A 67384-nucleotide genomic window follows, 5' to 3' on the forward strand; every position below is an offset into this window, starting at 1 on the left:
AAAAGATGTTACTAAAAATTCCTTGCTTGCAAAACTCGATAAGCTTATTGTGAAGGTTGGTTCTTGATAACATTATCGTGAACTGTTTTTTGATATAGCCAAGCTTTCTTTACAAATCTTTCATCATTTCATGGTAAGTTTTTTGATAATCCCTCTTCTTGATAAAGTTATCGAGAAATGGATTTATTGAGTTGTTTTTCAAGAACCATTCCTGAGTGCCTTACTCTTTCTAATTCTGCATGTCTTGTGTTATTCTTGATGCCTTTATCAAGAAGTGTATTTCTCGAGTTAGTTCTCGAGAAGTGTCTGTACTTTATTAGTAATTCTTGATAAAATTCTCGATTAATGACTCCTCTGTTTGTCTCTGTTTTCTATTTATCTAAACAGAGTACCCTATGAAACAAAATTCTAGATACTCCGATGCTTTGAATAATCAAAAGTATGGAAACTAACAAGATTGCTTACAATTTATTGGGATTCATCATTCCCAATCCTCTCCTTATGTATGTGAATTATTGTTGTGCGAGAAGCTTTATGAAGATATTAGCACGTTGAAGATTATTGGAGATGAATTCAATCTTCACATCTTTCTTTTGGTCATGATTCCAAATGAAGTAGTGTTGAATATCGATATGCTTTGTTTGGGCATGATGTACTGGATTCTTTAAAAGACTTATTATGCTCCTGTTATCACGAAAGATTGGAATTTCCTTGGGGTTGAGCCCTAAGTCTTGTAGTTGTTCTTTTAGCTGTAGTAGTTGTGGCCACATACTTAGATTCCATTAAAGAAATTGCTACTATATTTTGTTTCTTGCTGAACCATGAGACTAGACATCCTCCAAGGAACTAACATTGTCCACTTGTGCTTTTTCTATTAGTCTTATACCTTTTATAGTCAGCATCTAAGTATGCTATCAAGAACTTTGCTCCTCTCTTGGGAAACCAGATTTCGAGGTTAGGCGTTCCTACAAGATATTTGAATATTCTCTTAACAGCTTCTTTATATGATTCATTTGGAGCTAACTGATATTTTGCACATAATGTAATATCCCAAATTTTGGGCTTGAAAGTATAAGGATTAGTCTAATTGGATAGGCTATTACGTGCCTTTGAGCAGGAGTCCCAGAAATGTAAGATATATTTCTGAAAAAATATGAGAAAATTATTTGATGATTTATTTGAGCTTATAAAATTATTTTCAAGCCATAAAAGTGAAAGGATTAATTCTAGAATATTTATTGCCAAAATCTTATCGGTAAAACATGATTTTGGAGAAAATTCAGTACAAGTAGTTAGAGGTTGAGATAAATTCTAAAAAAATTCAGGAGACTTTTATATATTAAAATATGATTTTATATGAGTAGAAATGAATTTTTGGAGGTCGAAAAAATATTATTAGAAATTAGATAGGAATTTTAGCTGATACGGTGAAATTGGGTGGAAAAATATTTGGAGTTGAAGGGTAATACTCCTTCCTTCTTTCTCCATCCTATTGGGCATTATTTTGGGCCAAAAATGAATAGGAAATTCATACCCCAAGTGGCCCACATGATTAAGGAATAAAATAATGCAAATTAACACATGATTTTATTCAAATCATAATTACACATAGGACACTTGGCTCCATCAAGTTTTCTGCAGTTTATGAAAGGGGACACATGGCCTTATTACCTTAGATTTTTAAGGGACACATGGAGCTTAAGGGATGCCAAATTGAGGCCTATATATACCCCCTCCGAAGCGTTCATATTCGATTATTTTGGCACTTAAAGGAGGGAGGTTTTGCTACAGAAAATTTGAGTTTAAAGGGGCAAGAATACACAGGGAATAGTCAAGAATTATCAAGCAAGAATCAAGCATTAATCAAGGTATGTTAAAGCTTTTATTTGACTATGTTTCTAGCTTGTTTAAGGGGAATTTGGTGACAAAATTCCAATGTACCATGCTATCCAATTTTCAAATTAATGAGGAGTGATTAGGGAAGGATAGAAACAATGATTTAGTGTAACATCGGTTATCTCCAACCTTTTCAAAATGTAACAGCAGTTATCTCCAACCTATTACTAACCTTTTTAAACTCCAAATTTAATAACACTAACCATGGTAGAAAAGAATCTTAGTATAATATTTGAAAAGGCTACCATGGTTATAAAAAAGAAATTTGATTCGCCAAGAATGTTAATCATGATAGAAAAGACCTGAACTAATTATTCAAAATGTCTATCATGATTATAAGAGTTTTACTAAGCAAATTATATGAATACCGTAACTAATAATATTTCACAATAACTGGGCCTTGGGCTTTGCAAAGCCCAGCACATCACAATTCATCTCTAAGTCCATAACATGATATTTTCAGAATAAAATTTGTCCAAACCAACAGTAGTCAACTACTTTCAAAAGTTATTGTGGGTTCATAGCTTACAGACCCAAGCAACCCAGCAACAAAAGTAACTAAGACCATAAGTCTCGATTAAATCAGAGTATGCAAAAAGAGCTATATGTGGCAATATACAATACTCATCACATGACTAAAAGGAGGCTATACAAGATAAACTTGATAGCTAAGCCTTCGCTGCCTTCCCTGACAGACCAGCCCTAGAGCTATTATCTGAAAATGTTAAACCACGGGGTGAGACAAAAGCCTCAGTAACCAACAATCCTACTCATTAGGCATACAAGTAAGTGCTTGAGAGGTGTCAAGTGGAACAGTTACTAAAATCATAACATTCACAATTGTCACATGGTTATATATGTATACATATACATATCAAAATGCAATATCTCACTCTCAATTCCACCTTATTTCCTCACACCTTATTTCCTCTGACTGAACCCATGGGCTAGTACTGTCCCATGTGACTGGTAGTTCAACATAATAAGCTCACCGATCAAGTGATGTGAACAGGCCAAAATCCACAGAGCACAAGATCAGACCATGGGTTCCCCCTCTAGTCCACTAGCGGGGTGTCATACGCCCTACAACACATGACAGGGCCAAAGGATCAACCAGTGTACATCTGGCGTCCTCCCACCTTATTACCTCTATAATATGTACAAAAATCCACCCCCTTATTCTCCCTATAACATGTCTCCCACCAATCAACGTTCACCGTCCCCTCTCGTATTTATACTCATGAGAATAGTCATTTACCAATAACATAATAACTTTCACATTTACCAAAATCGAGATTTCGAAATTTCAATAATCAACATCAATCCTCAAACCATTTCTCAATAAATTCTTGTTCCACATGACAAATTTATAAATTCATAATTTCATACTATTTTTCAATAACATAAAGTATTTCAAGGCAATTTCAACAATGATGCCTTTCATTGTTCAAATAATAATTCAATGGCATTTCAAGAATCTCATATAATTCGAAATCACTCACAAACATCATACAAGCATACATAACAAGTGGAAAGTGGTTACCTTTCACCAAGGCTATAAAAAGAATTACTACAAAGTCAACCCCGTGCTCAAACCAACAATCCAATAATCAATCTACACCATTAATATAACCACAAATTAATATAAGCTAATTAATTAAGCTTATATGTATTAGTTAAATTCCTAATTTAATTTAATTATCATTCTAAATTCTCACAACTCTTATAATCCAAAATTAAGTACTTTAGAACTGATTGGTAATTTTCTAACAAGCCAAATTATTTATTTACATCCCTCAACTTATTTACTTTAATAAAAAGAATTTCTAAATATGAAATTAGTATATTCTAAATTCTAAAAATCACATTTAAAATTTAAGCCTCAAAACCGGACCATCAAAAATTCAATAGTGTCTCAAATATTTATTTATATATATAAATAATCAAACCAAGATTTTAATGGCATATATATGTTTTTTTTTCATAAATAAGAAAATTTAACTACAATAATTATTTTAAAACCTCTAGTCACTCAATAAATAAAACTAAACCGATTAAAATTTTAAGAATATATCAAACAACCCAAATAAATTATTTAACTTAATTTTAATCGGTATAAATATGATATATATATATATCATAAATAACATATTTTTTAATTAAAAATTAATTTTTAAATACCAAAATCAATAAATAGACAAATCTAAACCAGTAGAAATGATCTACTATTACAGATCTACAATACTGTGATTAACACTCATCAAAACTAAATACTTGCTCCAAACTCTATATCAAAAATTTTCTCTAAGCAACACAAAATTACTATCATTAGGTAGATCTGACTGAGTAGAACAATTTTTATGAAGGAAGTTTTGTAATTAGAAGTAGTTTTACTTACCAAAACTATCTGAAACGATGAAGAAAGAAGGGAGAGCAGATGAGCGACGCCGCAAACGGAATGAACGCGGAGAGAGAGAAGGAGAAGAGGAAAAAAACGACGGGAGAAGGTAAAAAGAAGTCACTCGGGGTAAACTAAAGTTAAAGACCCAAAATAAAACGGAGAAAATAACAATTTGGAACCCTTTTTTTTTAATAAAAATATTTAAGTCCGTGGAGTAAAATTTAAGATGTTACATTTAGAGCTTGGATTGGCTTGCTTAGTTGATGGTTGGATTGATTTTTAGAAGAAACTTCAAGTCCCCTAACTTGGGACTCTATTCGGCCAAGCTTGGTTTTATGGGTTAGAGATTGTTTCAATTTAATTTGATGATTTCAATGAGTTTAGAATGTGTTTTTGTGTGGAAATATGTCAAGGGAAAGTGTTTGAAAGTATTATAATAAAAAATGAAAATTCTAACCCTAATAAGCATCATATTCAACCAAGCTCAATACAACAGGAAGGAGTTTGATTTTGATAAAACCAAGTTGATATTTGAATTCTACATGAAAAATTGTGTAGGAATGGCCCTTGAGACTTGTCAAAACAAATATGGAAATTAAAGTAAAAAAGTCAAAGAAAAGAGGGTTATAGGGTTATCTTGATACCTAATGATATTTTATGTGTTATTATTGATAGTATGGCATATATTTATACATGAATTGATAGGTATTGAGCAAAAGAACAATGAGAAACACAAAGGGACTAAAGAGGCCGAAAGCTTTGAATTATAAAGAGGTAGCATGGGATTTATAATTTTAATGTTAACTTGCTTGGTTGTTACATAATGTGATTCCTTAAATACATGCAATGTTATATTTGAATTTATTTGATGATGATGACATGTTGCTTGGTCTCATTGTGTGCCTTGACAATATGCATTAACATGTTGATTTTGAATGAATTGGAATAATACTTGCATGGCATAGAAATAAGTAAATATTTATGAGCTTATTTGTAATATACCTTGCTTGTTTGACATTATTATTGTAATTCCTTTGCTACTAAGATTTCTATGAAATCTCGTTCATCTCTATATTTAAACAACACCAATAGAACCCTCAAGTGGTATGGCCAAGGGTAAGGAGGTGGTGTCTCCATGAAGGAAAAATGTTATGGAATTATGTTGGACTTTATGTAGAAATTTTGTAATATTTGTAGATACATGTTTGGATGATTTTCAGAGGCTATAAATTACACTAAATGACTTATTATATGCTGTAATATATGGCTAATTTAAACTAGAATAGTTATGGTCTTATTTGGATAAGTAATGCATGAAAGGGGTGAAAGTTGAACTAATTAAGGGTAAAGTTTGACCATATAAAATTTAGGGCAAATGATAGGGTTTGGATATGAAACTTAATAGTTTAATAGATCATATTTTTATCTTTAAAATGAGTGGTATTTCATAAATTTTGGATTTTTGTATAAAAAGTTATGCCCTTCCAAAATTAGGCATAAATTCTTGGAAAATTTAAAAAATTATCAAATGAATAGTACATCTTGTTGTTGAAATTAAGCACACATAAGCTGAGTTCATACTTTGAATGTATTATTCCCTTAAAGAGCTCATTGCAAGTTTCAAGTAAGACTTGGAACCATGTGATTTTGATTTTTCTGGAATTAGTTATGATTTTTTAAAGTTTAGAGGAATTAGGATTACAATAAATAGTAACCCAAAAAATTAAATTTAAAAATTCTAAATTTTCCAACTTAACAACTTGAGAAATGGCTCCAAATGCTCCAACTTGATGTAAAATTGGGTAAATAAAATAAGATGTTGCACAAAGAAAATCCTTCTCGTTAATAATGGGATCCTCTTAGGTAGTGAATGATTTAGATTATCTTGAATAGCAAGTTAGATTATTCCATAAGGTCTTCTAATTTTTCTAATTTTATTGTATTTTTGCATCTTTTTTTTTATTCATTTTATTTAGTTAGCGTTTTAGGCTCTAATAGCTTATAATGGGCTTTTAGGGCTTAGGTTATCAATTAGAGTTTTCATTTTAGGGTTTTCAAGAGTCTTAGTTTATAAATAATTTAGTATGTACTCTTTTCAGACAGAGATGATTTGAATAATTAATAATATGATAATTTTATTTCTCTTTCTGTGAATCTTACTTGCATCACTGTATTCTTGTGAGAATACTTGATGGTATCAAGGGAGTGATCAATGTTATAGTGTCTTCATGGCTATAGTTATAAGAGGTAAGTTCTCTTAAGGTCCTATCCAGATCATTTGTTTGCTTTTTTGTGTTTGGGATTGCAAGAGGCAAGTTTTCTTGGGATCTCATTATGTTCCTATACTTATTTCTAGCCTATTCATTACCTCTCCTCATATCATGATTGACTTAATGTCATATAGCTAACTTAGTATCTGCATTTTGTATATCCTAGGTGCTAGTGTTGGCAAAAATTTAGCCAAAAAGAAAATTTAATGGCAAAAAAAAAGTGTTGGCAAAAATTTAAAAAGAAAAAATGAATGATACACTTTGAAGTACTAATTAATTTGGCGCACGGAGACTTATTGTCACACCTCTCTTTATAACTGATTATACGTCAATTGGAACCATTATAAGTTGTCTTGTAAAATTTCCGGATGAAAATTTTCAATTTCAAAATTTTACTATTCATCTTTTCCGTATACTGTTCGTCTAAAAATTGGCCAACTTTGAAAATTCATAACTAAATCTAGAAAAATAGAAACGATGTGGTTCGAATTTTCACGCAAAGCTTGCTAAGATTTCTATAGAGGAAAAATACTAATTAGGTCCAATTCCATCCAGAATAATTCCAAGAAATTTGTCAAAGTGTACTATTTATCTGGTAAATTTTTGAATTTTTAGTATTTTTACCCAACTTTGGAAAGGCATACTCTTAGCACACAACTCCAAATTTAATGAATTACCACTTTTTTTAAAGCTAAAAAATGAGATCTATTTGCCTGTAAAATTTTATGCACAAATTCCAACAATTGCTCATTATTTTATGTGCCACAAGTTTGGCACTATTTAAGGAATTTCTATCCCCTACTTGCCTCTTTCTTTAATTTATTTCCCTTTTTCCTTTTTCCACATTCCTTCCTTAATGAACCATGCATAATTCCAACATTAGAGCATGAGGGTAAAGCATAATACATAACATAACATCATCCATATTTAAATACAACCATAACATAAGGTTCAGTACACATTGCATAACAATTCACCATAATACAATGTTCATAAAACTCCTTTATCCCAAGATCAACTCCTTTCCTTGCTCCATACTTGGTCCACTTCCTAATTAGTGCATAAAATGATATAGGAGGAGTGAGATTTCAAAGAAATCACAGTAGCATATGAATTATAATTATAATGTAAATCAATGCAAGTTCAATTGTGATATGTCATGCAGTCCAAATCATTTCCAACTCATAGAAACTCATACCAAATATCATGCAAGGAGAGGAACATTATATTATCTATATTGATATATCACAAAGCATTTGGCCAAAGCATAACCAATGTCAATCTCACCACAAAGTTCCTCCAATCCAAGCAACAACAATCACAACAAACAAGCGAGATAAACAATCAAATTATAATTATTGATTCCTTCTTTAGAATCAATCATCTCATGACTTAATCTTACACAATTTTTCATGAGGAATCCAATGGTGCAATCAGATTTTTGAAATTCACACTCTTTCCCCATGATCTTCACTTGGCCGAATAGGGGGCTATATGCTGCCAAAAATTCTATTTTTGATTCCAATAATTTTAAACACTTTCAATAACATATCCCTACACAAAAACATGTTTTAAAGTCATTGGAATCATCAAATAAATGAAAAACAAACTCTTTCCCTATGAACAGTGTTGGCCAAAATGAAGAACCAAAACCCTAACTTAGTTTTCTTCCAAAAATCAATCCATACACCACTTAACCTACCTTATTCTACTTGATTATTAAGGTTATTATTCTTTTCTAAGCATCACACATCTCAACCAAAAATTTCAGAATTTTTCAGCATTTTTCCAGTATTTTCCCTAGTAAAAATCCTTATTTAATTAATGTGAAACTTAGGGAGAATGATGCCTAGACATACCTTAATGTTTTCTTAGTATGTGTTGGATGATTTCTTGCCTAAAACTCCTCAAGAATTTTGAACAAGGTGGCTGGATGAATAGTGGTAAAGTCTCCCCTTATTTTTCCCAATTTTCCAACATTTTTTGATTATTTTCTAGGGGTATTTATAGACCAAATAATCTGCCATTTTTCCCTTAATTAGCACAAAATTTGGGACACCTCAAGGGTGTAGGTGGCAGCCATCAAATGCTGGAATGATCATATTTAAAACAAGTGTCCATTCTCTAGATTTTTCCGCACAATTATCCCTTAATTTTTGCATTTTTTTAAATTAATTGAAGCCTTCAGATTCTGCACAAAATTGGGCCCTTATTGGGCTCAATGTGGGCCCCACAAAAGGTTTGGACTGGTCTGAAAAGATAGCCTACAAACCAAATCACTATCTCAAACCAATTAGAAATTTTACGGTTATTATTCACTAGTAACATTCCATAATTTTTTCAGACCTCCAAAAATTCATTTCTCTTCATGATAATTCACCTTTTCATATGATAATATGATCTAAAAATTTTCAGAATTTTTCACCACCTCTAGGTATTTATTTTGAATTTTCTCCGATAAGGCCTTTATCGGTACCACTGCGGGAAAAATAAATTTCCTAAAATAAATTTCTGAACTTCTAAGGCCCAAAACCAATTTTATAAATTTAAATAAATATTTATATGAATTATCCATCAATCTCCCAAATTTATTGAGACCTCTAACTAATTAAATTAATTAATTTCTTTCAATTTCCTAATAATTTCTTGAAAAACCTCTGTTTACGGGAAATTCCATAATAATTCATTTTCACCGAAATTCCATCTTTTGGGCCTCAATCGAGTTTCTAAAACCTCTACTCTACACTTTTTTCATTTTGCATGGATTTTCTGAAATTTTTCTCAAATTTTTCCGTTTTGCCCTTCTTAGACTGATGATTATGAAAATATCAGCCCGGACCTTATTGGGATTTCATATCAAAAGTTGTTTCATTTCCCTGTCTAATTCCTATTTTGACCCTCATCTCAATTTTTGATTTTCTATAACCAGGTGAAAATTTTTGGGATGTGACACTTATGAATTATCACTCTATTTTAATTTACAACTTAGCTATAGTAAAAAACACATTTATTCATGAATGTTGAATACACTAGTTGTATTATAAATTTTTGAGTGAAGACTTTATAAATTTTGGAAAAAACTTATAAATTATCACCCTATTTCAATTCACCTTTATTATTGTAAACAAAATAAATTTAGTTGTAGAAAATCACACATACTCATCTAGTCCTATTTATAGGGTAGAAGAGAAGATATTTTTTTAGTCTTTTTTATAGGATAGTGAGAGAAATTTTTTTTATATGGATATACAATTTTACTTTTCATTTGTTATTGTGTTAATTTTGTTTACATGAGATATAATATATATTAAATATAAATAAAATTGGAAAGTTATTCAATTTTAAACGAGAGTTAATGATGTTTAAGGTTTTTCTTAGTGTGTGTGAAACATGTGTGAAAGATATTGGAAGTAACTTATGAATAAAAATAGAGGAGTACACATTATTTAAATTATTAATTTCTAGACAATTCGTAAATATCAAAGCTTGACTTGCAAAGTCTGTGTAAAGATTTGTGAAAAAATAATAATACCAAAGTATCAATATTTTAATAATATACTATTTAAACAAAAATTAATAGTGTGTAGTTACTTATAACCTGTTTGGTTGAATCTATATAATGTAAAAAAGATTACATCTTATAATCCCTATTCCTTTAAATGACTGCATCTAGATCACATAGCTATACCTTATAAATGGGGATTACATCATTAGAAAATTACACTGTTTCCCTTAAAATAGAGTCAGAAATTAAACTATCAACCCCTCTTCCTCTTTATAGCCACCATCAAGCTTTACTCATCCATGACGGGTTCCATGAGCTCTACCTGATCCCGTCTCAATCAAAGAGATGCTACTGCTATGAGCTTTTGGAAACCCGTTACAAAGTCGGTGCAACTGGGAGTTATTTTCTTTTCAACCAAGTCTGTCTTTCGTTTACATTGGGGGCTGATTTATAGCAACCGAAAAATAGATGAAAAATCAATAAACAGAATAAACAAATGAAAACAAAACGTGCTGAGAAGTTGGAACTGCAACTTTGTGGGGCTTTGTTTCCGTTAGATATCCCAAGAATCTCGCTCATGATATGCTTCTCATGCAACGGCCACTTGAATGCGTCAACCCATAGCTCTCACGTGCATGTAATGACAGGTGGCAAATAATTTAGCTATGCGGTGTCGTTTAAAGATCTTCCTAGATCATGGGTCCCCTTTCATGGTTGGAACCAACTCCCGTAGGTTCCTAGAATTGAAGGTGAGGAAACTGAGCTTGCCCAGCTTCTTTGGTGAACCATTTTGCAGTACTTGGACGTTTACCTTTTTGACCCACACGGAATGATTCTTTTGTACCTCTTCGGGTGGTAGTTGTTTTCCTCTCTAAGATAGTATCTTCTTGTAAGGGCGCCTCTCGCTGGTACACTAGGTCTTCCATGGACGGTAGTGTTTTGCCAGGCTCCTCGTCTATCATGGATGGCTCAAAAAGCTTAAGATACTCAACGTTAACTACTGAATATATATCCATATAAGGAGGGAGCTCAAGCTTACAGGCATTATCTCCAATCTTCTGCAACACTTTAAAAGGACCGTAACGAATGGGTTTCAACTTTTTCCCTTCACCCTTAAGTCGTTCTTTGCTTAGCTGAAGCCAAACAAGGTCCCCTTCTTGGAAATCAGCTTTGACCCGGTGGCGATCATGCCGTATCTTGTATTTTTGCTGAGCCTTCTACAGATTATTTTCTACCTCTTTATGTAGACGTCGAATACTCTCCAAGAATCATTGTGCCTTCTCTTGTTCTCTCTCCTCTTTAGTATTTTGAGTTGAAGACTGTATAGTAAACTCCAAGTCAAATGGGCTTTGTGGTTGGAAACCCAAACATACTTCAAAAGGAGATTTCTTAGTAGAGCTATGCATAGCTCGATTGAAGGCAAACTGTAAGTATGGAATACTTTCATCCCATGTTCTCGGGTGACGAGAGTTATAGCCTCTCAACAAATGAACGACGGTGCGGTTGACCACTTCAGTTTGGCCGTCCGTTTGTGGATGGAAGGCAGTGCTCCGTTTTAGCTTGGTGTCCATCATGGCCCATAAGGATTGCCAAAAATGACTAAGAAAACGGCTGTCATGGTCAGATATAATGGAATGAGGTAGTCCAAAATGTACCCATACATGCTGGAAGAAATAACGTGTTGCTTCCTCTCCCGTAATCATCTTCTTACACGATATGAGTATGACCATTTTCGAAAAGCGATCCACAACCACAAATAGATAATCATTGCCTCTACGTGTTTTTGGGAGGCCTCCAAGGAAATCCATAGATATGCTTTCCCACGGACGAGAAGGTACCGGCAAGGGCGTGTACAAACCCAACTTTCGATTAGCAAGCTTGGAGGTATTGCATAGCACACAACCCTTTACAAAACGAGCTACACCATGCTGCATGCGAGGCCAAAGGACATAACGTTGGAGATTCTGCAATGTCTTTGCTACTCCAAAATGCCCGCTACCTTAGAAGTATGTGCCTCACGTATCCATTGCACTCGCTCGGCTTCCCTTGGTACACATAAGAGTGTTCCCTTATAAAGAAGTCCATCTCGTAACAGAAACTCAGATGGCTTTCTTACTGTAAGGTGAGCTAGCACTTCTCGAAAATAAGGGTCTTTGGTGTACCAACTTGTATATTCTTCATGCAAGGAAGGTTCAATTTGCATAAGCACAGACATGCAAACCGAAGCTATCAGAGGGCGTGATAGCATATCAGCAAGTTTGTTATGAACACCCTTCTTGTATTTGATCACCAAGTTAAATTGCTGCAAGTAAGTCATCCACTTCATATGACGTGCTTGCTGCAACTTAGATTGAACCTGTAGATATTGAAGTGGGCGATGATCAGTGTGCACAACCGTCTCCTTGCCTAGGAGGTACACTCGCCAATGCTTCACTGCTTGATGTAAGGCAAGAAGTTCTTTGTCATATGTTGGGTAGTTCTTCTGGGATCCCTGAAACAACTCTGAATGATACGCTACATATTGGCCCCCTTGCATAAGGACAGCACCCATAGCATACCCAGAAGCATCTGTCTCCAATTCAAACGGCCTCTGTAAATTTGGCAAGGCGAGAACAGGTGCCTCACATATTTTCCTCTTCAACAAGAGAAATGTGTCCTCGTGTTTCGGAGCCCACTCAAACTTTTGGTTAGCCTTTATTAGTCCATGTAAAGGAGAAGCCAAAATAGAAAATTGTCGAATGAACTTACGAAGGTATTGGCAATCACCCATAAAACTTCGAACCTCAAAGACAAATGTCGGTCTTGGCCATTCTATGATGACTTTGACTTTGTCAGGGTCAATTCGTAACTCACCACTACCCACAATGTAACCCAGGTACAACAAGGTTCATTTACCGAACTCACACTTCTTCTGGTTTAAACGTAACTGATGTTGCTTCAATATCTCAAATACCTTTCGTACATGCACCAAGTGCTCTTCCCACGACCTGCTATAAATCAATATATAATCAAGATAAACAATTACAAAATCATCAATAAAAGGCCGTAAGACATCATTCATAAGTCGCATAAAGGTGGCCAGGGCGTTGCAAAGTCCAAAAGGCATCACTAGCCATTTGAACAACTCTTGACGTGTTTTGAATGTTGTCTTCCAAGTATCTTCCTCATGTACATGAACTTGGTGATAACCAGATTTCAAATCCAGTTTGGTGAAGACGGTTGCATGGTGCAATTGATCTAAAAGGTCATCAATGCGAGGAAGAGGGTAGCGATTCTTCACGGTGATCTTATTGAGTGCACAGTAATCAATGCACATACGCCATCCTCCATCTTTCTTAAGGACAAGAACAACCGGGGACCCACATGGGGAACTACTTGGCTTAATAACGCCATGATCAAGTAGTTCATTGATTTGTCGTTTGATCTCTTCATTCTCCAACACTGAATTTCGGTACAGACTGAGGTTGGGTAGTGGTGAATCTGACACAAGATGGATTTCATGCTCCACTGGTCGCCTTGGGGGCAGCTCGCGACTTTCTTCAAACAAGCCAGTATATTCTTCTAACAAATTCATCATCCCTTCATTAGGTTCCCTGCAGAGTAATGTTAGCATAGGAAAGCAAGGAACATTGGAACTTACTAGTCGAATCATTGCCAACACATACTTCTATGAGGTGTTGATGACACATTTTGCTTGACTCACTATGACTAAGTCGATGGTTTGAATAGGCTTCTCACTCACATGGATGAATTTTTTGCCATCCTTAGTTAGCTCATATACTTGCGCCCTCCGATGGTAATGAGCATCTCGGTCATAGAGAAAAGGGTTGCCAAAAATTATCTGACAAATATCAAGTGGCACAACATCACATTGTACCTCATCTACGTAGCGAGATGATATGGCAAAACGTATGACACATTGTGAGTTAATTTCCTGATTCACATCATTGGTAACCCACCCTAGTGGATACGATCGAGGGTGAGGGGTTGTCTCCAGTCCCAGCCTCTGAACAAGCTTTGTTGAGATGAGGTTCTTCTGACTACCTGGGTCAAATATAGCATATATGACCTCCTTTTTCACCTGAACATTAACGGTGAACAATTCTTCTGCTGGATGTTGAGTTGTAGGTGGACTCGAACCTATCTCCTTCGGCATTGCCATCAAAGATAGGGTCGAGTCCGCTTGTTGAACTGAACTCAACCGCTCTGGTTCATCTTTTGGAAAAGTTGACGTTGTCACTGCAGCACTCCGACGATGTTCGTCCTTCTTCCACTTCTTAGGAAAAAGCTCCGGATGAAGTTTCTAGCATTTTTCTTTATCATGCCCTGTGACCTTGCACTGCTCACAAAATTTGTCAGAGGAAGAAGAAGGAGTTAAGGATTTACCCTTCGTAGAATTTTTTTGGTTCTTTGGTTTGGGTCGACTATCTCTAGTACTTTGCTCTCCTCGAGGCTTATTTTTCTTCTCTATCCCCATGGCTGTCACACTTGCACCAGTAATATCATGAACTTGGAACAAACTCAGCTCTACATTAATGGCACGATGCAGCCCTGCGGTGTATTTTCGAAACGTCTGCGAGTCTGTTAATGAGATACCGAGAGCTATTGCTTGGCATCAGAACTCGGTGGTGTAATCTTGAACAAATTGGTCACGTCCTTGTCGAAGCCGATGCCACCGATCCCATCTTTCTTGAAGGTACCCCATTGGGTAGAACTCTTGCCGAAGCAACTGTTTAAATTCACCCCATGTAAGTCCCTCGGCTTCTCCGCTTGCGACATGTGCCTTCCACCATGTCTTCGCATGATCGGTCATCTTGAGTGGTGCAAACATGACTCTTTGGCCGTCACTATACCTTCGAATAGTGAAGAAAGTCTCCAACTGATCAATCCATGAATCCAGCTTGTCGGCATCAATGGACCCATCGAAGGAGGGTATGTCAATCTTGGCTTCAACCTTGAAAGGTTCTGTGCCACTTTCCGCATCACCATCGGCATCCTCGTGATCTTCAGGGTCTTCTCCTTCCAAGTCAGCAATGTGCTCGAACTTCGCTCTTAACTTCGCCACCTTAGTCTTCGGGGTGTCTATCTTCTCACTGTTTTTGTCATGAGAAGTGGAAGCTTGCTGCTTGATCCAGTCTAGGACCGTGGCCATATCTGAGGAAAGCTTAGTGACTTGGTCTGCCAAGGAGGACTGAGCAAAGGATTCATCACTCGCCATTGCTACAGATGCTGTTTCTGGTGCAATAAGAGTTGAACGATGTACCCCTCGGAAAGTCGAGAGTTGCCGCAAATCTTCTCCGCTAGTGCTATAACCGAAGCGGGTCTTCACCATCCACAGTCAGGAATGGTGCTCTGATACCTAAACTTGATCCTGTCTCAACCAAAGAGATACTACTGCTATGAGCATTTGGAAACCCGTTACAAAGTCGGTGCAACTGGGAGTTATTTTCTTTTCAACCAAGTCTGTCTTTCGTTTACATTGGGGGCTGATTTATAGCAACCGAAAAATAGATGAAAAATCAATAAACAGAATAAACAAATGAAAACAAAACGTGCTGATAAGTTGGAACTGCAACTTTGTGGGGCTTTGTTTCTGTTAGATATCCCAAGAATCCCGCTCATGATATGCTTCTCATGCAACGGCCACTTGAATGCGTCAACCCATAGCTCTCACGTGCATGTAATGACAGGTGGCAAATAATTTAGCTATGCGGTGTCGTTTAAAGATCTTCCTAGATCACTACCCATCTCCCACTCGCCAACAAATCTCCTCTACATCAAGGTGCCATTACTACCATCAATCTTCTCCATGCTCATTAAACTCCTTGTAGTCACCAGCATTATCTCATCGATTCCACTTGCTTTATAGATCAGGCTCCCCATTAACCTTCTTACTCAGCAACGATCCTCTATGTCCTTCACCTCTATGCTTCCACTTTTTGCGTATTTGAATCATCATTTTCCTTTTGTTGATCTGAATCGTTGTTCATGTTTACTAATTTGATACCTCCTTCACCCAATAATTTCATAATATCATTTTTGTTTTGAAGGATTATATATTTCTGAAAATCTATTACGGTGACTGATGTGGAAGGACAAGGAGGAAGAATGGATTGGGTTGGAAGGGGACAATAAGAAAGAAGATGAGGATATTTTAGTCTTCTTCATTTTTGTGATTATTAAATTTAATATAAAAATTATTAAACTTTTCTTTAGCATTCTCAAGATGAACCAAACAAACTCATTATAATCATCTTTACATGACATTCTGTTCCCTATTATTACATTACACTCTATTACCTATGATTTCATGAACCAAATGGCCCATTAGTGTTGCTGCTAGAAATGGTGGAACGAGGGACATAGGTTTTGGTTAACTTTGGGTGCACTTCTGTTTGTTTCGTTGTTGTTAGACATTGGCCTCGAATCCTCCTTTGATGGGCTGAACTTTTTGATCCAAGAGAAGAGAATATCTTTGATCAAAAGAAATCAGTCACCAATCAAGGGAAATGATTGATTAATTAAGAAATATTTAATCAAGAATTAAGGTTGAAATCAATCAGATATTAATTGTTAATTGTGAATCAAAATATTATCCTTCAAAAAATGAGTGAGATTGCTCCTTCTTAAAATGATGGTCACCCTTACCCTTATAAATAGAGAGTGTCTCAGCTCATTTCTCTTCACCCTAGTCATTGAGTTTTCTCATTATCTCTCCTTCTCACTCTATTATCTTTTGTGTTATGCTTTACTACACCACTGAAGTTTAGATTCTAATAATCTAAATTTGGCGTGAGCACCAATCAATTAACTGGCGGAGCTTCAGAGGAATAACCCACGTTCAAATGCGAATCCAACCCCGTATGTACTTCCCTTTATATTTATATTCCGTTAGTTGTGGACGTTGGGTTTGTTAAGGTTTCAGTTTGGGGTGCATTGTTTGTATTTTCTTTCATGTTTTGTTATTTTTTTGGGCTTTATGTTGGCTAACATTTATTTAGTGATTGTTTGGACTTGCTTAAATAATCTTTCTGTAATGGGCTGGCCTTTTTATCTTTTAACATAGTTGCCTTTTAATTTAAAAAAATATAATGATGACATGACAATAACTAAATAGCCGGTCAAAGTTGCTGGTCAAAATGGACTTTTTTCCCCCTTCACATAGCTTTAACATTTATTTATAATTTTAAAAGGGAAAATGACATTGAGGTCCCACAGAAGCAAAAATACAGCAAAAAGGTCCCCTGAAATCCCATAATTTTTCTGAAGTCCCAAAGGGACTTAGATGCAATTTTCAGAATCTGGAAATTACCCTCTTGCCCTGGACCTGTTATCAGAAAAAGAGACGGGAGAAGTTCATTTGGTGAGGATTTCCTGCGCAAAATTATCATGGTAAAGCTTCTGTAAATGCGAGGATTTCCATGGGTGAAGAAGATGTTGAAACTTGACAAATCTTCAGGTGTGGAACTTTCTTTTCTCTCCTCTCCTACCCTTCTTGACAGATTGTGCATTTATTTGGGAATGGGAAATGAAAAAATCGTTTTTGCCTTTGGTATTTCAAAGCTTTTGTTTTTGGTTTAGGATTCAGAAGTTAATGAATGGAAAAGCTGTGTTTTTGGTTGGTGTGTGTTGTGATTTAAGTTGGGTGTGTAGAATGATAATGGGTGCTCTGTTTTTGGGTTGTTTTTGGGTGGTTTTCCTCTGTTCTGACGTTAGTTTAGTGGCAAAGGAAGAAAAAGATGAAGGTTAGTGAGGATAGAAACCCTTAGCACGAAATGGGACTGTGTTGTCAATCAGGCCGCGATTGTTGTCAATGTGTGCCGCTATACTTGTCAATGTAGCTCCTTAAGTTGTCAATGACAGTTGCGTGCTTCTTGATGCAGGTTTAAGTTACTGATGGTATTTCAAAGCTTTTGTTTTTGGTTTAGGATTCAGAAGTTAATAAATGGAAAAGCTGTGTTTTTGGTTGGTGTCTGTTGTGATTTAAGTTGGGTGTGTAGAATGATAATGGGTGCTCTGTTTTTGGGTTGTTTTTGGGTGGTTTTCCTCTGTTCTGACGTTAGTTTAGTGGCAAAGGAAGAAAAAGATGAAGGTTAGTGAGGATAGAAACCCTTAGCACGAAATGGGATTGTGTTGTCAATCAGGCCGCGATTGTTGTCAATGTGTGCCGCTACACTTGTCAATGTAGCTCCTTAAGTTGTCAATGACAGTTGCGTGATTCTTGATGCAGGTTTAAGTTACTGATGGCAAGTGCGTCTGGAAAACATCTATTTTGCTTTGTTCACATAAGGGAAAAGTTTATAAATGATGGAGAAGATACTATGAGATATGTGGGAGGTAGTGTAAGAACAACCAATGTAAAGGAGGGCACAAGTTATGAAGAATTGAAGGAAATTATATCATCAATTGCTGGAAAAGAAAGCAACTCATTTCTTCTGAAATTCTCAGTTGTGCAACCCCTGTGTTTTTTTGGGATGGGTTGTGAAATAGGTATAATTTCATGTATATGAAGGTGTAAATGAAAGTTGACTATGAATTGGCATGTTAGATTCTGCTGTCATTTAAGTTGTCATACCTGCACCCTGTATTGTCATTAGACCTGTTATGACTTATCAATAGAGCACTGTCACTTGTCAATTAATTTGTTGATGTAAGTTGTCAACAATATGAATTCAAGTTACATAACTTGTTTTAGTAACATATGATATTTTCAATCACTCTGTCATATTATATTTTTGGTTATTTGTCATATATAATCATTATTAATGAAGTGTCAATGGTGGCACTGTGACTTGTCAATCATGTCCTTAAGACTTGTTAATGGCGGCGTTGTGACTTGTCAATGGTGGCACTGTGACTTATTGTTGGTGGCACTGTGACTTGTCGTTGGTGGCACTATGACTTGCCAATAGTAGCATACTGACTTGTCGTTGGTGACACTATGACTTGTCAATCGTGACACACGGACTTGTCATTGGTGGCAATGTGACTTGTCAATGGTGGCACACGGACTTGTCATTGGTGGCAATGTGACTTGTCAATGGTGGCACTGTGACTTGCCAATGGTGGCACACTGAGTGGATTTTGAGCACCACGGTGGATTGTTAAAGTTACAAAAATGAGGCTGAATAGTTGATATGCCTTGCTTGGAGTTCAAAGTATTTGTGAAGATTGTATGCTCTGTAGTGGTTACTATATTCTTTTGTGGGGATTTCTATTTCCATGTTGATGATTGCGTCTGAAAAAGAGGACGAATAAAGGGCACTTCAATCCCAAACACTTTATGGCAACACAGACTGTGTGTATTTATTTGCTGCTGTTATACTCGTCAATGACTACTCTTATAGTTGTCACTAGCAGCCTGCGTAGTTGTCACTGCATGCTCTGTTAGTTGTTATCACGTGCCCTGTTAGTTGTCACTGGATGCTGTGTTAGTTGTCATCACATGCTCTGTTAGTTGTCAGTGGATGCTTAGTTGACTAGATGCTGTGTTAGTTGTCACTACATGCTGTATTAGTTGTCACTGCATGCTCTGTTAGTTGTCACTACATACTCTGTTACTTGTCACTGGATGCTGTTACTTCACACTGGATGCTCTGTCATTTCTCAGTGGATGCTCTGTTAGTTGTTAGTGGATGCAGTTTTTTGTTACTGGATGCTCTGTCCCTTGTCACTGGATGCTGTGTTACTTGTCACAATATGCTCTATCCCTTGTCACTGGATGCTGTGTTGTTAGTAAAACCTTTTGATTATGTGTTTTTTTTTTGCAGATGAACTGTTTCCATACGATGTTGCGTGCTGTTCAGCCAGAGTTGTTTGCCAATGAGGACAAAATTGATAACGAAGTGAAATGGGCTAAAGTTTATGTGCAGAATGATACGTGAGTGTAGTTGTTCTATTTGATTGTGTTATGTTATGTTTGTTCACAATAAAAATTGCATGCTGCTTACATATTGAATTTGCTTGGCAGTGATTCATGTGAAGTTCATGTCCTCTTTTGGCTACAAGAGTGGGATGGCACTGTTCGTGATGCTGCAGGATATACCATGCCACGATACTCCAATGATGAATTGCAAGAGTTGAAGGTTGGTTGTTTGTGGTGGTTGGTTACCCATCCACAAAATGAACATAGGGATGAAGTGATGTCAATACTATCGGACTTCAACAAGAGCAAGAGGAGGAGATAGAGGAGTCCATTAATTTTTTGTTCTGTTATGCCAGGATGTGTTATGAGATGATTGGCACCTAAGGGTGTGAGCCATGAGTGGCAATAGCTTAATGGTCAATAGGTCCTTTTGTAACAAACTGATCAAATTATGTTTATAATATTATTATCTTTGTTATCAGATGTTATGATACCAATTTCTTGGGGACAACTCACATTTTTATTTTTGTTGTTTTATATTTTTATTGATATCGACAAATTTATATAATATTAATAAGTAATATAACATGAGTTAATGACAAGTGATATAACAAATGAATATGTGGATATTAACAATTGATATTCAAAATTTTTACAACTAAAGGTGTTATTTATTTGTAATGTTAAATAATATTTATATTAAAATATAATTAATCAGAAGGCGTTACTCAGAGTTATGTTCAATTAACAAGTCACTCTGTTCTATTGGCAAGTCACAGTGCTACCAGTGACAAGTCATAGTGATCCATTGGCAAGTTACAGTGCCACTATTGATAAGTCATGGTGCGACGATTGACAAGTCATTTTGCCACCAATGACAAGTCCGTATGCCACTATTGACAAGTCATAGTGCCACCAACGACAAGTCAGTGTGCCACCATTGGCAAGTCATAGTGCTACCAACGACAAGTCACAGTGCCACCATTGACAAGTCACAGCACCGTCATTAACAAGTCTTAAGGACATGATTGACAAGTCACTATGCCACCATTGACAAGTCACAGTGCCACCATTGACACTTCATTAATAATGATTATATATGACAAATAACCAAAAATATAATATGACAGAGTGATTGAAAATATCATATGTTACTAAAACAAGTTATGTAACTTGAATTTATATTGTTGACAACTTACATCAGCAAATTAATTGACAAGTGACAGTGCTCTATTGATAAGTCATAACAGGTCTAATGACAATACAGGGTGCAGGTATGACAACTTAAATGACAGCAGAATCTAACATGCCAATTCATAGTCAACTTTCATTTACACCTTCATATACATGAAATTATACCTATTTCACAACCCATCCCAAAAAAACACAGGGGTTGCACAACTGAGAATTTCAGAAGAAATGAGTTGCTTTCTTTTCCAGCAATTGATGATATAATTTCCTTCAATTCTTCATAACTTGTGCCCTCCTTTACATTGGTTGTTCTTACACTACCTCCCACATATCTCATAGTATCTTCTCCATCATTTATAAACTTTTCCCTTATGTGAACAAAGCAAAATAGATGTTTTCCAGACGCACTTGCCATCAGTAACTTAAACCTGCATCAAGAATCACGCAACTGTCATTGACAACTTAAGGAGCTACATTGACAAGTGTAGCGGCACACATTGACAACAATCGCGGCCTGATTGACAACACAATCCCATTTCGTGCTAAGGGTTTCTATCCTCACTAACCTTCATCTTTTTCTTCCTTTGCCACTAAACTAACGTCAGAACAGAGGAAAACCACCCAAAAACAACCCAAAAACAGAGCACCCATTATCATTCTACACACCCAACTTAAATCACAACAGACACCAACCAAAAACACAGCTTTTCCATTTATTAACTTCTGAATCCTAAACCAAAAACAAAAGCTTTGAAATACCATCAGTAACTTAAACCTGCATCAAGAAGCACGCAACTGTCATTGACAACTTAAGGAGCTACATTGACAAGTATAGCGGCACACATTGACAACAATCGCGGCCTGATTGACAACACAGTCCCATTTCGTGCTAAGGGTTTCTATCCTCACTAACCTTCATCTTTTTCTTCCTTTGCCACTAAACTAACGTCAGAACAGAGGAAAACCACCCAAAAACAACCCAAAAACAGAGCACCCATTATCATTCTACACACCCAACTTAAATCACAACACACACCAACCAAAAACACAGCTTTTCCATTCATTAACTTCTGAATCCTAAACCAAAAACAAAAGCTTAGAAATACCAAAGGCAAAAACGATTTTTTCATTTCCCATTCCCAAATAAATGCACAATCTGTCAAGAAGGGTAGGAGAGGAGAGAAAAGAAAGTTCCACACCTGAAGATTTGTCAAGTTTCAACATCTTCTTCACCCATGGAAATCCTCGCATTTACAGAAGCTTCACCATGATAATTTTGCGCAGGAAATCCTCACCAAATGAACTTCTCCCGTCTCTTTTTCTGATAACAGGTCCAGGGCAAGAGGGTAATTTCCAGATTCTGAAAATTGCATCTAAGTCCCTTTGGGACTTCAGAAAAATTATGGGATTTCAGGGGACCTTTTTGCTGTATTTTTGCTTCTGTGGGACCTCAATGTCATTTTCCCATTTTAAAAACTTCATTTGTATTAAGTTTTTACAGAAAATTTATTTACAAGTTTATGAGGTTTTATATTTAATTTTCTAAGCCTACTAGCGATCAAAATAAATTTATCAAAAAAATAATGTTACATTTTTTTAGTAGCTAAGGTCAGACATAGCACGCCTTCAGATAAAAAACTCATGCCAACTAAAATAAAACTAATATTAACATTAGAAGGGGTAGGGACTTTCTACCAAAGATTTAAAAAGAAAAAGTATCTTATAGAGTATGAAAAATTTGCAAGACTATATAAGTTCATGAAATTTTTTTAAGCAAAAAAAAAATCTTAAAGAGGGGGAAAAAGTGAAAGAAGCACTGGCCAATGGCCATAAAGCTCTGATACAAGAGTAATGCGTTTTCGACTTGTGATTGGCTGAACCATGACGTTATTGTACGAATGAATGGGACATTTTGCTAACGTTGTACTTCTTTTTCCATATTTTAACTTCGCAGGGACCTAACACTCACAACCCAATAGCTCTGATCTCCTTTGTTTTTGTTTTATCCTCTTACTGCCTCACTTTCTTTTCCCGGGTCTAGTCTTTTCAACCATAAAACTAGCAAGTGGGTGGGTCTGTCTCTGTCGTTTTCATGTTTTCTCCCCATTTATGAAATAGTATTATGATTCGATATTTTCCTTTTAGTGCGTGTGGCCTGAAGTTTTTCCAGATCAGGCAAAGCAAGAGGTTTCAGTTCCCTCTTTCAATGAGGTGATATATTAATAAAGGAAGGTGCGTTTCTCTCTTTAACTGCCGCTTGCTTCGTCTCTTTTGGGTCTTTATTTTGTTTCTCTTCAGATTCTTTCTTCGCTTTCAATCTTCCCTTTTTCTTTCCTTTCTTTTTATAAACTTATATGTTTATTCTCGTTCTCCCGTGTGAACTCTCAACATTTCTGGCCTTTTCTCCCTTTCTGGCAGAAAACCTTCCTTCCCTCAACTCGCCCTTCTGGTTTCCATCCAAATTTTGAGGAATAACATCCAATTTCCCAGCTGGTAAACTAATTAATTAAGGGGAATCGGATCTATTTTGCATTCATTTGAACTTATATCTTAACTGATCTCTAATTAGATTTGTTAAACTTTTCAATCCTATCCCTTTTGGGGTATGTGATGATACTAATTAATCTAACCTGTTCCCTTATTCTTCAATCTTTATCTGCATCTTTCTGGGTCTTGAAAGTCTGGCTTGTTGAAAAGCTTTGGATTTGCAGAAACTGAAAGGATGGTGAGAGGGAAGACACAGATGAAGCGTATAGAGAACGCGACGAGCAGGCAAGTGACATTCTCAAAGAGACGTAATGGACTTTTAAAGAAAGCTTTTGAGCTCTCAGTTCTGTGTGATGCTGACGTTGCTCTCATAATCTTCTCCCCAAGAGGCAAGTTGTATGAATTTGCAAGCTCTAGGTATGTATATTCATCATCTTCTTCATCAGTTCTCTTGTGTTTTTACTTTACTTTTCTTCAAACCCGTATTGTTTGTTTGGATATAGAATTAACCACACATTGAAGTATGATAAGAGCCGGGAGATATATTGTTTTTATACTTCATCAGTTCTCATATTAAGTTACGGAAGAAAAAAGAGAGTTCAATTTATAATTTTAATTTTTAAATTTGAATAGCTTATTGTCTATTATTCACTTTAAATTAATACAAATGCCTGTCACTAATATCATACGCGTGTGTGTGTGTATAACACAATGAAAGAGGAGATTGTGATGGTCTATGAGGTAATATGTAGTATGTGATAAGATCACTGGTGTTTTAAATTCAGCAAGATTACACAGGCTTTTCTCATTCCAATGTTGGCTGCATACTTTGATATTGTAAAAATACATAATTCTACACATAGTAGTCAATTGAAGTTATTTGGAACATCAAACTTTGTGACGAAAGCAAAAATTACTTTATCCTCAAACTTCTAAACTCACGACCAATCCTCCGTTTTTCCCAAGCCCAAGTACAAATAGTACGTACAAAATAATCCAAACACAAATAATACAAGTTTGAATGGAAATTAAAGTTGCAAAACCTTTCACGCATGCAATTCTAAATGAAAAGTTATGAATTCAAACCCTCTTCTCACAGGTCACAACTATCCAAGACCTTGATGATCACCACCATGCATGATCCCTACTTTACTTGGTTGTGATCATACCCAAAACACTTGGAATGTAAATATGATTAACAAGTAATGACTAAGTTAAATTAAATTTAAACTAATTAATTGCGGTCAACTGCAACTAATTAGAAAATATAAAACGGGGATCAAGGTTCACCTTATTGGTTAGCTAATGTTTGGATTCTTTATTTGATTTTCTCATGGAGTTTATTTTTTCTAACCACCTAGCCATATTTCTTGCACTAGAATTATCCTTAATTTGACTTAACATCTTGTCACTGTGTTAGTTTGTTTGATATTACTACCTCCAGTACTAAATATAAAATCTAGTTTGTAATGATTGATTTTATGAATAATACTCTGATTGTACTAAAAACTAGATTTTATATTTATGATCAAAGGTAGTATTATTAAACTATAAACTTATCACTGTCATTGTACTATTAACATGATATTTCTCTGGTTTAAGCTAAGCATGATCCTCTTTTAGTTTAGATTATACTTCTTGATCATGACTACTGAACTGCCAAGGATTATTAGAGTTAAAAATTGATTTTTGCAGTATATGTACAATCAAAGTCGGCTCCCCAAGAACCAACTAAACTCTACAATGCAATCGGGAAATTAATACATACTAAGTAGGGGCTAATGAAAGAAAGAAGGAGAAAATTAAAACATATTTATTCAACAAAAATAAAGCTTAAAAAGCTATAAAATTCATTTGGCGAGAGAGGAGCATACAATCACGTACCATTTCCTAAGCTTAATCCTCCTCATCCACAGTATCTTGTTTTATTCAGATTTATTTTCTAGCTTTAGCACTGATTTTTTTCCAAACCACCATTCAAGGATTATATTAGAAAATTAACCAAAATCTCACTTACCCCATAACCTAACTACCATTCCCCGTTTGGCAACTCATTTAAATTTGTGATTGTGGATTTGTTTGCTTAATTGAATGTGTGCTTTTCTGGATGATGAAGATGGATGAAATATTTATTATTAAGTTGCTGGTTGGATGCCAAGAGCCTACATTAAGAGTTCTTGTAATAGCAAACTCTCACTTCTTCTCTTAAAATCCCACTCAATGTACCCAGGAGTATGATAAGTATTATTCATACAATTTTTATTTAAATCCAATGTCTCAAATATCTTCTGTTGAACTGTGTTGCCGAAAATATGACAAACACACACTACATGCACGTGCGCAGTAATTTCAATAAATATATGGGTCGCAACAAGTAATACCATGCGAGTATTGTTTCCATAACTATTTGATTCCAAAACTTGGGGAAGTGTCAAATTTCATATTTACGCTTAATTTAAATGACACAATCAACCAGAGTGAAAGAAAATGTAGAATAAACCTACATTAAAATTAGATATCAGTTTTTTTATCTTAGAACCTTGGACGTAATCTAACTATTGTTGCTAAACTTATTTGATATGCATGAAAATACTCAATATCAAAGAGGTTCCTAACTTAATTTTCCTACAAGCCAAACTACCCATTTAAGATTACAAACTTCAAGTACCAACAAAACTTTCCATATCATTAGTTCAACTAAGAAACCAAAATTAATCCCTAATTAATATTCATTGACCAAAACTTAGTCAAGCAAATAATGAAACAAACACATACATATGAAGAAAGCCTTACACACACGTTTCAGCCACTCATGATCTGATTCACGACAAAATATTTCATTAATTTCCAATAAAAGCCTTTCGAAGATCCAAACCCTTTCTTCAGAACCCTTAGCTTGATTTCACCTCCGCAAAGCTCCTACAATATAAGAGCAAAATAAGGATTTACTCAAGCAATTTACGTTATTTACTTGCAAAGTACATTTTCGTACATTTGATGAATGAGTGATGCAAACATAGCCCAATAAACCATAAGGTTTAATGGAAAATAGGCACAATGGTACGAATTTTCATATGTCAACAAACTGCTAATTTATGTAGGATTAGTATAAGCATTATTCAAATAAATCTTATCCTTTGTCTATCTTCTCTTGTTCTTTGAAATTGATTTCTTATTTTGATGCTATCTTGTTTCTAGTCCTCTCCATCGATTACCCCATCTCTTATCCTTCAAAATTAATTGGCGTCAACATGTGTTTGCATTTTTTTCTTCTCTACTTATGTTGTTCCCCTTGCCTAAAACTTTGTGTTTTCAAATAATTGAGCTGCGTGACTGATAAATTAAAATTGGGGCCATCTTTGGGGGAAATATAACTAGGCTATTAAATAATATAAAGCCATTCCTAACCGAAACTTGTTACGGAAAATATGGCAAATTAAAGCCGAAAGTGAAAATGTACTTCTTCGAAGTAAGAAAGAGAGGGTTATAATTACGAAGGGCATATGTCAAAAAGATGAATAAATACTTCATAAATCGTTGATCTCCTCTTGTGGTGACATCCGTATAATTAGGACACGATATCAATCTCTTAATAAAGCCTAATTGCATTCAATCATGACCACAAACACACAAGTTAGCAACTTGCAAAGAAAATTCAATTTCATTCATTATCTGAAAATAGTATACAATATGGGATAATCCTAACTTAAGTAAGACTCTTTGAATACCCTATTAAAATGAAACGGTAAAGTAACTGAGTTAGTTGATTACAATGGACACCCAACTAGAAGAAAACGAAAATACATAACAAAATAAATAACAAATAACTCAATTTGATAGGTAGATTCAAAAGATCATTTGCATTCAGGCCCAAAACAAAGATCATTTGCATAATTTAAAATATCCAAAACACTTTCAAATAGCAAAATTACAAAGAAAATAAAAATAAAATGGCTCAATTGGATGCCAGCTTGAATAGGATCTTTTTACCTGTCCTCCTTTGTGTGCACTACTTAGAAGTTGAATGCCACATGGACCTCCACTTGGAATATAATTGCCACATACAATGCCATATAGGATGTCAACCAGTGTCATGTGTCATGTAAGGCAAAGAATTGCCCTCCGAAGTCATATCACCTGAGCTTCAATACCTTTTGTCCCAAAGTTCTTATTGTTCTTTATTTTCTTAGTCAAGATTTGGGAGTTCGGGCTCTCGATTATTCTGGTATGCATTCCTTGCCGTGAATCATTCCTTCAGTCCATTACCCCTTTCCCTTCTTGTTAAAGGTTTCTTCATAATATAGTCCATTTTTAAGACAACAATATAGTTGATTGGATGAACTCCAATGACATGTTATACTATTTTGATAGCCCTTAATTTCTTCTCATGTGTACAAGCGTAATGCGCTTTGTTTGTTTGTTTGTTTTTTTTTTTTGGTTATACCTTGTAATGTAATCATAATTGATATCAATCTCTCTCTCTACACACACATACATGCATATAAAACAATAAGAACTCCTTTTACTTATTGCTTTTTGGCATATATAATCTTATTCTAACAAACTAGACGCATTTCTGCATGTGTTACTTGGAGTCAAAGGAATGAACCCCACTGATCTTAGTTTGTGAGTAGTGTGGCATACTATAAACTTATATGATGTGTTGATTGATATTGATTATTGCTCCAATTTCACAGCATGCAGGCAACAGTTGAACGTTATCGCTGTCATAATAGAGATGCTCAAACAGCCACCAGATTTGTAGAACAAAATATGCAGGTTATTATGTCTTTCCATTCGTTATTAATTTATTCTTATATATATATTTTTTTAATTTTGTTTTCTATCTTCGCTGTGCATCTCAAATCGATGTTTTATCTAGTGGAAGACAAGATTGCAAGTGGCTTCTTTTGTCCCTTTTAAGCTTTCTAAACTAATATATAACTTCTGATTCATGTCTTTGAATGATTTCCAAATTGTTGACTTTGTCAAAGTTGATCTTAAGAAATTATAGGAATATCTTAAATATGGATGGGAGACTTGATCTGAGACAAAGCTCTTACTCTACTATAAAGATATTTTAGTCGCAAATATACTTTAGTTTACCATTAAGCATACAAAAATAGTAGCTTTCACGTGATGATATTAAACTTACGAACAAGTTTAAAACATGCGTGCGCTTAGTGAATTAACAGCATCCACGATAAAAGCTTAAATTTTGGCTGTTCACATACCTAATATTTTTCCCTAAATTAGACCTCAAACGAATGTTATTATGTCTTTCAACTTTGTTACTTGGCCAAGTTAATGGCTAAGTAAGAAAATGGGTGAGAAGGAATTCAGATGTCTTGAGATAAATGATGGATGCATGTGCAAAAGCATCTTTTAAACTACCTCTTGGTATGCAATTGAATTAACTCAATGCATTATGCAATTAATTAACGAAATGAATTAAATGCAAACCAAATTTGATCCTGTGAGACTGATAGATGTGTGTGTGTGTGTGTATTTTAACTCATAGTTGCAGGTCTATTAATTTCTTTGTACTACGTGCAATCAAGAAACCCTACAGTATTAGTAAGGACACAGTTAGAGCGTCCTACGAGAGCACCAAACATTAGAGAGATCTTTCAAGGCATCTTCGTGCATTGAACTTTGGAAACAAGTATATTAATGAGATTGACACTACATCTTGACCTAAACCCAAGGTCCATTTGGTACGAGGGGAGGAAAATTTTAACGAGCTCAATTTAAGAAAATGAAGAAATGGGATTAAAAGTTTTAAACCAATTTTCTTACTTTTTTTTTATCTTACATCTTCTTTTTATCAAAATTTTATAAACCCTACAACAACAACAACAAAGCCTTATCCCATTAGATAGAATCAGCTACATGGATTGCATAACATCATTGAGTTATATCTAAAGTTAAATCTTTGGATATATTATTAATTGGAAGATTTCACTTAATGACTTCATTAAGTATTCTCTTTGCCTTCCTCTACTCCTTTTTTGAGTACTCTATGCTATGTGATAAACTCTTCTCATTGGCAGATCGAAAGGCCTTCTTTGTATGTGACCAAACCATTTCAAACGGTTTTCTACCATTTTTTTTTTATCAATAGCAGCCAATCCAACTTTTTTGTGTATATGTTCATTATGAATTCTATTTTTTCTTGTATGACTATACATCCATCTTAGCATTCTAATCTTTGCTACTGTCACTCTATGTTCATGTTGTCCTTTTAAAGCCCAACACTCACTATTATATAGTATTGCTGGTCTTATAGTAGTGCGATAAAAATTTCTTTTGACCTTATTAGGTACTTTCCAATCACAAATGACCTCTGTCACTCTTCATTTAAACTACCCAGCTTAAATTCTATGACTAATATCACCATCAATTTTACCATCTTTTTGTATAATTGATCCCAAATATTTAAACTTTTTCACCTGTAGAATGACTTGGTCTCCCAGTCTAACCTCTAAATTTGTTTTAGCTTGTCTCTTATGAAAAATGCAATACATATATTCTGTTTTGCAAAACGAAACCCCTTCGACTCCAATGTTCTTCTCTATGTCTCAAGCTTAGTAGAAATCTTTTCTTTTGACTTAGCCAATAGAGTCATATCATCAGCAAAAAGCATATGCTTAAGGATTTCTTCTTTGACATGCTCAGTTAAAACATCGAGGACTAGATTAAATGGATAAGGGCACAAAGATGATCCTTAACGTAGGCCAATTCTTATAGGAAAGTCTTTTGTTTCACTACCCAGTGTTCTAATACTGGTTGTGACCCCCTCATACATCTTATATGACTTTGATATAAGTGACACATTTTTTTTTTCCAAGGCTCTCCAAAGCACTTCTCTTGGCACACAATTGTAAGTTTTTTCCAAATCAATAAAAATCAAATACAAGTCTCTTCTATGGCTTTGGTACTTTTTTATTAACCCTCTTAGTATATAAATCACTTTTGTTGTTGACTTTCCTAGCATGAACCTAAATTGGTTTTCAAAAATATAAGTCTTTAATCTCAACCTATGTTCTATCACCTTCCACAATTTCATGGTATGGCTTATGAGCTTAATCTCTCTATAGGTAGCACAATTCTAGATATCCCTTTTATTCTAGTAAATATGTACTAAAGTACTTTTTCTCCAATTATTAGGAATTTTCTTGGAGTATAATATCTCATTGAATAACTTGGTAAGCCATAGCACACCACCTTCACCCAAGCATTTCCAAACTTTAATAGGAATACCATCAGGTTTAATTGTTTTATTATTTTTCATTGTCTTGAGAGCTTCTTTAACTTCTCCAGCTCGAATTATAAAATGCTAAATTATGCTCCCTTTCTCTAATTGTCAAATCTTCAAGCTCATAAGTCAATTTTTTGCCCCCATCATTCAATAACTTATAAAAGTAGGCTTTCTATTGATCCTTAACATCTCAATTAGTAACCAAAACTCTACCTTCTTTGTCCTTTATACATCTTACTTGGTTCAAATCTGTCATTTTGCTTTTCTTATTATTTGCAATCTTGTAAATCTTATGTTTTCCAGCCTTAGTTCCTAAATCCTTATAGAACTTCTCAAAAGCTTTAAAACGAGTTTCACCCACTGCTATCCTAGTCTCCTTTTTAGCCAAGTGATACCTTTTCTAATTTTCAGCATTATTGCACAAGTGTATCACCTTTTGATTCTCCCAAAATTATTTTAATAGTCTTTTGAATCTTCTTAGCCTTTTTGTCCATATAAGATTAGCATTTTCTTATACCTTCCAAACCCTTTCTTCTAAAAAAGTCTTTTTGAAAGTCTTTATCTTCTCCCTTTTTAACTGCCACCACTTGAACCTTGGGGTTGACATTTCTTTTGTTTTATACACTTAATATGCACATCAAGGATCAAGACCCTATGTTGTGCTGTCACGTCATCCTTAAGAATCACTTTAAAGTTTGTACAAAGCTTTCTATCAAGACTCCTTACAAAAAAGAAGTCAATCTGCGACCTGGAGGTTCTGTTCTTGTATGTGATTAAATGCTACTCATACTTCTTAAAGCAAGAGTTAATAATCTTGACGTTGTACAGGAGGGAGAAATCAATAATAGTTTGTCCTTCATTATAAGATGGTAAGCCCTTGCATACTATCCATTAAGATCACTGCCAATAAAAATCATTTTCATGATTGGTACGCTCTGAATCAATCCCTTCATATCTGTCCAAAATTTCTCCTTAAGATGTGCTTTTACCCTGGCTTGAGGTGTATAAGCACTAATCACGTTGATAGTATTCCTCTCCACGATTATTCTTAAAGAAATCATTCTATCTTTGATCCTTTTGACTTCCACCATATTCTTTTTCCACTCATTATCAATACCTACTCCATTCCTTATACCTACCTTTCTTGTGTACTAAGGTTTGAATCTATTAGTAAATTCAAAAGCTCTCTCTCCAATATATTTAGTTTCTTAGAGGCATAAAATATTAATCTTCCATTTATCCATTACTTCCACTACCTTCCTCGATTCACTATATAGGGTCCTAATGTCCTAAGTGCTAAACCTGATCTTGCTTTCATAAACTAACTTTTTTAACCACCTTCGTCTATAAGAGTACGGTAGCTTTGCTCATTGAATACTACATTTGGACAATGATGTAGCGTCTCTTGCTCACTTCTCATTGTACTCAAGCCATACAGTGTGTTACTTTTGAGCAACGACCTAGTAGTAGCACAATTTCTTCATGGATCCATGTCAATTTAATGATAGAATTTTACGTTGGTCGTTAAGGGCTTAACATAGCCCTCCTCCTTTACTCAGACTTGGGACTGGTTATGTAACGTAAGCAGAGTTAAAATTTTATAAATCCTACTTTCCTAATTTTTTTCAATTGAGCTCATTAAAATTTTTTCTCTCTTCCCTTCCCCTCTAATTCCCTCATTTCCTTCTCCTTCAATTCCCTCATACCAAATATAAGGTAAAAGCATTGAGTTTAAAGGTTGACGCTATATTATTTTAACCTAAACCCTAAAAAAAACTAAGCTTATGGGCCTTCTCACATTAACTCAAACTCGACTCCTAACAATTTCTTTCTACTCATAAAGGTGATACCACACAAGAGTCCAACTCTTTGAAGAATAAGTGAGCTTTAAATAATAAGATATATTAAACTTGAAGTAAGCATGGGAATGAGTTGAGACACCTTTCAACCTAAATTCTTAAGGTAGAAAGTGTGCAAATCCTTATGACCTATCTAGTTAATGTGGGACTTCTTTCAACATATACACACATTTGACTTCCAATACACATATATCATAAAAATAAAATAACAAAGAGTATGTTGGCAAAAGCATTGAAAAATAAAAACAACTAATTCCAATCATGCCCAAGACACGATACTCTTCAAGATTCAATGAATCCTTCCTATAAGAACACATGGTGATAAAAAAGCAAAAACACGAAAGTATCGTGTTTAACTCATGCATAAAGGGGAAATCAACTATGTTGACCTCCTAAGTGTCTAGTTGTGCACGTGAGCCCCCTTCTTCTCTTAGCTTTTTTACTAGCCTAATTAAGATTACAAGTTAATATATATGCACATAGATCCCTATAATCATAAAAAATATGGGACTCCTTTGACACTTCCGCACATAATATTCACAATAATACCCCATGTGTCAAAGAAAATACTGTTAATTAAGTTAGATGTATAGGTATAACCATTGTATCTTGTAGTGTTTTAGGTATGAACCATACCTATATTTTTGGTGTTGATAAAGATTTTGTCATATGACGTTGTATTTACCAAGTGCTTAACAAATGCTTTGGATAATTTGCCACGATCTCATAAGAGCAACCTCACTCTATATTTGTAGAAGTGATTTCATTTAAGTGTATCTACAATAAATACACCATTCTATATGAATTATTAAACCCTGAACATGTTTGGTTTTGCTATGTTGCACTGGGTTAAGTGAAACATCCTTCCTTTAACCCCTTAGAGTATGCATTTGGAAGTGTTACAGTTCAAGCGGATCACGAATCAAGCCTGTAGGTTGAAAATTTACAATTGGTTACTTGGGTTACTGTTCATTTGAAAAAATCCAGATTATTGGTCAATCTTTAAAAAATCATAACTAATTATAAAAAAATCGTATTGAGGTGGTTCAAAATTTTATTTAAAACTCTTTCAATTCTCTATAGGGAAAAATATAAAACTAGACTTAACCTTTGTCAATTTGTATAGTTTATTCGTTGAAGTTTACTGTTTATTTAGTAAAAACTGTACTTTCCAGTTTCTTTGCTCTAACTTTGATCAAGCATAACTCTTAGCATACATATCTATTTTAAGTGATCTACCATTTTTTTAAAACCTCAGGATGTTTACTTTAATCATATCAAATTTCACAGGCAGAATCAATCATTTGTCATACTTTCACTCTGTTACTATTTTGTTGCTCAATTAGGGATAGTTTATCCCTTTAACTTGTATTAATAAATCATAATTAATTTTTTCCTTGCATAATTAAATTCTATCAATCCATAAACTATTCCCATATATTATTGTAGATAATTATACATGCCATCATCATTATTTATCATCACATAACATTAATGGCATATTCATATCATACATTAACATACAAATTATATAATGTAATCCAATAAATTTTTTCAATTCTTTTCCTCTTTTCTTGCTCCTACTTCATGCATCTTTTGCTTGATCATTATCACTTATTATGGTTGATTAAAAGAGGGTGAGATTCAGAAGAATTTCAGTAGCAAACATTATCATCAATGCATGCAAGATGGATACAAGTGTATGACGTGCTTATTTGATTTAGCTCATACTTGCTTGTAATATTTTCTCATGTTCAATGTTTCATATAAACATGCATGGCCATAGAAAATGTCAATGAAACAGAGCATCGCAATTACATTTACATCACATATCATCATCAAATCACATAATACACATCAACACAGTAACATATACATCAAGCATATAAGAAAGGTAAGTTCATTACTTTTTACCCTTAAGTTTTTTTTTTGCTCCCTTTTGCTTCCAACCATTAAGGTTGTTTGCTCAACCTTTGCCATTCTTTTTTCTTGATGTCTCAAAACCTAAATGCATTAACAAATCATTTCCATTTATTCATTAAAGCTATGGTAATCAATAATATCAACATTTTGTTTTCTTTGAATTATATTAACTTCTAGCTTTTCAACTTGATTTTCAAATTTTTTAAAATTAATTTGACATACTATTCTCATATAATTTTGCATGTAGAATCCATTTCCAAACTCAAAATAATCAAAATCAAACTCCTTTCTTATGAGCCAGCATTGATCAAATAGTATGCACTTAGGGTTCAAAATTTTCATTTTCAATTCTAAAGCTTCCAAACTTGTTTTATCACTTTATCCTACACAATTTTTCATTTTAAACGCATTGAAAGTATTAAAATCATCAAAATTCAATCATAACCTCAAGAACCAGCTCTGGCTGAAATATTAGTTAAGTTACATAATCATGAAATTCAAGCAATTTCAACATAAAACTATTTGATTTTTATTCCTTTCAAGCCTTTAAATATTATTCTAACATTAATTTCATCTTTCCTCACACTTAATAATTTTGTACAGCATGTCCTCTTAGGGTTTCAATCTCTCAAAAACTATTGAAATTCATAACCAAGCTCAATAACAATAAGGGTAATGAAAACTACATTAAAACCATGAACATATCTTGTTTTAGAACTTGATCTTGTATGGATCACTTGGCTTTTCTCTTCTCTTTTTCTTTCTCTCTCTAGAATTTATTTTACAAGAGTTTTTTCAAGATTTCAAGTGCCTTGGATGAAAGGAGGGGAAGGAGGAGTATTTATAGAGTTTATAAACAAATCCTAGCTATTGATCTTGAAATTGCAAGATTAAATCTTAGCAATTTATTTTTTTTCCTCTTTGTCTTGTGATGACAAGTGTTTTTATGACACCATGCTTACCTTATCATACTTATATCATGCTTATATCATCAAACCACATATCTTTAATCTAACTGTACATGTGTCTTGTATCCAACTGTACATGTGTCTTACATCCAACTGTACATGTGTCTTGTATCCAATGTACATGTACATCTAATTGTACATGTGTCTCTTTCATCTAGCCATACACTTGTCTCTTCCATGTCCCTTCATCATTTTGGTATTAAAGTAAGGTGAAAATTAATATAAAATTTGTGCAAAATATAGCTTTTAGGTATTCTTCCACCTATCTTGCCATTCTGCACTATATCGGGACTTTTTCGGGTCCTGACTTACCTAGGACCACTGGGACATGTTCTGACACTATTTTCTCACCTCAAATAAATCCACATGGTATTATATAACATATCTAAAGAGGAAGTGATGCTCTTCCCTTGTTCTTCCATTGAAACAATTAATAATATTTCTTTTGGAGTAAATGTGACCGAATTGTTTCTACCAATCCATGACTCTAAGAATCTGTCTTTAGGAATCAATACTATTTATTTATCATGGAGAATTTTTTTAATTTTTTTAAGTCAAAATTCAACCTCAAGATAGTTTACTTTGACTTTCCCTCAATAGTATATAAATAGGCTTTAAATTCTATTAAAGTCAACTTTTTTGCTTTCTGGAGACGGAATTATTTTTAAAATATGTGATAATTTCTCAAGTATTTTTTTTCTATTTTCTTCCAATTATCTGAGGCCTCCCTGTATTTTAAATAATTCAATTTCTGCTAATATTCAAAATTAATCAAAATCCTGGGATTCCACAAATTTCTTCTATGGGTATTTTCATCATTTTTAGCCTCATACAAGCCTCTGAACCTCGGTTATTTTTCTGATATTTTTCTAAAGTACTCAGACAAACTTTCCATCTTTGCCCTTTTCAGCCTAAAATTTTGCAAAATTTACTTTTAGGTCCATGCTCAGGTTTAGCCTCAAAAATCCTGTTATTGAGGTTCCTAGCACAACTTTTAACCCATAATTACTTTAACTCCTTATAATAGACTACTAGACTTCACATATAGGCCTTAACATGTCATTTTCCATTTGTGGGATTTTTTAAAATTTTTGAGCATAATTTTCATTTTTGCCCTTATAGGCCTGAAATTTGCAAAATTACGATTTTGTTCTTAGTTTGGCTTGAACTATAATTCACCTCCTTGAAGCCTCTAACATAACCTTTTATCTACATTCATCTCTATTTCTTATTTTTGGGTTTTGAGACTTCACTAGAGTCTTTAACTTTCTCTTTTTTCAGTCCCAAAAATTTTTTGCTTTGCAATTTGGTAGCTGAGAATCCTTTTGTTTCTCTAAGGAACCTCTAGGACCTCAGCCAAAAGGGATCTAGCAGTCTGTCCATTTCAGGCTAATTTTGATATTTCAAGGCCTAAAATTTGGGATATGACATTAAGAGCCATGTTTAGAGCTATCTCGTTGTAACAAAAGAGTTTCATTGGCTCGTTAATCTGAACTTGAGCCATTATGTCTTGAGCAAGGCTCTTAATTCCGATTTTGCACTACTTTTGGCTACAACCTTCTATTTTTTTTTTAGCTTTGTCTTGTTACTAGATTGCCCCACATGAAGGTAGAATGGCCAGATGTTGATCTGATATCTTCTTGATCACCTACCCAATTAGCAGTATCAGTGTAGATTTTTATTATTCTAAAATCACACTTCTTGAAGAAGATTTCTCTTTCCAGTGTCCCTTTAAGATATTTTAGAATTCTATAAGCTGCATCTATGTGTTTCTTTCTTAATAAGTGCATAAGTTGACTCGCCACACTAACTGTAAAGGTGATGTTAGGCCTTGTGTGTGATACATTGATCAATTTTCCAACTAATCTCTGGTATCTCCCAGTGTCTATTAGTTCCTCACTTTTTATCATTTCTTTTCTTTTTCTGCCTTTTTTTTGGAGGTTGCTTTCTTCTTGCTCCATTTGGTGCAACTCTTTTAACACTTATCAGAGTTTTACTTGGTTTGCAACCAAGAATGCCAATATCTTTAAGCAAATTGTTACACCTTACTACTAGAACGACTTAGAGTTTATTTGGAACCATTTTAGACCATATTGGACGGTTTTGAGCTCAAAAATTTCATTTAGGATGTTACTTTTCGAAAATTCACTGTTCATTTGATAAGTTTCAGATTTTTGGTCCAACTTCAAAAAATAATAAATTAATCTAGAAAAAATCAAAATAGAGTGGTTCAAAATTCTGTGGAAAGCTCTTTGAATGCTCTTTCAAGAAAAAATAATCTTGTAAACCAATTCCTTATAAGAAAGTGCCAAGTTTTTAGGAAATTGACTACTGTCATTTTGGCAAAAACTCTTTTTTCAGATTTTGAAACTTAACTTTGAAAATTCACCAAAAATCACACAATTATCCATTTTTATCGTTCTACCTATCAAAGGGAAGTTCAAGACATGATCTTTAAGCTTGCCAAATTTTATGGTTAAATTCGTTCAAGAGCTTGATCAAAACATTGTTCCAAATTGACGGTCTCCTTAGGGTTACAGCTCACAATATTGATACTTATACATAATCAAAATATAATTGTTTTTCATGATTCACCATCACATTTACCCTTGAATTTGCAGCTTCCTTTTGGATGATTCAGGCCCTAAAATGTTAGATTATTTTGGGAGGGTGAGATTTCAATGAAATCTTAGTGGCAAGAATAATCAACCACAACATCAACATGCATCATCATTAAAGCATTACAAACCTTAGCTACCATAGGAGAACTAATCGTCTTATAAATAGGCAATATCAACATGCACGACCATGGCAACAAATGCAAAGAGCAACCACATTACAATCATCATAGTTCAACCACATGATAGCAAGCATCATGGCACAATAAACAATACAAGGGTAACATTAGTAGTTAATTAAATCTTACTATTTTGATCCAAAAGCTTTTTGATTCTTTGATCCTCTTCTTCTCCTCCACAAATATCAAACCCTAACATCACAATCCATAAAAAGGGCAGCAAGATTACCAACCAAACCATATAAAAATCAATAACAAAACTCAAGTAATTCCTTAGCCCTTGAAGGTTTAATCTATGTTCTTTAATTTTTGAGCTTTATTTCTTTAATCCTAAAAATCCTTTCTTGGTTCATTCCTACATGGTTTTTTATGTAGAATCCAAATATGTATTTTGATTTAAGAAAAGAAATCCCCTTCCTCAAAAACCAAACTGGCTGAACACTTTAGGGTTCATTGTCCAAAAATTACAACTTTGATTTTAATGCTTTTAACGTTTGTTCTTTAGGTTTACCTTGGACCATTTTTCATTTTGAACACAATGGAAGTATTAAAACTTTGAAAATCTCATCCTAGGGTATAGTTTTCACTTTGGCCGAACTGAACCTCTAGTGGCTCAACCAAGAAATCTTTTCAATAACTACTTAAAACCACTTGAAACAATCATGATCTAAGGTGTTCTAACAAAGTTTAACAACAAAACTTTCTTTCCTTAACCATTAACCATTTCAGCCAGCAACCGAAAGAGGCAAGAATGGAAATTTTAACCATCAAACTTCAAGGAAAACAACCAAGAACTATTATGAAATAATTTACTAATCTTGGATCTTAACTTAGTGGATCAAAGTAGCTTGTTTTTCCTTGATCACTCTTCAAGAACTCCTCTTGCTCTTCTTTCTCTCCTTTGGCCGAAATGAGGGAGTCATGAAAGGGGGGGTGAATGTGTTGATTTAAGGCTAAAATATCCCAACAACCTTCATTTAATGTTATGTCATGTGTCACCTCCTTACTTAATCTTAAACCTCTCTTTTAATTACTTAAATCCAAATGTAATTAATTTTTCAAAAGTCAAAATCCTATCTAATCAATACTTGACACTTGGCAACTTTAAATCATCTCCATTGATGACTTGACAAGTAGCAAATTGTGAGCCAAGTAAAGTGCAAGACTCTACTTCTTGCTTTATCGATGCATTTTTACTTCAGATTTAATTTCTTTTGTATAATTACAGTACTCTAGTCTCGATAATTATTTTCTGTCAAATCCATAATTTATTCTCCTATTTTTCTCTTCCCAAAATATCCTTTTTAGCTCGAACTGGATTTCCCATTAATTATATAAAAAAGAAAACTATTTTTCTTCTCATTATTGATTTTTTTACTTGTCAAAAGAATTAGAAAAAAATCTTAAATATTTGAGAGTCTTCTTTTAATTTCATGATCTCTTATAATTTCTTGGGACATCATAAGAATTTTCTTGAGATTTTATTCTCCTTCTAAATATTTATTTGGAATTTTCCAAATAAAAGGCCTTAAATTAGCCTAAATCAACCTTAAATTTCTTTGTAATTTTTTTGAGAGCAATTTGGTCATAAAACCAATTATACATCCTCATATAATTCTCAAGGAACATTACCCTTATTATTCCTTAATTTTCTGAGGCTTGAAAATATTTGTTCATAATTATTTTTGATCAATTTTTCTTAATTAGTCAAACTTTCATAATTGACTTAGAAAATCATAATAATTATTTTCTATCATAATTCTTCTATTTCTCATTATCCTTTTTGGTCTTTAAATGTTTAGGAATATCTTTATTCCTAATTAACATATTACTGGATGTGACACAAATCAAGGACATATTTCCTTTAACAAACATAAGTTCCCCTTTTGGACCGTGCAACTTGAAAAAGCCCGTTCGTAATGACTCTTTAACCAACTGAAATCGAACCAGATTACTCTAGTATAGCACATTGAGTTCAATTCAGGTCATTCTCACAAGAAGCCTCACTAAATATTGTTACCTAGCTGATCACTAAGTTAGCAAATTAATTCAGCTGAAAAGAACCTCTAAATTCTGGAATTTAATCACTGCAAAGGAATTAATGATCACAGAAACAATTGGCAAACAAGAGCTAGTAATTGAATTAGAATCAAATGATGAAGAGTTGTTCACCTAGCAATTCATCTTTGCCTTCATTGTCCGCTATTAAGAGTCAATACTTTTGAGTTAATTATTCAGAGAAGATCTACCTAGTAGATCTTTCCAAAGCCTACGATTAATCACAATAAATGCACTGTTCTATTGTAGGAAATCAGAGAGCTACTAGTAAAACAGATAATTGATGAAAATAATGAATGAGGGGAGGTTCGGATTCTCTTTAGCAAGCACAACTGTGAATCACTTAGATTTAGTTGAATGAATCTGAAAATGAACTGCTATGGCAATGAGATTATTAGATCAATCTTACTCAACATACAGAGAATGCATTTCTTCCACTGAAGTTAATGCAACCGAATCACAAAAATTCAAACTTAACAGGATTAAAGCCTTGCTGAATTAAACAATAATCCAGAATGCAGAAACATTCATACAACCAAACAACTAGCCACGATTGAATGAAAGAAGAATATTCAGAACTTTAATCTAATGACTCCATTCAGCTCAAGGACTCTGGCTCGCTGAATCACTAAGGAACATAGGATCTCAGCTGGTCATGGTGGAATCGCAATTGATTGATGCGGAAGAAGGAAGGAATGCCATGGTTACTTGATGAGGAAGTGCAAAGCGTAGCTTTGAGCTATATGTGAGGTGTTAAGAGTGAGCAGAAGTGAACCCCCCAGCTTCCTAAGAATTTCCCCATTTATAGGGAACAGGTTCAGCTCCCCAGCTTGTGTTTCCAAGTCAGTGATACTTCCAATTTCTTCTCGGAAAGTGAATTCATGTGCAGCTTTATTCCTTCAAATCTTCGTTCTCGCCTTCACTCCGCTTCCAGTTTGAAATAAGCTGAAGGTCGATGGAATTGCTGTTCTGTTTCTGAAGGAAACTTTATTCTATTACTGATAGAATCTGCTTTCCAGTGGAGTTGAAATTCCACCACGCCCTGGAATTCTTTGCCCTCATTGACAGATTACAAAATTGCCCTCATACATAGATAAACCACGGATCAATGTAATGCCATATAGCTGGGGAAATATTTTCGAAAATCATAGAAGAGCAATTAAATCAGTCTATTTATCCATTAATTCACATAATTACTCTCTTTACAAATTCTGATTAAAAACATTCAATTAGGCTCAATGATGATGATAAAATCCATAGAATGATGTAAGAATCCATGACAAAATAGGATCTCATCACAACTTCCATTCCAAGAAAATACCTTAGTTTGCCTAGATCCTTAGCCTCAAACTCTTGATTCAAGGCAATTTTTATTCTGTTTATCTCATTCATGTCATCACCTATAAGAACAATGTCGTCTACATAAACAATAAGGATTGTTGTTAGTGCTCTGGTCTTCTTAACAAACATTATATGGTCAGATAGACTTTTCTTATAGCCCTCAACTTTTAGAGCCCTGGAGAACCTATCAAACCACGCATAAGGTAACTGCTTCAAGCCATAAAAAGATCTTTTCAACTTACACACTTGATTTTACTTTCTTTTATCAAAGCTACGAGGAAGTGTCATGTGAACCTCTTTTTTTAACTTGCTGTTTAGAAAAGCATTTTTGATATCTAGTTGTTGTAGAGGCCAATCTATTTTTGATATCTAGGTTGTTGTAGAGGCCAATCTAAGATGGATAGCAGAACCCTACTTGTATTTAACTTTGCCACAGGGGCAAATGTCTCATTGTAGTCGATCCCATAGGTTTGAGTGAACCCCTTTGCAACTAGACATACCTAGAGCTTGTTGGATGTGCCATTGCCATTGTATTTTGGGGCTAAGACCCACTTGCACCCTACCGTTTTCTTCTCTTTTACTAGGTCAACCATGCCCTATGTTCCATTTTTTCTGATGCTGTCATTTCTTCTATCACAGCCCTTTTCTACTTGGGATACTCAAGTGCCTCATGCACATTGTTAGGTCTTTTGATATTATCAAGATCAGTAACAAAAGCACAATAATCATGAGAAAGAGTGGCATATGATACGTACTTTTGAATAAGATGCATGATACAAGAGTAGGTCTTCTTCCTCAAGGCAATAGATAGATCCTCTTGATTTACTACCTCTGTGGGTTTAGGATCTTTCATCAGGTCAGACTCTGTCAGGACTCGGGGCATGTTGAGCTCTATAGTCTTTGTATCCAGCTCATGAGTAAAACTTGTGATATTTATTACTGGTTTTTATCTCCCCCTGCCTTTAGCGCTTGTGCAACGTTAAAAGGAGCAAGTTCAATAGGTGCAACGAGTAGAACAAACTCAACGGGTGGAACAGATTCAAGGGGTGTTGGTGTGGGTTCAAGTACCTTTTTCACAAGGTAAAATTCGCTCCAATTCTCCCCTGAATTGCAGACTTGGGAAAATATGGATCACGCTAAGAAAAAGTGACATCGCGATTGCCAAAGAAATGCATAGAAATAGGATCATAGCCCTTATACCCTTTCTGACCAGAGGAATACCCCAGAAAGATCGTTTAACTCGCGTGTATTGATTTGTGTACTTTACAAATATATGGAGAAGAGATGAATCTGGAAGATTAAATGAGATATCAAAGAGAGATATTAGGGATAATTTGAATTTAATCTAATCCCCTCCTAATCTGCCTAATATTTCGGAAATCATAATTATTTACATATTAACCATAATTTACACCTGAAATATCTACTTGTCCTCTATGATTAACATAGTTAAGATTATTTTCCAATGATTCCATCTTCTTTTTAGTTTTTATAATTGTATTTATTTGTTGGTTATATATGTAATAGATTTTAAGTGTTGCCGGGCATTTGTTGCTTCAAGTGTACATCAATAATTAAATTTGAGAAACTGTTGTTAAATTAATTGGTGCCAAAGGCAAAAATTTTTGCAGTGACTTGCCATTATGATGTTTGAAAGAAAATGTCCTTGCAGCATCTAAAGCAAGAAACTGCAACTATGATGAAGAAGATTGAGCAGCTTGAAATTGCAAAACGGTTCAAGTCCTACTTTTGAACTTGCATATATAAATTCCATACAAATTTTCAGTCATAGTAAAAGCAAAGCAAATTTTTTTGCTTTTGTGATTTCAATCTCTTAGGAAGCTCTTGGGAGAAAATTTTGGCTCATGCTCCGTAAAAGAACTAGAAGAGATAGAACAGCAGCTGGAAAGGAGTGCAAGAAAAGTTCGTGAGAGGAAGGTTAGCTTTTAATATGGCTACATAATTTTTACTCCAAAAATTTCAAAACCTGACTTTTGCAATTTTTGCCTAAACCTCAACCTTCTGCCTTTCAGATTCAAGTTTATAACGAACAAATGGAGCAACTACAAGAAAAGGTAATGTATCTATTTTAAGTGAGAAGGTAGTCTAATCAAAATGTGTTTTCTCTTGATACAAATCTGATAATAAGCTGTAGAAATAATTCTGTCAGGTCTTAGTTAATAGAATTCTTGGATGTAACATACTCTCTTCAGTCCTAAGTGTAGGCACTAGTTGAGAGTTTTACTTTGATAATAAATGTCAGATATGTACGTTGTCTCCCAAATGTATGAATTTTTTTCAAATCGTCCTTATTAATTGTACATATTAAAAGTGGGTTTTCATCAATATGTAGTTTCCAATGCAAATAACTGGAGGGGGTATCTCATTAAAGTCAACACACATTTCTTACAAATAATATAACTTAATTTATTTTCATAATCTATGTAAATGAGTTATTTAGCTCTTATATTTTATTGCCAAATGAGCATGACATATGCAATCGTAAGGGTTCAATCTGCATATATGAATCCCACATGTTGGATTGGAGATAGCAAACTCTATACACTGTACGTAAGCTAGCTAAAATTTCCTTAACACTTGAACCGTGTTTTTCTAGTCATAGAATTTTTTTTGGCGAATATTGTTGGTAAATGATAATTTAAATCAAGATATTAATGAGTAGATAGAGGTTAATTAAACATGTCAGGCATATTTTTCAGCATGACACGCATCTTATATTTATTCTCCCTTTTGTTTATGAATCTCTCTCCAGCACATATCAAGATTTGCTTATTAATTTAGAGTCTGATCATTTAAAGATTTCCCAGCAAGAGAGACATGCTGATGACTTAGCTTGTTTTTTAACAAACCAGGGAAAAACATTAGCAGCAGAAAATGCAAGGCTCTCTGACAAGGTGATGCTGTAATTCATTTTATCTGAGAAATCATTCTTTGACTTTGGATATTAAGGTTTCATATTTCATGAGTTATGAACGAAAAAAATGAAAACAGATTGATTACATTGTGCAGTATCATAGCTTGGCAAAGCAAGCAAGAGGGAAGAATCATTGTGAAAATCCAGCCTCCTTAGAAAATAGTCCAACTTCAGAAGTAGAAACTAACTTGTTCATTGGATTACCAGAAACAAGAGGCATAACTCTTCCTCCTCATGTGGTTTGATTGAAGATTATAATAAAATTCAGGTTTATGTCATGATTTGCAAATATATATATGAAATAAGGGTAGCCCCAACCGGTGAGTAATAATTTGTATATATCAAGATGCCTGGCTGTTTCATTGCAATTTATAATGATGGTCTATAGATAACAGACATTAATTAGTGTTGCATAGTTCAAACTACTACATGATTAATGGTATCTTTTAGTGGTTTAGCGGGTTGCATCTCATCGCTCAGTAGAAACTCTTGTTTGTGCTGATCAACATATATATATTTATATATAAACTGATAATTTTTTTATATTTAAAGGGCAGATATTAATGGTATGGGGTTATAAGTGGGATTGACTCATGGCCTCCCACTTATAGGGGAATTTTTTTTTTTTAATGAAAACCTGGATACCATTGATAAACTTAAGAACAGAGAATACAACAAAAGACCAGCCTAAACTTCTTCGTCACCATCCTCCTCTTGGATAAAAGGTGGATGGTGATCAAGAGTACAAAAATTTCCTGTGGACATGATAGAACTTAATACTATGAGCAAATTTAGCAAAGCGTTAGCCATTCTAAGAGCCTCTCCGTGGGCATGATAGAACCTAATTTGCCAATCCCCATGTATTAACATCCTAATCTCAAATCTTTAAGAGCTTGCATATGCTTATTTTAAGTGCTTATAGGTATTTTCACATACATTGAGATAAAATTCTCCTCATATATTTATCTTATATTTTGTAAATTAAGATTGAAAAACTGTTTACAAGTCTTTTCAAACAAGTTCTAAAAGGGTAATATAGGGGGGTTTTCATGTCACTAGGCCTCGGAGCTATTGGTTTTAAACTCCTTATTAATTACGCATTTTAAAGGTGTTTTCCATCCAAGGAGTAGTTTTCAATGCAAATGATTAAAATGGTACTTTAGCAAAACTAATATTACTTCTAGTCCTTAATATAAGATTTAAACTACAAATTAGGTCTTATATTAAAGACTAGATATAGTACCTTTTTTTTTTTCACTGGAGATAGTATCTTTTCTTTCATGCATTAGGCTTCTTCCTTTCATTTTAGCGATGTTGGAGCAGAGATCACTTGAAGGATTTCGGGATGGAGTTAGTGAGAGATATAAGAGAGGAGTAGATCCCACCTCTGCATGTAAAACTTGCTAAAATTGACGTTAAAACATACGAATTGTTCTACTTTCCATCCAAAAATAAAAATATATTTATTTATTTTGAAAAAAGGTCGTTTAAGTTTCACACTCATGTTTTGTTGGATTTCTGCTTTTTCTTTATGGAGTTTCTGCTAATGAAATACCTTTTAGTATCGGGGATAAGCTCATTCATCGAGACTTGCCCATGGGTGTGACATTCTTCAGTATCATCATCTCTGCAACAATAGAAAATTCGCTTTTGGACATGCTCTCGTATTAAAACAAGGATGCACGTGCGGTGCGCTAGTTATCGTGCCCAAGGTATCATTGGGTGGCCACATGGTTAAAATGCAAATCTACTCTTGAAGAATCATTAAGGAAAAAAGACAATTAAATACTTAGAAATTACTAAAGAATAAATCAGTACAGGTGAATTTCAAAATTTTGATTCAGACCTTTTACACCATTTTAGAATTTTTAAATCTTATAAAATTACACAAATGTCTTTTACTTTTTCTTTTCTTTTGTTCTTTATATTGCCACCTCAACACTTTTGACTGCTGGAGCTCCGGTGTCGGCAACCCTGCTGATGGCCAACCACCAGAGTTTTGGTGACATGGCAATCAGTCATCGAAGCTACGTTAACTACTCTTTTTTATGTATTGACTACTCTTTTTTAGTTATTGACTACATTTACTTTTAGAACTCCGATGACTATCCTTGTTTAGCTACTGATTACTCTAGTATTGTGATTGACTACTTTTATTTTTAAAATTTTGGTTATTACTTTTGTTTACCTATTGACTATTTTTGTTTCAAAAATTCAAAAAATACATTAATTGTTGTGGATGATTTAATTATTACTTTTTGTTTCGTTATTTACGGATCGGTGATCTTGGAGCACAGCCTGAAACGAAGAAATAAAGACCACGGCAGGCAGGGGAGCGGGGAAAAGAAAAGATGCCTTAGAAGTGGAGAAACGTGCTCTACACGTAGAGGGAAATTTGGGGATGTGATATAACGTGTAATGGTAAATAATTAATTTTTAATGTTATTTGGAATTTTTTAAAACCAAAATGCTTTGAAAATCCAGATACAGTAGAATGTGGAATATGCTACCTCTGATTCTTAATATAAAAGCTAGCTAACTAATTTAAGTAAATTAAAGTTTTTTAAGCTAGTTATTTATAATAATTATGTGCTGTCTTTTTAAAATATTCTTGCTAATCATGTATTAGCTAGAACTATCATTTGATGAAATATTTAACATGTGCAACTATTACAATGATTATTTTTAAAAAAATTAAAAAAAAAGTATGAGAAACAAAGTGAATTAGGGTTTTATATCTAGAATCAAATTCAAGGTCAAATTAACTTTTATATTAAACATCAGGGGTAGTATTACGATCTGGTCTTTTAATGCATCAAAATATCTCTTTTTAGTTTTGATGCGAGAAAATTAAATTACTTATGGAAGCAAATTTATATATTGGTACGTACAAAAATTAAAGATTTATTATATTACAAAGATAATCATAAATATTTATATTATTATATTGTGACTATTTTTAAAGTTAAGAATTATAAAAAGAATTTAAAATTTTAATTATTAATTTTTTAATTATATCTATGTTTTGTACTTGTTAATATGCTATTTTGTGATTTTGTGTGTTGGTATTCGTCATTTTAAATTTATTTAACACTCTATTTCTTATGTACGTATTGTTATATATTTTCTTTCATTCTTTTTTTTATAAGATACAAATAAATAAATTATATAAATAAAAAAATTAATTAAAGACAATGGGTATATGAAAAATATGCAAATTATTTTTTAAGGAGTGATTGAATATCATTCCTAAATTCTCTTATATATGATATTAGAGGGAGTATAATATTGTTTTTAATTTAATATGTGTGACTATTTGAATTGTGACCCACTAATATTTTGGACTTAATATTTGGTCCGGTTTTTAAAACATTAGGTATAAGTGCCAGTTGGAAAGTTAGATGCTTATTATTGTTATTCTTCTTATTATTCTTATTATTGCATAATGCAAGTACTCCAAAGCTTTACGGTTCACATGTTTACCCATAACGACTTTTGATTTCTTCTATTCTAGTATTATCGATTAAAATTAGATCGATCACTCATCACTTTGCTAAAATATGGACTGGTAAACACAGGCAGAATATTGTTTCTTTTTGTATTTGAGTCGATCTGCGAATGCATCATCTTCTACTATTCTTTCTAGGAAAAATTACAATAAGGTTCCACCCAAGAGAATTAAATACAAAAAGGTCTATCGAAATCATCAAATTATTCTGAAGTTTCAAGGGATCTCATTGGAAAAGATTTTATTTGTTTAATTACCGAATTACCCTTATTTTTTAAAGTATGTATTGACAACTGAAAGAGCAGTTGTTAACAACTTATAATATAACAATTAGCAACTATTACGACAAGTATTAACAACACATTTTCTCAGTACATCATAAAAATGCCACAACTGTTAATTATTGTGATGTTGATTGTTTGTTTGACCAAAAATGATGATGTGGACGCTAATATGGCTTAGAAAGTCTAATAAAAATGAGTAAAGGAGCAAACATACTGTGAATTTTTATCCAATGTGTGCCTAACACTATAAATAAATTTTAGGTCTAAAAATATCTATAATTATTCCAAAGAACCCTAAAATACTTCAGCTGTTTAATTAATTAAAGATGATCGTTTAATTCAAACGTTTGACCAAATAAGGTGAAATAAACATTAAGTTAGCATTTTAGTCATCCTCCTTCAAGTGTAACTCCATTCTCTTTTCAAACAATTATGTTTCAGTCTCCCTTAAAGAGAAAAAGACAAGCAGAAGCTCTCCATGGCACTCACTGCTTCATTTCATCTCTCAGGTCTGCACGTTGTGCTTAGCGAATCTTTGAATACGACATGATCATCCCCCAAACGTTGTCATTTGGGGATGAGATGAGATACTCCCTCCTTATTTTTTTATTTTTTATAACTTCTATTAATTTTACTTTTTTATTTAATTGGGTTAATTTGTATCTAGAACCCTAAAATATTTTTCTTAGTAACACTCAGTATTCTTAATTAATTAATTTTTAATACATTCAGTATCTTGAAGTATTTTTATAGTAACACCCAGTATCTTAATTATTTTTTAGTGAATCAAGTATCCAAAACTATTTTTTTAGTGCCATCTAGTATCCTAAATTAATTAATATTTTTCCAGTATCCTAACTAATTAATTTTAGTGCATCGATGCACCACCCTGAAGTATTTTCTAATAGCACTCGGTATCATAAGTTAATTATTTTTTCACCCTAAAGTATTTTTACAGTAAGATCAATATCCTAAATTAATTAATTTTTATTGTATCCAACATCATAAAGTATTTTTCAAGTAACACCCAATATTATAAATGAATTAATTTTTATTGTATCCAACATATTGAAGTATTTTTCCTGTAATACCTAGTATTATAAATTAATTTTTAGTAGATCTAGCACTTTGAAGTATTTTCCAAGTAACACTCGCTAACTAAAAAAAAAAACTTTGGATACACTAAAAATTAATCAATTTGAGATAGTGAGTGTGTCATATCTTATTAATTCTAACATAGAAAGTAAGGAATTTAGTATTGAGTGAGGAATAGAAAGTAAGGAATTTAGTATTGAGTGAGGACTAGATAGTATAGTAGAAGTATAGATGGAATAACTTTTGAAGCGAAACCCAAGGAAGGACTTGACTGTTATTTTGAAAAGTTTTGGTCAACGAATGGCAAAATTAGAAAGTATGCCCAAAATTCCTGAAAATTCTCAAAAGCTCATGAAAAATAGAATAAATGGTCTAAGATAGTGTTTGAAGCTTGAAAGATGAAAATAGCATGAAAATAATTTATTTTGAAATTTTCTATAATTTCATGAAATTTTGGCCAAATAAGCAAAATTTGGCCAAATTGAATTATTTAAAAAATGTAGAGGCCTCAATAATTCATGAAAAAATGAAAAAAAAAATCATTTGAGAGATTATTATGAATTTTCAAATTACTCCCAGCCTATAGAGATGTAGAGGTTAACTTTAAAATATTTAAAGCCGGATTATATTGGTAAAAGGTCGATTTCGGGAAAATTTTAATAGAAAGAGTTATGGGTCAAAATAAAATCTGAGAAAATTAGAGAAACCTCTCCCCATCAAAATAAAACTATTGGCATAAAGAAATGAATTTTTGAAAATAGTGGATTTAACAGGATCTAAGAAAAATTCAACCGATATTTTGAGATTATACAGTGTAATAATCATAAGATTATAGGGAGCTGAACAAAGTGACGATCAAGAATAAATATTCATTGCCTCGGATTGATGATCTATTAGATCAGCTGGCAGGAGCCACTGTGTTCTCCAAGATTGACTTGAGCTCGGGCTATCACTAGTTGAGGATTAAGGTAGAAGATATCCCAAAAACTACTTTCCGAACAAGGTATGGACATTATGAGTTTTTGGTAATGCCTTTTGGATTAATGAATGCACCTATAATATTCATGGATTATATGAATAGAATCTTTCGGTTTGTGGTAGTATTCATTGATGATATTTTGGTGTATTCTAAATCACCAAAGGAGCATGAACAGCATCTGCAAATCGTCTTGAGCACATTACGAGAAAAACAATTATATGCCAAATTGTGTAAGTGTGAATTCTGGTTAAACGAGGTGAAATTCTTGGGTCATGTACTCACCTGAGAAGGAGTGATGGTAGACCCAAGCAAGGTTGAGGCCGTATTAAATTGGGAACGGCCCAAGACAGTAACAGAGATTAGGAGCTTTCTAGGACTGGCAAGTTACTATAGAAGGTTTATAAAGGATTTTTCCTGGATTGCCCTACCGGTGACTAAGCTCATCAGAAAGAATCAACCGTTTAATTGGGATGCTAAGTGTGAGGCTAGCTTCCAAGAATTAAAGCAAAAGTTAACCTAAATTCCCGTGCTGATAATCCTCGATCTTACATTGCCATATGTGGTGTATATTGATGTGAGTAAACAAGGATTGGGATGTGTAATGATACAGTAGGGATAAGTAGTTACATATGCCTCACGACAATTGAAGATTCATGAGGAAAAGTATCCCACACATGACTTTGAGCTAGCAGTGATTGTATATGCTTTGAATATCTGGAGATATTATCTATACGGGGCAACCATTGAATTATATTATGATCATAAGAGCCTCAAGTACTTGCAGGACCAAAAAGAACTTAATATGAGACAGAAGAGATGGATGGAGTTACTCAAAGATTATGATTATCAAATAAAATACCATCCAAAAAGTAAATGTAATAGCAGATGCATTGAGCCGAAAGATAGTACAGGTGGCGTCGTTATTGATAAAGGAACAGAACTAATTGAAAGTATCCGAGATTGGGATCCCACAGGCTAGATACGATTAATGGTGGGTTAGATTGGAATTACAAAAGTTGAAGCGAGAACTATGGAACAAATAAGAGGCCCAACAAAGGGATCAACTAGCTGATATTCTTAACGCCAAGGTGCTGAAAAATAAGACGAGGGATCACGAGATAAGTCTGGAAGGGATTCTAAAGTACAAAGGAAGGGTGTATATTCCTTTTAAGGATGATATCAAGAGACAAATTCTAGAAGAGGCACACAAGAGTAAATACACTATACATTCAAGTATGACCAAGATGCATCGAGACCTCAGGGAATTGTTTTGGTAGCGTGGCATGAAGAAGGACATAACAGATTTTGTGTCAAAGTGCCTCACTTGCCAAAAGGTAGAGGCAAAACATCAAAAACCGTCAGGACCTTTACAACCATTGAACATTCTGGAGTAGATATGGGATAGCATTTCTATGGATTTTGTAATGGGACTACCTCGTACAGCATCAGGTTTCAATGTGATATAGGTGATTATGGATTGCTTGACAAAATCAACTCATTTCTTAGCCATAAAAAAAAAAGTATCAACCAGAGAAACTAGCACGAATATACATCAGAGAAGTTGTGAGGTTACGCAGAGTACCCAAAACAATAATATCCGATAGAGATCCTAGATTTCTTTCTAAATTCTGGAGAGCATTACAGGAAGCCATGGGCCCTAAACTAAGCTTCAGTACAGCTTATCATCCATAGAGCGATAGGCAAACAAAATGTACCATTTAAACACTGGAAGATATGCTGAGAGCTTGTGCCCTAGACTTCACGGGAAGCTGGAATGAATACTTACCCTTGGTTGAATTCGCTTACAACAATAACTACCATTCCAATATCCAAATGGCTCCTTATAAAGCACTATACAGGCAAAAATGCAGATTCCCATTATGCTGGACAAAATTGGGAGGAAGAAAGATGTTTGTCCCAATTTAGTGGAGCAAACCTCACAACAGATCAAGATGATTCGATAGAAGCTGCTTGCAGTACCAAGTTGATAGAAAAGCTATACCGACATACGACGGAAGCCTCTAGAATTTGAAGTTGGCGATCATGTTTCTCTGAAGGTATCTCCAACTACCAATATGATAAGGGTGATAAAGGCTTGTAAGCTGATGCCTAAATTCATCCGACGCTTCCAAATTCTTTCTAGAATTGGCCCGGTAGCGTACAAATTAGCCCTACCCCCTAATCTTAATCAGATTCATGACGTCCTCTATGTCTCTCAATTAAAGGAGTATTAGCTAGATCCCTCTCACATCTTGAAATATGAAGACATAGAGATGCAAGATAACCTCAACTTTGAGGTAAAATTAGTGAAAATCGTAGATCGATGGGTTAAGCAGCTACGGAATAAAACAATTCTGATGGTCAAAGTGATCTGGAGGGGTCTAACTCAGGAAGAGGCCACTTGGGAGAAGGAAGACAATGTGAAAGCCAAATACCCAAAGTTGTTCATATGAGGTACGTTTTAAATTTTAAGGATGAAATCTATTTAAAGGTGGAGGAATTGTCACATCCTAAAAATTTCATCTGGGCACAGAGAGTTAAAAATTTCAATGAGGGCCAATATAAAGTAGATAGAGGGATAAGACAATTTTTGATGTGAAACCCCGATAGGGTCCGGGCTGGCATTTTCAGAATTATCGATTTAAGAAGGGTAAAACAGGAAAATTCAAAAAAAATTTCAAAAAATTGCTAGAAAATAGTAAAAAGGTAAATTAGCGGGTTTGGAACCTCAATGGAGACCCTAAAGGTAAAATCATGTGAAAATAGATTATTACCAAATTTCCTGAAAAAAAAGGTTTTTAAAAAAAAAATAGTGAAAAATTGGAGGAAAATAATTATTTTAAATATTTATAGGCCTCATTAATTTCATGAAAAATATGAAATAATTATCTAAATATTTATGAGAATTTATAAAATTGGTTTTAGGCCTTGGAAGTGCAGAAAATATTTTAGAGAATTTATTTCCTGCAGTCTTACCGATTAAGGTCTATTTGGAAAAAATTCAAAATAAATAGTTAGAGGTGTAGAAAAATTATAAAAATTTTCAGATCATATTCTTATATTAAAAGAGGATTTTTCATGGAGAAAAATGTGATTTTGGAGGTCTAGTAACTGATAAAACTTCGAGATAGTTTGGGATGGTGATCTAATTTGTGGGCCATCTTTTTGGGCCATTCTAGACCATAAGTGGGCCCCACATTGGGCCTAAAATTCATGCAAAATTTAGGGCCCAATCTTAAATTCCAATTAAACATAAATATCTTGGATTATTCTAGGTTGTGTACACTTGGCATGATCTAGAAATTCAGGCACTTGATGGCAGCCATGTGTCCCTCTCATGTGGCACACTTCCATGCCAGTTGAGGGGGAGAGGGAGCAGAAATTTTGCTTATAAATACCCCCCTAAAAACATGAAAATAGGTAGAAAATTGACAAAAGAGAGGAGGTTCTGTCAAAGTGTTTTCTTGAGCTTCAAAACTGAACTTGGTGAGATTATTTGGACAAGGAATCACCAAACGTTAGCCAAGGATTCCGCAAGGTATGTTTGAGCTTTGGTTTAGTTAAGATTAAAGCTTGTTTTGGTTGAATAGTTGAATTAAAATTCATGGGGGAAATGCTACCATGATTCGGTCAAAATGTCTATGCTTTAGAGAAAGATAGAAACCTTAAAAAGTGAATTGGAATTATCATATTTAAGTGGTGTTTGGATTGATTTTTGAAAGAAAATCAAAGTAGGGCTTATTATGTCTCAATTCGGCCAAGGTGAGATTTTGATGTAGGAGTTTGTTTTGATGTGTTTTGATGATTCTGATAAGTTTAAAAAGTGTTTTTGTGTAGCGGAACACCAAAAAAGTGTTTAAAATCATTGGAATCAAAAATAAAAATTTTAGACAAATATAGACCCCTATTCGGCCAAGGCTGATTGAGAAGGAAGGAGTTTGAATTTCATAAATCTGAATTGATATTTGAAGTCTACATGAAAAATTGTGTAGGGATGAGCCAAGAGGTTATTGGAATTAAAGGACATATAATTATGTTAAAAATAAAAGAAAATGGGGATTTAATTGGGTTTAAGGTTAAGTATTGCTGTTTAGGTTGAATAATTGTTAATGTAGCTTATAATTATGCTTGGATTGATAGGTATTGTAGAGAAAAACTAAGGGGAGCCTTAATCACTTGAAGAGGCCTACTTGCATTAAGCATCAAAGGTAGCATTAAACTTATAATTTGATTGTTTATCTTGATTGCTTAATGTGTTTATGTTGATTGCTTGAATTGAGGAATTTATGTTGTGGAAATTGTTGATTTTATGACACTTGATATGCTTTGGCCAAATGCATAATAATATGTTAATGTGAAAGTGTGAATGTTTCCTCTCTTGACATGATGCATAGCATGATTTTATGTGACTTGATGATGTCTTGAAGTTCTATAACATATCACATTATGCATTGCTTAATTTACATGATAATTATAGTTCATTACTGTTGAGATTTCTATGAAATCTCATTCCCCCTATGTCAAATCATGCATTAATAAGGAGTGAATCAAGTATAAAAAGGGCAAGGAATTAGTGTTGAGCTAAGGAGGTCATGGAAATTTTGTGACATTGTATAAAGTTATATTGTATTTTGATGACTTTGATATAAGTTTGTAATGAGCTAAAGATATGATATACTTTGGAATTATGTAATTTTATATTGTTGAATAGTTATTTATAATCATGATTTGGTATGTTGGAATGAATAGTAATTGGAAAAGATAAAAGAAAATTAAAGAGAATTGGTTTAGGAAATAAAAATGCTCTAAAAAGGGATAGTTTTGTGACACATAAAAAATACGCAAATGGACGAATTTGGACCTGAGATTTGGTAGGCGTATAGATCTCATTTTTGGCTTTAAAACAAGTAGTAGATGATAACAGATATGCCCTTCTAAAGTTGGGCTAAAATATTAAAAAATTAGAAAATGACCCTACGAACAGTGCAACTTGACGAATTTTCTGGCTTTGTTTCGTAATGATATGATGCCAATGAATATTTTCTCTTTATATAATGCATGACAACCTCTAAACAAAAATTGGAACTATCTCGTTTTGATTTTTTTTACATTTAGTTATGAATTTTTAAAATTAACAAAAATTTCAGCGAACAGTGAATAGTAACCTGAGGTGAAATTTTCAAAATTGAAATTTTTTCACACTTAAAGCTTGTATAATGGTCCTAAATGGTTCCAAATATTATATAACGGGGTAATAATAAAGTAGGTGTGACACTTGTGACCTGAGAGTTTTTTTTTTCTTTGAAGACTACTAAGTAAGGTTTAAATAGAACTTAGAATCACTTCATTTTGATTTTTCTAGGTTTAGTTATGATTTTTCAAAGTTGAGCTAATTTTAGGGTTTTAATGAATAGTAACCCAAGAAAATTTGAATTTTTCCTACTTAAGGGATGGTTCCAATTGCTTTTATTTGGTATGAAAAAGATTAAAAGCTAAGGTATTACTTTTTTGGTATTAGAGTAAAGGTTTTGGCTTTGTATGGTTGCATTGTTTGATTATTAAATGTTTGTACATGAGTTATATGTTAAGGAATTTACAAGAAATAGTAATCATGGCATGTATTGAGGGAGGTCATTTGGAAGAAATCATGAATAAGAGAATACTAGGGGAGGACTATCCACCATAGTATTATAGAGAACAGCAGGAGAATCCCAATAACCCTGAACCTCCACATAAATAGTATGGTACTACCCCAGAAAATGTTTATTCCTCCGTAGCATCAAAGTTTTGTATTATGTGGTTATCTGAGAAGATTGTACTTTAGATGACTTGACTTGGTTGAGAGCTCTATTTGAAGTGCTCCCTAATACGGATATATGGTTTGATGTGCTCTTTAGGCTCAGTACTGGGAGAGTAGCTATCTTTCTAGAGATAGCTAAAATGATAGAGCTTTTTGTGTCAGCTAACTTCCTGTAGATCACTATATGTTATGAGTTGAACTTTTGAGTAGGACATTATGTGAATACTGGTTATGTATAACTAACTGTTGCTTCCTACTTTCTAAAGTAGAAATAAAATATAAGTTTAGTATATAATATGGATCTTTTCCTTTTATAGTTTAATGAAACATTGTAATAGGGGAACGATCTGAGGAACCCCGTAGACGCCCTGTAGATCCGATTCAAGAAATTATGAACTGTTTAGAAGAGCAATAAAGGACAAGGGAAGAGATTTAGGCTAACCAGGCTTGATAGTAATAAGAGCGAGATGCCACGATAGCAGTAGTAGCAGTAGCAACAATAATCATAAACCTGCGACCTGAGCAGGGGATGGTTGGTGGGCCACAACAACCAATCCAACCTCAAGGTTTGCTAGTCGATCAGGCGAGGCCAGTAACAGAACAAGGTATACAGTACTGGATTAGTCAGTTCCAAAAACATAATTTGTCTATCTTTGAGGGGACATTTAACATGAAAGTAGCTGAGGATTGGGTAACGCAACTAGAAAAGCTATTCAAGGTTGTGGATTGTCCATAAGAAAAGTACAAAAAGCAATCTACAAGTTGCAAAGGGAAGCTGATTGGTAGTAGAAAAACACTAAATTAGTATTGGAAGCAGGTAATACTCTGATCACATGGGAAGTATTTAAGGAGCACTTTTTCTAGAACAACTTTTCATGGTTAGTATAGGATGTGAAAGAGGCAAAGTTCCTGATAGCATACCAATAAGTGTTCAATATAGAGGTCTTGAAGACCAAGAAATACTCATCCAATTAGAGGCCCAACAAGCCCTATAAAGTATTCAAAGGGTCACCAGCTCAAGAATACTTACATAGAGGAGGACATGGATCATTACTTGCATAATGGCATGGACACATGCAGAGCTTGGCATAACATATGGAAGGCCACCCCGAAAACCACCATGGCATGTGAGTATTTGAGTATGAATACTTGGACCTTGAGAAGACCAGAGCACGTTCTAAGAGCCCAAAAAGAGCATTTAAAGCCAATTTCTATGTTAATAAAGGCCCAACACAATTATATGTGCATGGAGCAGTTTATTGGCACTATAATCTTTCATATTGGAGCCCAAATGCATTGTGTTATAGACCATGGGAGTTCCAAAACGTGATTTAACCAGAGTTATGCCCAAATAAATGTCTAAAAGGCCTATACATGCTTATGAACGAGAATAGCAATTATGAAGATCTATTTGGAAGGCCCAAGAAGATTCAAGAAGCATCAAGAGTGGTCTTATATAGCATTAATTAGGATTCTATTTATTTTAATTGGTTTCTTATTTTGTATTGATTGCTTCTTGAAAGCAAAGACTTACCTATTTTGTATTTCATTAATTAGTAGAGAGTCAAATAAGATCATTCTCATTAATGAAAGGATCCTCTTAGGTAGTGAGTGATCTAGATTATTGCATCTTGACTAGCAAGTTAGGGTATTCTAGAAGGTCTTTTGATTTTCCTATTTTTATTGCATTTTTGCGTCTATTTTTAATGCATTTTATTGAGTTAGTGTTTTAGGCTCTAATAGCTTATTATGGGCTTTTAGGGCTTAGGTTATTAATTAGGGTTTTCATTTTAGGGTTTTTAAGAGTCTTAGTCTATAAATAATTCAGTATTTACTTTATTCAGAGGAGATAATTTGAATAATTAATAATAGGAGAATTTTATTTGTCTTTGTGTGAGCCTTGCTTGCATCCTTGTATTCTCATAAGTATACTCAATAGTATCAAGAGATTGATCAACCTTGTGGTGTCTTCGTGGCTAGGGTTATAAGAGACGGGTTCTCTTAAGGTCCTACCTTGATTATCTGCCCTATTCATTGTGTTTAGGGTTACAAGAGATAGGCTTTCTTAGAGTCTCGTTCCTACTCTTATACTTGATTCTAGCCGTCTGTATATTCCCCCATATCAGTTCCTTACTCTAAAGCAAGGAGACAAGGAACCTTTTGATGAGTAATTAGCCAAGTACATTAACTTGTCCTGTTACTCCACTTACCTATAATAACGCAATGATGAATGATGGTTCAGGGACAAGATGATCAGGGGATTAAAACTCGTGCTAAGGGAAAGAGTAGCCCCTCGACAAATTAAAGTATTCAATTGGGCAGTGAAAGCTTATCGGATCACAGAGAGCAGATTGAATAACCAGGACTTGCCTAGAGTAACTGTGAGAATTGACAGACCACCAGCTAGGACTCCATAAGAAGGGATTTCCAGTGGTAGCAGGAAAAAGAAGAGGCCAAGGTTTGGTAGATGGACCAGACGAGGAGGAGAAAGTCAAGGAGGATTTGACATAACCAGGGCAGCCAAGGTTGTAGCAAAGACATTGGTGATAGGTCGTGCTTAAGGGGTCAAAACTTATGCTATTGATACGACAAACCTGGACATTTTATTAGAGAGTGTCTGCAAGGTTACGACAACTCGAGACCGTATATCACATCTTGTTAATTTCAAATCTAGAAATGAGGAATATAAAATAGACCATGGGCACAACTTTTGAACTAAAACCAAACCAGGGATCGGATTGTTATTTTCAAAATATCTTGTCAATATTGAACAGAGTGGGAAAGTGTATCCAAAATTCTAGAAAATTCTCAAAAAAAATCATAAAAATTTGAATAAAAGGGTTAGAATAGTATTTAAGTCCTGGAAGATGAAAATAACATAAAAATGATTTATTTTGAAATTTTTTGTATTTTCTTAGAATTTTGACTGATTAAGGGAAAATTGGCCAAATTAAATTATTTAAAATACATAGGGGCCTCAATAATTCTTAGAAAAATTAGAAAAATTATTTGAAAGGTTATTATAAATTTTAAAATTATTCTCAATCTCTAGAGATGCAGAGATTAGCTTTAAATTATTTAAAGCTAGAATTATATTAGTAAAGGGCCAATTTCAGGAAAAATTTAATTGAAAGAGTTATAGGGAAAAATAAAATCTAAAAAAATTAGGAGAATCTCTCCTTATCAAAATAAATCTATTGGAATAAGGAAATAAATTTTTGGAGATAGTAAATTTAAGAGGATCTAAGAAAAATTTAACCGATATCATGAAATTATACAGTGTAATAACCATAAGCATGGTAGGGCCAAATTCCCCCCATTTTTTTTTACCTAAATGGCTCCATTTGAGGAGGGTGAGGACCTAAATAGAATAATACAATTTGTTGAAGGATAGAATTGGAAGATTGGAATTTTGAATAAAATATGAAGATTCTTACACATCGGAGCTTATGTGTCCTATGAGATGGCACCTTCTTTCAATTTAGAGGACACCTGAGGGGACAAATGGCACATGAAAAAGGGAAGAAGAGAAGAGATGGAGCCAAAGGTTCTATGGTAAAAATCAATAGTAAATTAGGTTACTACATGATCAAGACTTAAGGTAGTTTTATGAATACCATCTCCTCTCCTCTTGGGTCACTTTTTTGACCAGTTTTAAGAGCTTGGGAAGCAGGAGAAGAGAGAAGGAAGAAAGAAAGAACAAGGCAAAAACAAGGTGATTCAAGTCTGTAATCAAGGTAAAAGCACTACTATTCTATCTAGTGTTTGATTTCTATGGATTGATGGTTTGAAACTTGGGTTTTGGTGGAGTTTGATGGTTGAAAACCCTAAGTATTGGTGCTGCACAAAATACTCCTTGATGGATTATGATTGATATTAAGTTGATACATGGATTAAAGGATAGTAAATAGTTGTTTGATGATGATTAAACCTTGTTATTTGAAAGATTTTGACATGTGTAATTGGAGGCACTACTCGACCAAGGTGATTATGCTATCTTAGAGTTTGATTTTTGTTTTGTTTTGATATTTTCAATGAGTTTGTAATGTAAATTTATGTAAGGATATGTGGAGAACACGTGTTTGGAAACATTGAAATTGAAATTGGAATCTTTAGAACCCTAAGGAACCCTTTGGGCCAACCCGAAAAAGGAAGGAATGAGTTGGATTTTGATAAATCTAAGTTCAAATATAGATTCTACATGAAAAATTGTGTAGGAAAGACCTATAGGAATTATGTAAAAAAAGATTGATGCTAAACCCTAAATTCAGGTTAAAGTATAGGGTTAGAAAGAGCTATTTAATGGAATTATTGATTGAAATGCCATTATTCTTGTTGTTTGATAGGCATTATGATTGAACAAGTGAAAGCTCAAGAACAAGAGCCAGAGGCCATGTTATTTGTGACATCTTACTTTTAAATCTCATTTTATCTCAATTAGAACCATTTAGGATCATTTCTTATGGCCTTAAGTTAGAAAAATTTGAACCTTAAATTTTCTTAAATTCAGACTACTATTCATTATAACCCTTATATAGGCCAAATTTTAGAAATTTATAACTAATTCTAGAAAAATTAAAATGAGATGGTTCCAAGTTCTATGGAAAGCTCTTAACATGCTCTTTAATAGAAAAATACTCATTGGTGTCAAAACTCATCCATCAATCCTAGATTTTGTTCAAATTGATACTGTTCATTCGGTCTTTTTTTAATTTTTCAGGATTTATGTCCAACTTTGAAAAGGCATAACTTTATATACAAAACTCCAAATTTAATGAAATACTACTAGTTTTAAAGTTAAAAATATGTTCTATAAGCTTGTCAAATTTTAGCTCAAAATTCAACCAATTGCATAAAATTTCATTAGTTAAGCTTGGCCCTTAAAAAGTCAACTTTTATCCTTTTTTTTTGCAATTCTTGCCTTTTTCTTTTCTTTTCCTTTCACATACCCTTTCCAATCACATAACATATACTTAAACATGATTCCTTAATCAATTACTCACATGTAAAGCATCCTTAATCATTAATACAATATTCCAACATAGTTCATAAATATGCATAAGAATACATAATAAATTACAAAACATAACTGTAATGGCATTAAGCTCAATCATCTTCCAAAGTGAATTCCTTTCCTTTCTCCTTACTTGATCCAACCCCTAGTTGGTGAATATTTGAACATAAAGAAATGAGATTTCATAGAAATCTCAATAGTAGGAATTACAATGATAATGTCAAACATGCAAATATATAGATTCATAAACATTCTATGTCATGCAATTATCATCACAATTCACTGATAAATAACATGTTAATGCATGTTGCCAAGGCATACAATGCAATCAACTAATATGTCATTTTTATCATTCAATCTCAAACATAACATAGCAATTATTCCAGTAATCATATTATGTAACAACCAAGTTAATATTATAAATTGTGAATTCCATGCTACCTCTTTTTAGTCCAAGATCATCGACCTCTTTGATTCCTTTGGGTTGCTCCTTGTTCCTTTGCACAATGCGTACTAATTTATGCATAAGCACATTCCAAATTACTAATGATCCATGCATAAACATTAATGCTCAACCTTGAATTCAATTAAAACCCTTTTTTCTTGATTTTTGACATAATTATTTCTTCTTTGTTTCCGTCAATCTCTTAGCCCATTCCTACACAATTTTTAATGTAGAATCCAAATATCAAATCAGATTTTATAAAATCACATTCTTTCCCTTCCATTTTGAGCTTGACTGAATAGGGTAGTATTATTTTTTAAAATTTTCATTTTTGATTCCAATGATTTTAAACACTTTTTCTTGGTGTTTGTCACATCCAGTACTATGGGAATTAGGAATAAGAAATATTCCTAAATAATTAAGAGCCAAAAATGATAAGGAGGAATAGAAGAATTTTGGTGGAAAATAATTATTATGATTTTTCAAGCCAATTATGAAAATTTGACTAATTAAGGAAAATTGGTCAAATATAATTATGGAATAATATTTTCAAGCCTTGGAAAATTAAGAAAAAATAAGGATGATATCCTTTGAGAATTATATGAGATTATAAAGTTGGTTTTATGACCAAATTATCCTTAGAGAAATTACAAAAGAATTTAAGGGTGATTTAAGCCAATTTAGGGGATTTTATTTGGAAAATTCCAAATAAATATTTTTAAGGGGAATAAAATTCTAAGAAAATTCCTATGATATCCTAAGGAATTATAGAGATTATGGAATTAAATGAAGACCCTCAAGTATCCAAGATTTTTCCAATACCTTTGGAAAGTGGAAAACCCTAAAGAGAAGGGAATTAGTTTTCCTTTTTATTTAATTATTGGGAAATTAATTTTGAGACAAAGAGGGCAATTTGGGAAGATAAAAATAAGAAGAATAAATTAGATTTGATAGAAAATAATTATAGAGGCCAAAATACTGTAATTATAGAAAAGAAGTTAAACTCGGAGTCAAAGTGCACTGAAAAAGTAAGACTAGAGTCTTGCAATTCAAATGGTTCACAATTAGCCATGTGTCAAGCCCCTAATGGAGATGATTTGAACTTGCCAAGTGTCATTCCTCAAATGGAGAGGATTTTGACTTTTGGTAATTAATTTCATTTGGATTTAGTTAATTATGAAAGAGAAGTAAGATTAAAGAGGGTAATGACACTTGGAATTTCATTTATGATGGTGGTTGGGATATTTTGGCTCATTAAACAAGCTCATCTCCCCTAATATTCAGATGTTATTTCATCCAAGAGGGAACCAAGATAGAAAAGAGGGAGTTCAAAGGGAAATCAAGGGAAAAGCTACTAACTTGATCATACAACCAAGGATTCAAGGTTAGTTCTTGGTTCTAAATGGATCCTTGCCTTGTTTTCTTTCTTTGTATGGTTGAAAGTTTCTATGTCCTCTCTTCTTTGGGTGCTGGACGAAAGGTATATATGGTAGGAAAAGAAGTTTTGTTGATCACACTTGCTAGAACACTTCAAAGCATATTAGATCCTAGTAGTTGCAAGTGGTTGTGAGTTGATTTTTGAAGTGTTTTCTTGGTTGTGTATCATATGGACCATTTCGACCAAGGTAGTAAATGGACCTTAGGATGTGTTTTTCAATGTTTTAATGCTTCCATTGTGCTCAAAATGAAAAATGGTGTAGGATAAACCTAAAGAACAAGTGTTGGAAGTATTAAAAATCAAAATTGTAATCTTGGTTAAAGAACCCCTTTGGTTCGGTCAAGAGAGAACTGAAAGGAGGAATTTTATTTTCTCAAATATAAGCACATATTTGGAATCTACACGAAAAATCATGTGGAAATAAGTCAAGAAGCAATTTTAGGGTTTATGGAAAACAAAGGTCATAAATGAAAAAACAAAGGTGAAAGCTTTAAAGAGCAAGAGTTATGTTTAAGTTGTGTTCTTGCTTTTACTTGGTTTGGTTAATAACTCTTGCTGCCCTTTTTGGTGGATTGCCATGCTAGGGTTCGATATTTGTGAAGGAGAAGAAGAGAAACAAAAAAAACTCAAGCTTTTAGAGTAAGGTAGCAAGTTGAACCTAACTACTAACATTGACTTGGCATTATTGATTATTGCATGATTAATTGCTATTATGTGGATGAACTTTCTGGATTGTGATGTGGCTGCTCTTTTCACTTTCTTGCTTTGGCCTTTGCGCGATTGAGTTTTCCAAATGATAAGCATGCTAGTTCACCAATAGTAGTTAATGTAGTTATGCATGATGATGATGCTTGTTGATGATATAGTTGGTTAATTTGCTATTGGGATTTCAATGAAATCTCATTCCCCAAATGCAATCTAACATTTTAGGACCTGAAACTTTTAAGGGCAAGTTACAGATTGAAGGTTAAAATTATGGTATCATACCATAAAAATTCGTGGACTTTTGGTTATGTAAATATATGCTGGGTAGTGCTGTAAATTCACTGACACCGCCACTTTTACACGACATTTTGATTAGTTTCTAAATGCATTTAATTACAAAATTTTAATGTTTGTAGATCACGTTTTGAGCTTCATTTTGATAGCTAACACGTTAAAAATAGCCAACTACATGATTTTTAATGATTTTTCAAAGTTAAGGTTCAAAATCTGGAAAAATGGTTTTTGCCTAATAGACAAAGGCGAGTTTCACAAAAACTTGACGCTTTTTCCAAGGGAATTGGTTTACAAAACTATTTTTCCCTGAAAAATAATTCAAAGATATTTTTATAGAATTTTGAACCACTCCATTTTGATTTTTCTGGATTAAGTTATGAATTTTTAAAGTTGGGCCAGAAAACTGGATTTTTACCCGATGAACAGTGAAAATCCGAAAATTAGCGTTTTTGAGATAAAATTGAGCCCAAAACCATCCAATGTGGTCTAAAATGGTTTTAATTGAACCCTAAGACGATACAATAGTAAGGTATAACAGTGTTTCCCTATACAAAACATCTTTTGAACTCATTGAATCAAAACACATCAAAACAAACTCCTATCCCAAGAACATCAAGTGGTCAAATGGTATGCTATAAAACCCTAACTTTGATTTTTTCCAGAATTCAATCCAAACATCAATTAAACATGTAATTCCAAGCCCATATTTAAGGTTTCTATCCTTTCCTAATCCATCCTTAAAATGACCAAAAATCACGGCATGGAACCTTAGGATTTTGTCATAAAATTTCAACCAGAACAACCCTTAAATCCAACCAGAATCAATCTTAAATTTATCTCAATTAATCCTTCACCGAAGCTTGATGTTTCTCCCTTCGAATGCATTGTCAAAATCTCTTCCTCCAAGTCAAGAATTTAGTTTGGCAACACCTCCCCTATGCTTCTCTATTTTGGCCGAATTGTTAGTATTTTAGGGGGTATTCATCGAGAAAATTCCTAGCCTTCTCCCTTACATATGTGGTGTGTTCTACTACCAATTAAGAAGAGGCCAAGTGGCTACGATCAAGTGCCCCAAAATTCTTGATCATGCCAATCGTTCAATTTCAAGAATATTCCATGGATATTTTAGGTGAAATTGGGCTTAAATCTATTTAAATATTGGGCTATGTTTTTGCACAAAATTTTTGGGCTTTCTTGGCTCAAAATGAGGCCCGATTCTGATCTAGAATGATCTAAGAAGATGGCTCAATGATTAAATATCAATTCCAAGCAATATTAAAGTTTATCAGTTGCTATTTACTTGTAACTTTTCATAATTATTCTAGGCCTCAAAATCATATTTTCTCCGTAAAAAATCCTATTTTAATATAATAAGGCATTCTGAAAAATTTTAGAATTTTTCTCTGTTGCACTTTACTTCTAGTATATCTTAGAATCCAATTAGAACTATTTCTGATCATTTTGAATGGCCTTAAACTCAAAAATATGTAACTTGGACACTGAATTTCAGAAAATTATTGTTCATGGAAATCTAGATTTTCTGTCCAGCTTTGAAAATTTGTAACTAAATCTAGAAAAATCAAAATGGAGTGCTTCCAAGTTCTACGAAAAGCTCTTTGAATGCTCTTTCAAGAAAAAATAATCTCATAAACAATTTCTTAAGGATCAGTGCCAGATTTTTATGGAAGTTACCACTATTCTAAATAGTAAAAACTGTTTTCCAGATTTTTAATCCTAACTTTAAAAAATCACTAAAAATTGTACACACATCTATTTAAAACGTACCACCTATCAATCTAGAGCTCATGGTGTGCAGTTTAATCATACAAGATATCATAATCATCCAAGATAATAACATATTCAAAACAGAGTCCCAAACTTGCTGCCTTAACAGAGTTATGGTACCATAAACTTCATTACAATTTCCAAAAATAAAACCACAATTCAACATGCATATAACATAAGCTTTCTCCAATTACTCCCTTCTTCTTCATGGTTCAGCCCCTATGGAAAAGAGTTACATTTGGAAGGAATGAGATTTCAAAGAAATCCCAGTAGTAAGAGAAAATCAACTATAACATCAAGCATGTATTAATTACAAAGCATTCCACATTTGCTATTAATAGGGAACTACTTAACCTTATACATATAGCACTCCAACATGCAATAGCCAAGGCACTTAAAGCAAGGAGTATAGCTACACAATCATCATCATCATACATCATTTAGCTCAACCTTATAATAGCACATGAAATTGCATAGCAATCAATGCAACAATTAACATTAAAGTTAATTAAATCTTACTATCTTTCTTCCAATACTTTTCTCACCTCTTGATCTTGGTCCTCTCTTCCACAAATTTCAAAGCCTAAAGTCATATTTAAAAAGGGGCAACCACATGTCACAACTATGCTACACAACCATAACTTGGAATTCAAGAAACCCTTAACCCTTTTGTTCTTGAATTTTTGGAATTGATTTCCAACAACCTAAAAATTATCCCAATAGGTCAATCCTACCTAATTTTTTATGTAAAATCCAAATATGAGCTTAGAATTTTAAAAACACATATCCTCCCTATTAATCTTGATTTGGTCGAGAGGTAGTAATTATAGCCCTTTAATATCCAATTTCATTTTAATACATTCAAATGCTTATGGCTTAGGTTTACCCTACACAAAACTTCATTTTAAAGCCAATGGAAGCATCAAAACATGCAAAATCTGATCCTAGGGCAAAATCACTATTTGGCCGAAGCATACATATAGGTTCCTTAACATGAATTTCATTCCATAATCATGTAATACCACTTAAAACAACTTGTAATCCATGCATTTAACCTAGGTTTAACTTCATATTCTTTCTTCCCTAACCTTAGCACAATTCAGCTACATCCAAGCCAAGGAGAAAAACCACCAATTTCAACCATAAAACTCAAGGAAATTAATCAATACACAGGTATAACATCAAACTAACCTTCGATGCAACCTTGTATGACCAAATCTTCAAGCTTCTCCTTGATTACACTTCAGGAAAATATGGTTACAAGAGGTTCCTCTGGGTAG

At 33.7% G+C, this 67384-nt stretch overlaps 1 protein-coding gene across 1 annotated transcript; it reads left to right on the top strand.

Moving 5' to 3' along the window:
• The first annotated feature begins 23846 nt into the window (after positions 1–23846).
• Positions 23847–45172, top strand: LOC114756400 (MADS-box protein SOC1-like). The gene is made up of 7 exons (XM_028945337.1): positions 23847–24032; positions 28313–28394; positions 43495–43556; positions 43661–43760; positions 43856–43897; positions 44696–44737; positions 44853–45172. Exons 1-7 carry the CDS (start codon positions 23851–23853, stop codon positions 45000–45002), a joined length of 660 nt encoding a protein of 219 aa, XP_028801170.1. The 5' UTR covers positions 23847–23850; the 3' UTR covers positions 45003–45172.
• The last annotated feature ends 22212 nt before the right edge of the window (positions 45173–67384 follow it).

Source organism: Neltuma alba, unplaced genomic scaffold (assembly GCF_004799145.2).
Source record: "Neltuma alba isolate B1F8T4 unplaced genomic scaffold, ASM479914v2 tig00010393_pilon, whole genome shotgun sequence".
Classification (NCBI taxonomy): domain Eukaryota; kingdom Viridiplantae; phylum Streptophyta; class Magnoliopsida; order Fabales; family Fabaceae; genus Neltuma; species Neltuma alba.

Excerpts from the sequence above, each read along its gene's own strand:
- LOC114756400 (XM_028945337.1), top strand. The coding sequence starts at position 23,851 with ATGGTGAGAGGGAAGACACAGATGAAGCGTATAGAGAACGCGACGAGC. Across the intron at positions 43,898-44,695 it reads TGGAGCAACTACAAGAAAAG|GGAAAAACATTAGCAGCAGA; the intron begins GTAATGTATCTA and ends TTAACAAACCAG. Across the intron at positions 44,738-44,852 it reads ATGCAAGGCTCTCTGACAAG|TATCATAGCTTGGCAAAGCA; the intron begins GTGATGCTGTAA and ends TACATTGTGCAG.